This window comes from Pinus tabuliformis, chromosome 1_2, assembly GCF_031772625.1.
Source record: "Pinus tabuliformis cultivar Carrire ecotype Pingquan chromosome 1_2, CPIR1, whole genome shotgun sequence".
Lineage (NCBI taxonomy): Eukaryota > Viridiplantae > Streptophyta > Pinopsida > Pinales > Pinaceae > Pinus > Pinus tabuliformis.
In genome coordinates, this window is record NC_142298.1 from 1,163,280,741 (window position 1) to 1,163,352,829 (window position 72,089).

Genomic DNA, 72,089 nt, shown 5'->3' on the forward strand with positions numbered 1-72,089 from the left:
TCTGTTGAATGACCTTATACCTGCTTCCACTCATACAGATACATGCTTGAGCCCAAATGTCTGCCCCGTGATGGCACATGGCTGGCATGTGGGCAGCGTTAAACTCCTGTCCCATCCGCACTATCACCCGCATCCGGGGGAGCCGCATCTCTTTGGACCAGATGTGTGCATTCTTGTGCCTTATCATGAGTCAAAATGATATCCATTCGCCCGGTGAGTAGAGAGTTTTCATTTTCCACCCCCATATTGGCCATGAAGTCGGCAACCTTGTTACCTTCCCTTTTTATGTGATTGAAGGTGATTGCTCTGTTTCTGTGGAGCTCAAGTTCTATGGCCTCCAATCTTGCTTCGAGCCTCCAGCTGGTAGCTATTTTCCTGGCATGAGATCCATTTAGGAGATGCTTGGCCATATTTATGAGGATCTGAGAGTCTCCTTCCACCTCCAGGGGATGGAAGTTATGTTTCCATGCGAGAAGGAGTCCTTGCCATAGTCCCTCTAACTCAGCCGAGTTATTGGTGTCCCATCCAATGTTCCCGTAGTACAGCATCAGGGGTTCACCTTCATGATTCCTTAATATTCCGCCAAAGCCTGCAATTCCGGGATTCCCTTTTGAGGCACCATCGAAGTTGAGCTTGAACGTGTGCTTTGGAGGGGGAGTCCAGGTAACTTTTTTTAGATTGCTGCCTTCAGAATGGCCTTGCTTGTGAGATCCTTGAGGAAGATGTATTTGCCAATTTTCCAAAATGGCTTTCTCATTATCTAGAGTCGGAAAGTCCTCCACATTCCAAGATCTTAGCATCAGAGTCTCTTTAAGATTTCTACAGAGCAGGCTCCAAATATTATCTATCGAGGAGCGTTGATCTTTGAATATGCGTCTATTTCGTTCCTTCCATATGCTCCATAGTAGCAACCCGGGAATTATTTTCCATAGGTGATTAAGGATTTCACTTTTGTAAGGATCTTGTTGCCACTGACGTATTGAGTTGGTGATTTCATTCTCAAGTCTGCATCTTCTTTGACATCTGAAGCTGGCCTTTTCCCATAGCTGATTGGCCAAGGGACAGGAGTCCAGAAGGTGTTGGAGAGTTTCCTCCAAGGAAAATTTTAAGGATAGAAAATTTTCTTGAAGTTTAGAAACATTGGCGAATCTCACTAATCCCTAATATGCAAACTATAAAATGTTTATTGATATAAATGTAAAATTATTCAAATTTATAATGGTTTTATATATAACCTCTATATAATGTTGGTGATTTTTAAGGTAAAATAATTTTGTATTCTAAAATTTGGGCGAATCGTCTTTTATAAAATTGGAAATTAGCGAATCTTTTTTGTGGAAAAATCATGGAAAATTAGCCCACTGGGCGAACATTAGCCCCTAAAATTTTCCATGGTTTCCTCATGGGAATTGCAATTAAAACAAATGGAGGGGCCGTGAAAATTTCTTCTCCTGAGTTTGTCCCATGTTAGAATTCTCTGATGTCCTACCAGCCAAAGGAAGTAGGAGATTTTGGGCCAAGATCCAAAACCCCAGATTTTGCTCCAAATTGGGTCCTGGGGAGCAAAACTATTGCAAATGATTTTGTAGGCCTCAGATGTGGTAAAGGCTCCTTTAGGCTGGTATCCCCACCTTAGAATGTCTCTGCTTTCATCATATCTGATTCTTCTTTTGCGCAGTTCCCTATCCATCTCCTCAACAATTTGGTGATTTCCATTTGTGATTACTTGGTTGCCCTGTTTCCAATTCCTGAAGCCTTGCTCTATTTCCTGAGTCCAGTAATGCCAAATCTTTTCTTGCTGCTGCTCCTCCCTAATGAGGTTCGGTGGCAGGTTAAGTACTCGGCTGAGTTGTGGCATTTGGTTCCAGGCATCTGTCCAGAATCTTGCAGTATTGCCATTTCTTACCTCCCAAAAACTGTGCTTCTGTATCAATTGGAAGTGTTCTTTGGCTGCATTCCAAATTAGCGAGCCTTTGTCATTGGGAGTGAACCTGATGAGCTCTTCCTGGGGTCTGTGATTGGCATACTTGGCCGTCCAAATTGTGACCCAAGGTTTTCCTGGGTTGGTGAGCCATTGCCACCATATTTTAGCTCCCATGATGGCGTTGCTATGCTCGGGATCTCTTAGGCCAATGCCCCCTTTTTCTCTGGGCTTGCAAACAGTGCTCCATTTTACCAGGGCCCATTTGCAATTTGTTGCGGTGTTTCCCCAGAGGAATCCTCGCTGAAGATTCCTTATTCTTTTTAGGACCCATTTTGGCGCAGCTAGGATAGAGAATAAGTATAGCGGCATTGCTTGAAGGACAGACTTTATGAGCACTGCACGACTGGCTAAGTTCAGAGCCCTGTGCGACCATAGGTTGAGACGGGATTCGAGCTTCTCAATTAGATTACGCCAAGAGGAATGCTTGATGGCTGAGACAGTTAGGGGGGCTCCAAGGTATTTGGAGGGAAGAGTAGCAATAGGGAATCCCAAGATTCGAGCAATTGCAGTCTTAACAACAGGAGGGGTGTTAAAGAAAAAGATCTGTGATTTTGAGCTGTTTATGCTGGTTCCAGAGGCTTCAGAGAAGTCATTGAGCACGACTTTAAAGCTTGAGGCCTCCTGGACAGAGGGGTAACCGAAGAGCATTGTGTCATCTACAAACTGCTGATGAGAAATGGCAGGAGAGTGGTGAATGGAGAGGCCTTTGAGCTGTTGAGAGTGGAGGGCTCTTTTAATGTGACGACCCAGGCCTTCAGCCATTAAAACAAAGAGGAAGGGGGAGAGGGGATCGCCTTGCCTGATTCCACGGGAGGGAGAAAAGGGGCGTGAGGGGATCCCATTCACAAGAATGGAGAAGAAGGAGGAGGAGATTAGACTCATGATCCAGCGGATCCACATGGGACAGAATCCGAAGGCAATTAGCATTTGTTGTATGTAAGTCCAACTGAGCTTATCAAATGCTTTAGAAAGATCAAGTTTTAGGATCATACCTGCCTGTTTGGAGTGCTTGAGGGAGTGCATGATCTCATGCGAGAGGATAATGCCATCCATGATCTGTCTCCCTTCCACATATCCAGACTGTTCCGGAGAAATGAGCAGTGGCAAGAGGGGTTTTAACCTGTTTGCAATGACTTTAGAGATGACTTTGTATATGACGTTGCATAGAGCAATCGGCCTGAATTTGTCCGGGGTGATTGAGTCCACCTCTTTAGGGATTAGGGCAATGAAAGTAGAATTAAGTGAGGGAAGCAGCCAATGATGTGCACGCGATTCCTCTACCACTTGCCAGACTTCCAATTTTATCAGCTCCCAGAAATTGTGGAAGAAAGTTGTGGTGAAGCCGTCTGGGCCAGGAGCTTTTCCATCTTTGAGCTGGGCCATAGCGATATCCACTTCCTGAGTAAGAATTGGATGGAGGAGAAGTTCATTATGTTCCTCCGTGATTAATTTTGGCACATTGTGTGTAATTCTATCAATTGCAGGTCGCCTGTCTATTTCAGGCTCTTGATGAACTTGCTTGAAGTGATTAAGGAACTCCTTCTCAATTTCCTCATGCTGTTCTACCTTTTCCCCTCCTTGTTTTTGAATAAAAGGGATGTTATTGTGCATTCTTCGTTGAACAGTGGTTCGGTGGAAGAATTTGGTGTTTCGTTCGCCCTCTTTCAACCATCTAATCCTGGATTTTTGCTTCCAATATATCTCCTCCTGCTTTCTTCTCTCCTCCAGCTGGTTGTGGATGCGCTGCTCCTGCTCTAGGGTTCTTTCTGTGTGTCCTCCTGTGCTTATTTCTTGTTGTAGTTCCGCCAATTCCTTGTTTAGGTCATGTTGCGCCTTAAAAATGTTTCCAAAGGTCTCACTATTCCATCGCTTTAAATTGAATTTTAAATGTTTGAGTTTCTGTTGGAACTGGAACATCTTGGAGCCTTCTAGCGGAATGAAGGTTGTCCAAGTTGTGTTAACAAAGTCTTTGAAGGAAGGATGGGTGAGCCAGAATTCTTCGAAGTGAAAGGGTCTTCTAGTGGCGCTGCCAGGACGTTGCCATTGAAGAGCAATAGGCCAGTGATCCGATCCTGAGTGGGGAAGAATGGCCGCTGATATGTCTCCTCCCAAGTGAATCGAGTTGTCTGATATTAGAAACCGATCCAGTTTGGAGGCAATTTGATGCCTTCCTGCTCTTCGATTGCTCCAAGTGAAAGTGCCATTGCAAAAATGCAGATCTATTAGAGAGGTGTTCTGGATGAAGTCTTTGAAATGGGTGTTTTCCTGTTCCAATCTAGTTCTTCCCCCAATCTTTTCCTCCAATTTGGTGATCATGTTAAAATCCCCCCCTATAATCCATAGCGGGTGCCTTCTATTGATATTCAGTGCTTCTATGGTGTTGAGGAGAGCTATTTTGTTTCCTGCTTCCTGCGGGAAGTAGACATTCGAAAGATTTCCATGAATATTGGTGCCAATAATGTGGAATGCAGCCTGGATTAGATGATGAGAAGCGTGGAAATCCGAGAGAGTAAGCGCTTGTGTGTTCCATGCAATGGCGAGCCCCCCAGATGTGCCAGATGCATCCACTGCCACCGATTGACAACCTGGCCATGCCTTAGAGAGAATATTACCTAGAGTTGAGCTGTTACATTTGGTTTCCTGGAGAAAGCATATTTGTGGCTTTTCCATTTTTATCATATTTTTTAACATTCTGAGTTTTCCTGGGCTATTGAGCCCCCTTAGGTTCCATGAAATGAGCTTCATGATTCACTATTGATAGAGGGCTTATAGTACTTCGTCAGCTTAGCATACCTGCCTGAGTCCACCAGGATTTTCCCTATCGCTATTGTTCGTTGGAGATCAGTTCTTCTTCCCCTTTTTTTGGAATCTTTTGGGGGAAGGCCTATATCCCATTGACTTCCTGATTGGATGCCGAGCTGTTGCTGATGATAAGCCCTAGAGATGACCACTTCCAGTTTGTTAAGCTGAAGCTCTGGGATACTTTCGTAGGCCTTCTTTTTGCATGCTGCTTCTAGTTCTAAAATATCTAGTCCATTCAGATCTATGCTTTCTGGTTCTTCCTCCATCTGTTGCACCTGGCTATTTCCTTCTGTGGGAATATCTAAGCTTTGGAGGGGATCTGAAGTTCCATCTACTTCCATTTCATTGTCTTTTTCTACATGTTTCTCTCTACCTTCCTTGGGGTTTGCTAGGGTGACTTTGGGGGATTGGGGTTCAGAGGGATGAGCTGAAGGAGGTGGCTGGGCGGAGGAGGAGGGGAGAGCAGAGCTGGGCTTAGAGAACAAGATTTTCTCTTCCGTAGATTGAGCTAGAATTTCAAAGCTGTTTCTAACCGCTGGATCAGAGGTATTGTCTTGCTGGGGCTTTTTCCCTGCTGTAGGTTTTTTGTGCGCTCGTTTGCGGTTAGGAGCTTTGGTGAAGCCATCATGGGTCAGAGAGTCTGAGGGGGCAGGAGCATTAGCTTTGGCATTTAGGGGATAGTCTCTGAAGAGATGCCCGATGGCGTGGCATTTACGGCATCGAAACGGGACATGTTCATAGTCTAAGGGTTGAATCCATTCATAGTCACGGTGAGAGAGACTTACCGAATCTGGCAGAGCTTTGTCCAGGCGCATAAAGACGCAGATGCGGGCGTATGATGTATATCTTCGCATTTTTGTTTCTTCTGCCGCCTTTATGTATTCCCCTAGACCATTTCCTATGTCTTTGAGAATATCTTCATCCCAGTACTCATCTGGAAGTGAGTACATTCTTATCCAGACTGGCGCCCAGGTGAGGTCTTCCTTGTCCGGATTAAATCTGGCTGTCCATTCCCTTAAGTATAGACCAGCTGAGTTGAAGAAGTAGGGTCCTTCAACCAGGATTCTGTATTTGTCTTCCAGGCAAAAGAAAATCACAGTGAAGAATCCTTTCGGGCCTAGCTGCAGAGTCACATCTCCTTTAGGTTTCCACTTCGCTGCAATCCAACCATATAGGGCTTTTTCTGTCGGCCAGAACCCTATAAATTTCCCAATGAGGGCATGATCTCTCATATATTGGATTCGTTCTTCTATTTTCTATCCCGGCAGTTCTATTCTGGGCCGATCTGTTGCTATTGGTTTGCATGTAGTCGAGGAGACCTTCGGAGCTCCTTCTGGTTTGTCCTTCCGTCCGGGTATGACTTCTGTCTTGTCTCCCTGACTGCCTGTTTCAGTGTGCTCATTCCGTTGCGGGATCTCCTTGTTTATCACTTCCTCATTGACCGAACCAAACAGAATCGTCCGTTCAGGTCCTTGCTGCAGGTTACTTGCTTTGGGGGAGGGCGTTGACGCCCCCCCTGGGGAATGTCCATTTGCCTTTCGATCCGGCACTGAACAGCTGAGTAGCGACAGAGCAAGAGGTCAGGTCCGTGATGGCTTTCTGAGCAGAGCAGACTGCACCATCTGAGATGTGGTCAGAACCCTAGCAGTCGAGTTCCCAGCGCCAGCTTCTTTCTGATGATGCCTAATTAATGACCCTCTAATTTATTAATATAAAAGGGAGTTGACTTTTAAAGTCAAGATAGAAAGACCTAGCCTTGCTTTTTTTCTATGCTTAAAGGTCTGATGAGAAGGAAAAGCAACGGAATCCCTAGTGTTCTTGATAAACACCTTATCAGCCATATGTTATTGGCATTCTAGTTCTATAAAAGGCCATGAACTTTTCAACTTTGTTCTTGTTTCTTTAGTTCTCTCATTTCCGGCGGTGCAATGTACCATTATTTTGTCCAACTACACCATGAGCTAGTGTAGAAAATTAGATATACTTTACATTGTCAATTATATCCTTAAGAAATTGGTGGCTGTAAATCTAGTGTGTAGAGACTATTTGTGGAATATTAGTGTTGTGGATAATTTTGATCCCATTTTGAAAATGATTTCCCAACATGGAATAGATTACTATGGATGTCGTTTCAAGAAGTAATGCTTGAAGGAAAGCCATTAAACCATTGATGGAAATTATAGGTTCAGTATGTGGGAAAGAACAAAATGGTGCAATTAATATCAAGTCATCATTGGAAATTATTCTGAGGCAACTACCATTCTATATGTTGAAAGTCATCTTATAGAACAGATTTTTTTTAAATGTCTCAGTTTGGATGAAGAATGCTTTGCTTGTGGTGTTATATTGCATTGAACTACAAAAAACTGGGAATTTTTTGTGAAGATGGGAGAAGTTCAACAATGCAGGTTCATCCATCAATCATCTAGCATGATAACTATGACAACATCTACCAGCAATAGGTTTCTAGACTATCTGAAGGTAAAGATTGTTGTTCATCATCTTTCTTATTGGACTATCTTCAAATAAAATGGTGCATATATCTATATAATTTCCATCTTTAGTGGATCCAGATATCAAGAGATTAGGAAGAAAATTTAGAAGAGGGCAACAGTGATTGTGGTAGAGAGACTTTCAAGTAATACTCAAAGAAACTTACAACCACATTTTTGACAAAATGCTATATTTCTACAATTTGGATATTCAGAGTTCATTTACGAATCCAAATAATAAACATGCAATGGGTGAGGATTCCCTCCCAAATGAGGATGAATTCACCCCTTAATAAACACACTATACAAAGAGGCCTATGATGAGCTACACTTCAAGAGTGCTAGCTACTATACATGCCTACAAGTCATGTTAGATTCTTTCCCAAATACATTACTTACTAATGACCAGTCTTCTCAAAACTTTTTTATTGGTGCAAGGAAAAAGTAGAAACTTATGTTATTAGTTTCTTGATTCAAGAGATGGCTACAAAAATGGAGGGCCTATCATGATTCATACACATTACATAATACAAATCTTGGCATGTGGTTGGTTAGAGTTTGCAATGAATCTGGAAATTGGAAAAGACCTCTAAGAGATAGAATTTGGCAAGCTATGAGAGAAGGGACTTAATACATGCTCCATATTATGTTATCAAAAATATTTCATTCACAGGGACAAATATATTAAAGGCTTGTTTTCAATGGTCTAATTTGAAAAAAAATCTCAAAACAGTATTAGAAAAATGTCCAAGTGGAAAAATCTTCCATGGTTGTTCATTCTCAAATTCGATTTTTTAATGGTACCCGCAATATCATCCGTAATGAAAATTGTTTTGGTAGTGTTAATAAGCCTATGTTGTTTAGGCTAGCAACGAAACAAATCATAAAGCTACATTAGCTTTAATCTTACCAAACTTGAAGCAGGAAAACAACTCTGTCATCAAATATCAAATTAAAATAGGAGGGAACAAGCTAGGCATCAACAAAGCACCAAGGGACCCTTTAATCTGCATGACATCATACTTCATAGCAATGTCAATGTAGAAATATTGCTTGCAGAAAGATGTTGAGTACTATAGGGATCATGACAGCTCTCTTTATTTAAATAAATTCTAAATATTAAGGCAGTTACAACAGCAATACTTCTATAGCAACCCAAGCTGTTGCAGGTTTCTATACATGTCAGCTAGAAACTAGTAAAGGGAATGAACAATGTGCCAATTGAGAATCCAAGAATGTTGAACTAAAGACCTTGAGGCATTTCCTTCCAGGTAAGGTAAAATGTTGGACTTTTCAGCACTAAATGTTACAACCTAGGCTCTATTATAGTTTATTGGAAACAATGATTAAATTTTGAAGAGTGTAGATGACGTTGGAAAACTTAGCTACATGATTGAAGACATATAATGAACAAACAAAATATGAGTAGGGTTATCAAAGAACAGAGTTTGCATCTTAAATCTATGACATAACATTCTAGGAAGTGAGCTAAGAACAACATGTTTAGAATTACAACATTCCTATAAGCCCAATTCGATCTCTAATTCAATAATGCACACCAAGGCTCTTCTTTGACATGTGAATGACAATAGTTGTAGTGGAGATATAATCTTGAGTTGGACCATCTTCCTAGTATATTGATTTGATGATAAATTGGTAATACATTTTCTATATTTGATGGCAAGTTTAAATCAGACTGAACTGTAATATGATCTATCTTCTCCCTTGATTGATGGACAAGAAAGGATCCAATCTAGGACTACTAGATGGAAAATCACTGGAAGAAGATTAAAAATCAATATTTTTCCACAATACTTAGTGTTCATGCATGTAATTTGTTTAGGGAAGGTGATGTCATACTATAGGGATGCCTTGATTTATAAGAAAGTTCAATGGATTTTGGATTTGTTCAAAGCAGAGGAAATGTGGCTCTATATTGCAAGGATAGACTTAAGATTATCATGGTAAATAAATGTCTTATAAATGAGACTATCCAGTGAGAGAATATCATGTCCATTGACACTCTACTAAAACCAAACTCAAATTATCGAAGGTGTTCAAAGGTAAAGTACAGGAGAGATATTTCTTTTTGCAGCTTTAGAGAGTAATCTAATGCTATAAATTTTTGGATAGGATCCAATGTAATTTCACCTAAAACTAACCAATCCTAATAACTTGAGTTTGATATTTCTTCAAAGGTTTGTATTCTACTCTCCAAACCTTGATAATGCTCCTAGGGTTGTCCTCTACTCTATGATAAGAAAATAATATAACAAGCTCTATGGTATAACATGGCAAGGGTAAATGGAATTCACATGATCTATAAGCAGAGTTTAAGGATTTCATAGCTTGTATTATGAGATAAGTGTAATATACCCTATAGAAACAAATATAAATGAAAATAACATCCATATATTTAGTATAAAGTAATAACAATACTCAATGCAATTGTAATGGTAACCAAAATAAGATGCCTTGATTATTAGGAGCACAATGTTCACTTGCCTCTTCTAGGAGGGAACGTCTAGTAGACTAAAGCTTAGGTACAATAGTAATCCAAGGCATATTTTACAATGTTTTTACCTCTATATATAATACTTTCTAGCCTTCTAGAACATTCTAGAGGAGGAAAACCTTCTAGCAAGTCCTCTCATAATAGTTGCAGTCACACTACTACCATCATTGTCTAATAATGATGGCCTTTCTTATATAACCATATATTAATCTATTTGTTAAGGGTTAGGGAGGCTAGGACCCTAACATGTCCTCCCCCTTAGAGAACAACCTTATCCTCGAGAGTTGAGATGTGGAAATTGGTGTAGAATGTTAGCAGGCTGGAAGGTGCCACCTCAAGTGGTCTTTCCTTCCATTGTATTAAAACTTATTGAATGGTGTGGTGGTAGAGATGTCTCTCATAGTGCTTGAGGACTACTTCTAGCTACAACCAAATGGAGCCTTCTGCATCCAATTCTGATAGACTAGTTCTAACAATGCAATTGGATCCAAACACTTTCTATTTGGGGCTTGTTTCACTTGATTACTGTACATGTGGCTTGAACAACCCATAATTTATCTTTTTTGGATTGGTTAATGGTAGATAATTGTGCTTTACTTCTCCATTGGTTAGATTAGTGGACTTTCCTTAAAATATTAGTTAAACATCTCTTTATAAATAGAGATGCATTTCCTCATTGGTACTCATGGTTGGAGGGCGGGAGAAATACCTAAGCATTCTGATATTTTGGAGATTTATATATTTAGAAGGAAAAAAATAGACCCCATCCTTTTAACTACACCTAGGGAGTCAGGTCAACCTAATAACCACTCCTTTGGGTCAAGATGTAAGGGGGTGTGTTACAATATTTTGACTATTATTAATTGTTGGGTAGTGTATCCAAGCTCCAGTTTGTTTGGTCAATGGAAGATAGGGAAGAAGAAGTCCTCCTTGAGGTTACAAATCCTAACCGAGATAGCAAGGCACTTACTCATTAATAAGAATTTGGTTTGTGAATCTTCTAAGGTTGGTTTGAGAAGAACAAAGGTACAATTGAGGCTCATTCCAGGCACAGTATGGAAAACCCTTCGGTAAATTATTCAAGTGGAACCCTTCTCCAAATCCTATAATAGAAGTGTCCTCCAACCATATTGGACACATCCTATCACCCATTTTCTCTCTATAAAATGACCGCAGAAGGAAGGATAGCTCTAGCGAAGAAGGAAGGGATAGATTGACGTCTTGGTTGGGCTGTCTAAAGGACCGAGTTCCTCAGGAAGGAGGCCGAGCCTATTAAAGGCTTGTTTGAATTTGTTTGGACTATTTTGTGGGTGGTTTTGCGTCTACAACAGGTCAGAATTGCAGCAGAAAGAAATCCACATTCATGAGGGACATTTGTATGTTTTTTAGGCTTTCTCTCCTATAGCAGGTCGCAACACTAGTTGTGTGCTTTAGGTGGGCCATAGGCCTAGATCACCTTGGACAAGGGACTGAAGGAATGATAGGAGGTTTCATGTCTTGGAGTTCTTGAACAGGACGTTGTGTCACTTATTTTGGGGTTGGTTACTAGCCCAGATCAACAACAAATTGGAGCAAAAGTGTTTGGAATGAGGTCGCAATCAAGGAAGAGGTTTGGATGGCAAGGAAAGGGTGTTGTAGCGGCCTGCCAACAAACCTTACCAGTGACCAAACTTGTACCAACATGTGCGAGTGCTTGTATGTAGGTAGATCAACTAGAAGGAAGACAATATAGGAGCAGTGAAAGACGGTTGTAGTAGCTTGCCATCAAACCCTAACCAAAACACCAGAATATAGAAGCTTTTATAGCTATATGACTCAAGCCTAAGAGGGCACAAATTCTATTCTCCATAATTGTGTTGTTGATTCAGCTATGTATCTAAGCGAAGTGATATTGAATCTCCAAATTGGAAAGAAAATATTTCCCTTTAATTATTGTACTCTATATGTTGAAAATTTGATATTAATAGTAAGAAGAATTGATCAAGAATTTTCCCCATCTTGGGGTTTTTCCCTAGCTTGATCCATATCCTTATTTTCTCTCATCTTGCTTGTCTTCTAGATCTATTGTTTATGTTCATTCTTCAATTACTATCAATAATTATTCGTATGATTGCTAATGGAAATGATATCGTCTGATAATTGGTATAACATTGAATATTTAAGAAGCTGACCTAAGCAAAGAACATGTTAACCTACAAATTAACATGATATCAGAGCTCAGGTGAGGACAAGCCCAAGAAATATAGAAAGAAATCACTAAGAACTTCATTTCAGGCCCTAGTAAGGAAGGAAAATCTATAAAGATTAAGGCCTCATTCTGGGCATGATTTCTAGTCGTAGTATCTATGACCAGGCTTAAATCTTATCTAAAGAAAGAAAATATTTTGAAGGGCATATATTCCTTGATCTAGAGGATTGAGGGTTTAATATGATAGCCCACAGCAAGCCAAGTTTTCTTTCAAACAAATCAGAGTTCTGGGTTCAACATATCACATTTTAGGGGGATCAAATTAACAACGTTTTCTTAGAGGCCCTAATTTTTGTTTGGAAATATTTTTGAAGTTGTCCTTCGATTCGTATAGAAAGAAAATATTCAAAAATTAATCTTGTGATTATTCTCTAAGATCTTGACCCAATTGAAAAAAGTATAATACTTAAGGATTTCTACGTCTTCATCTTTGATCGAGAAGGAATCCTTACCTCTGGAAATTGAAGGACAAACAAGAAGCCAACAAAAAAAGGGTTTCCTCAAACCAAGTATCAATTTCTGAAGTCTTAAAACTTCAACATTATTTGATCTATTCAATTAGTTTCAACAGAGGCTTTAATCTGTGAAGAAGGATGTTCCAAGCTTGGTTAGCCTGATCATATACTGGACACCATCCGTCCTCAGTATTTGGCATTTAAGTATTGTTTTCTAAACTATGGAATCTAAGCAACCTTATTGATTCTTTGTAAAAGTCTGGTACATCTTGTAACCCTTCATCTTTTGGAAGGCATCTTGAAAATCTACAAACTTCAAGTAGTATATGGCAGACAACGTCTTTGGTATGACTGAATCATACGTAAGACATGGAAATCAAGTTCATATTTTTGTATTATCATCATCTCAAATGAGTAACTTGATGCACATTGTATAGTTATAAGAAGCCTGTAGTATGTATGACTTCTTGTCCCTCTACAATAAAGAACACTATTCTAGCATCTCACTTGTACGTAGGTTAACATTGGCATCATCACACATACATACTTATAGTCAACATTAGGAGAAGTATTGGTATGGCATACTTGCAATCCGAGATAGCTATGATATTTTGATAAATTATTGATGGCAGTATCATATTGAAATTTTGATGTCAAGGCTTCACAATTAAAATTGGAAACAAGTCATGGGCATAGGTAGTTTGAACTTCTCTTTCCTCATCATTCAAATAAAGACTAGAAAAGAAGGAGCAATGTTCCATTATTCTAATCACAATGGCATTCAAACCTGTATCAGAAATAAAAGGGAGTTGAGTCTGCTATACGAAAAGAAGGCTACGACGATGGATCTCGAGTTAAACTCATCACCTTGTTCTATAGTTTTGGAGAGTAGCATAAAATTATAATTTGAGAACGAGAGGATAGTCATGATGAAAGGAAGAACACCTTGTATCTGTGCATTAATTTGCAACAAATCTATAATATGATCAAAACCTGTAGCCTAGAGCTGCTTTGCATCCAACATAAATCTTCTGAGAATTTTATTTTAAATTTTTTTACAAGGCATCGTGGTTGTGCAATGTTGTTTTGATCATACTCAAGATAGAACTAAGTCTAATATGACCTCTTCTGTCAAAATTCTATTCTTCAACACGTATAGCCATAAGTCCTCAAACATTGTTGATGTTGTACAAGGAGGTGCATTACAGGCATGTATGCTACCAAAATACTTCCTTAAGGAGTCAAAGATTAGAAACAATCTTTGTAGCCATACTCCTCTCTGGAACTTGCAAGTGCTGGAAAGGTCATATGCATACACATAAGGTGCCTGGCAACAAATGAATAAGTGTAAATCCTCTGGAGTAAAGGAACAGATCTGAGGTTGCTCTATGATTGTCTCATCTTCCACAATTTCATTTCCAATAAGTCTGGTTCTCTTGAAGTATTATAATTGAGATAGAAGAAATGACAACTGTTGAAGGATAATACAATGAGAACCTCTAGAAACGATCTTTCTCAGTGAAGTCTATAGCTCTAATCTGAGTTTTCTTCATATTAAAGTTTGAGGTTCTAATAAAAGATCAAAGACTATTAAAGGGAACAGTATGAAGAAGCCTAGCACCTAATGAAACCATGTTGGTAGCACTCATCTTGGCACCTTTGGGTACCCTTGGAATTCCGGCCGTTAACAGAAGAAGTGCATAGCACTTTGAAGCAGTTTCTTGTAATGACCCTTATGTGCAAGAAAACAAAGGTACCTTGAAGAAAGATATGGATGCCTAAATAAGAAATCATGAATTAAGTAATTTGATGATTTAAGGCTAGGTGAACACCTGAAGCAAGGCTTTAGAGGGAGCGACAAAATCCCTGATAACTTTTCCTACACAGTAAATTTTGATAAATGTAAGTTATGTCAGTTGGGTATGATGACTCCGATGATCTTTGTCACCTCAGAAGGATAGGTTGCAGATATCTCGATGTTTATGTATGGATGAGATATGTCGATTAGAGTATAAATATATAGTAACTGATGATGATGATCCTCATGTTTATCAATATAAGAAGAAGTTTACTCTTAAAGTCAAGGTGGAAGACCTTACCATGATGCATTGTTCCCTACCCTTAAAAGTTGTTGGTCTGCATTCATACATCTTGTGGATCCCTGTTTATTTCTATGGATAAGCCTCATATATTGGACAATTGCTTATTGAGGTATCCCTGTGACTCTATTATCTATGATTTGAACTGCATTATCGAACATTGCTAGATTGAAATTATGTGATGTATCTCTTGAGAACCACCTTTATTGCATAGATGAATTAAATATTGAATTTTGCGGCTCTAGGAACTCCATTGATAAATAAAGTAGAAAGCATGGCTTATTATGAAGACATTTTAGAAATCTCTTTAGTAAGTCATTTGGGCATATAAGTAGGATGACTGGTTCACCTTCTTGTGCAGACACCCCAGTGAGAGATGCATATAGGAATCTGTTGGTTGTCACATGCGGACATGTTGGTGGGGTGTGGTTCATCCTTTGCCCACATGTAGGATGCTCATTCCTTACGATCAATGGTTGACATGTCGGTGGGATGTGGTTCATCCTTTCCCCATGTGTAGGATCCTTCCAACAATTGATGATTTGCATATGTAGGATGCAGTTCATCCTTTCCCTACTCTCGGTGGTTTACATGCACGTAGGATGTGGTATACCCTTTCCCTAGAATGGTTCTGACATGTGAATGTAGGAGGTGGTTTATCCTTTCCCTACACGTGGTTGTTACATATGTTTGTAGGATGTGGTTTCTCCTTTCCCTACGTGTGGTTGTGCGCAGGATGTGGTATTCATATATTCTTTTCTAGCTAGTGATCCAACATCACCCTACCCATGTAGTTTGGGACACATGGGAAGTACCTCTCATCTGGCCAATGAGTTGGGAAAAGTGGTTAGGGACCATAGCACTATCGATGGACACATCATGTACTACCATACTCCCTATGAGCAGGATGCATGATGTTCAACAACTTGATCACTTGGCATCAAGTCCAACCAGGGTTCAAGCCAGGATGGAGAATACATACTCATTCTTCCTCAATAAAGCCACTCTAAAATGTCAAGGTCATTTGATCTAATAAATTTCCTATATTATAATCAAAACAATGTGTATCATTAAGATCAAATTAAAACTCCATTTAGTTCATCTTCGAGCTAGCTAGATCTGAACTTCATGCAGAAGACTCTAGTTGATTGGCAAGATACAGGTAATACAAAAAAATGGAATTTAAATAAAGGAATAACACATTTATCCTAGGTCCCAAAATGCTTCGAATCCAGGATGTCTGAAACTATAAAAGAGAAGAGGGTCAAACTACTAATTGTATTGACATCAAATCCCAAGAACAAATTACAAATAGAAAGGAGAATGAAGCCTCGTGATCAAACCTATTTATCCATCTCTGAAGACTAATTAAATATATGTACCTTCCTTTTAAGTAATGTCCTGTCACCACTCAAATTCTCACTACATTGAAAATTCTAAAGATGCCATAATCATATGATCTTGGAGGCAACTACTAGGCAAGCCACCAGCTTTGACCTTAGAAGCATCACCTAGAAGTTTCCTCTATTCTCTTACATTTATGGTTTAGACTTCTAAACATGGTGAGAGTTTGATTAATAAGAAATCCCCACTCTTCACAAACAATAGGCATGCATGCTCACTCTAACTGAACCTTGAACATAATTTTTTAAGCAAGACATAATAATCTATGTGTAAGTGGATAACACTATATGCAAGGCACACATAATTGTAACTATATAGATAAGATTAAGATTGAAATAAACTACATGTGTCCACCTTGACCAATGTACTATCTTGGGCATGAGAATTCCTTTACCATAAATAATTTCCAACCAACTGTAACCCTGCAAGTATGATGCCATGTAACACCTATCTGATTTCTAACTTATTGCACATTTAGGTTTTGCACCAATAAATGTAAATTCCAGGTTTCTCATGAGCAATTGTGTTCCCACAAGGAGGTTACTTGGTACAATTGAATATTGTTAAAATTGGCAACTAGGGCCAAAATCCATGTGGGTCATCTTATTTAGGGAAGACAATATTTTTTCTGGGTTCCTCTCATGGAGAGGTGTAGGATTGATCTAAATATAATCTGATTCCGGTAAGTATTCATGGAGATATGAATTTATTTGTGTTATGGGATAATTCGTCAAGGTCAGCCAGTAACTAAACTACCCCCACTTGTGCTCCACAATTTAGTATAAATACAAGTGCCTTGCAAGTCATTGTACACACAAATATCTTGAGATTTCTTATTCTCCACTTGTTGTGGGTTTTAGTGGAAAGAAGAATCTCTAAGGGAAAAATGCAGGTCTAGAAGGAGACCCTATGCACAGCAAAAGAAGGATGCCCTAACCATTGTCATAATGAAGCCTAGCCGCAGGCCTTGTGAAGGTTTGGTCACAAATCAAAGTGAGATCTAGCATGACGAAGGAGGCCTAACAGCTGACCCTAAATGCAGTCTTATCATACCGTAGATGCCCTAATATATACGTTGTTTTGGAAGGGTTTGAGACATCCCTTAGACATAGCAAAAGGGATACCCTAACCATAGTAAAGAGGCTCCCATACGCTAGCCTAACCTGGTTGTCTAAAGGATGCCTAATCGCAGTTATGGAGATGCCATAAATACATTGCCATGGAAATGAAGGCAGGAACCCTAGCCGCAGGACTAAGGGAGAGGAGATGCCCTAAACTTAGTTGCTACACTGCCTAATGGAGATGTCACCTAAACATTGTCTTAGAAGAGTGTTCTACACTAGGTATACCCTTGTTGTCATGGAAGGAATGCTCTCACACTTAAACACTGATATAAAGAAGCCACACCTTCACCTATCCTTAACGTTGTTCTAAACAAGGATGTTCTAACTATTGCTTTGATTGAAAGACAGTAATGAATGATAGATTCAATCATTGTCTTAACGGAAGCCTATTATTGTCACTCTAATGCTATCATAGAGGAGAAGATATTGGTATTGCTATGTTCTAGGCCACAGGCCATAGCACTATAGCTAGCCATCTTGGTCTTATGATGAATGTTGTAACATTATAGATAACATAGTAAATGACAGCAGGATGCATAGTGCAACATAGTGCACGCAATAGCAGTAATGGGTACCTGATGCATAGTGCAACATAGTGCACATGGTAGAAGCAATGGGTACAAGATGCATAGTGTAGCATAGTGCACACTGTAGCAGGGATGGGTACAGGATGTATGGTGCAACATTGTGTAGCTCAGTGATGTTGGACATAGTGATGGTGCAACATGGTGTAGCTAGTGATGTTGGAAATAGTGATGGTGCAACATGGTGTAGCTTAGTGATGATGGACATAGTGATGGTGCAGAATGGTGTAGTTAAGTGATGATGAACATAGTGATGGTGAAACATAGCATGGTGTAGCTTAGTGATGGTGGACACGGTATGATGGTGCAACATAGTGATAGGCTCAACATGGTGATGGAGTCACCTTGGAGAACTAGTTGAAGCAGCATGTCTTCAACTAAGTCCAACTACCTCATGTATCATCTTCTTAGAGATGATCTCTGATATTACTTAGATAAGTCAAAGTGTTGACTTCTGTTGTATAGGTATTATCTCTCTCTCTCTCTCTCTCTACTAAACTATTGAAGAACATATAAGAAGAATTGATCAAGGGTTTCCCCACATTGGGGTTTGTCCCTGGCTAGAGTCACGTCTTTTGTCCTCTTGTCTTTTCTTGTCTTCTGCGATCCATGTTTATGTTCTATCTGCAATTTACTATTATGTTGATGTGATTGCCAATCTAGAAAAGATATTGAGCTAACTGTGAAAATTGAAATAAATTTCTCTAAGCATAGAACATACCTAAAATTTAACATGGTATCAGAGTTAAGGTGAAGACAAAGCCCAAGCAAGAGTGAAAGATCAATCACCGAAGAAAATTTGGAAAGGACAAAAGGCTCAATGGATTCCTCATCCCTCTTCAAACTCGCCAAGGGTGAAGTCGAAATAGAGAATATTATCCAAGTGGCATAGTGGAAGCTTCTGATGGCCTAGCTAAAGATCACTTCAATGGGAAGTACGGATCTAAGGGTTGAAGGAAAGGTAGATGCCTTGCTTCGAATAAGTTCGGCCATTATGCAAAGGAGTGTCTAACTAGTAGGGACACATCACTTGATGGTGATAACAATCATTCCAGGGACATCTTCAATGATCGAAGGAATGCAGGTCATCAAGGAAATGGCCAACTCTTCAAAGAAAGCAAGGAACCCCAGGTATGAAGAATCAAATGTTGTTTCTGATATGATAAATAAGCATTATCTTATATTGACCCTCTCCTACAGACCCTTTGGGAATCTGGCTTATTGATTGTAGTGCTTCAGGGCACTTCATTGGATAGAAGGGTGCTCTCTCTAATTTGGTAGAGATAGAAGCAATCATGGGATTATACTTGAAGTCAATTCAACCTATCCCAAAAAGGGTGTAGGGAATGTTACCTCTCAATTGAATGAGGGTAACTCGATTCATTTAAAAAAATCTCTTTAAGTACCTACTCACAAGAATAACCTGGTGTCCATTTTGGCCATGGAAATCAAAGGTTTCAGGGTGACCTTCGTTGATGGAAATTTACCTGTTTGAAAATGAAATTTTCAAAGATGCTTTTATCCTTGAGTTCAGGATTGGAAATTTGTACCAAGTTACCAGAAGTCCATTGGGGACCATGTCAGCTAACACATCTCATCTATAGCACCGAAGATCTTCTTATTATGGGGCCCTACCCGATGTGAGTCAGATGGTGATAGGGATGGCTAAATTCAAGAAGAGCATGAAGGTACATGTTCGAGATGTACTGAAGGAAAATATTACAAGGGGACCATTCCCCTCATGTAGCCAATCCACAAGTTTGGAACGACTCGAGGGGTTTGAGATTCAGGAATAGGAATCTCATGTATGTAGGTGGAAGAAAGCCCTCTATGTATTGAAGAAAAACACCCCGAGATTGATATGAGAGGATTGATAGTTGTCTGATGAAGCTGAGAGTGAAGTTGATCCAAAACATTGCTTGAAGGTTGTGGATGATAGACCTCTCATACTAGCACCTTATGAGGATGACCTCTTTCTGACAGGTGCATATCCTCTCATTTGCAAAAGTAAGAGGGAGTTGGATTCCGGATTTGGAATGGTGAATTGCAAGCCCGTGACTACCTCAATGGAGATTAAATTTTAAAAGTTATATGGTAGGGATGCCAGACTTGATTTGGGAAATTCCACTGGGTTTCATAAACTCATTCTAGCATTAATGTTCTTGGTGAACTCCCGTCTACATATATGTTTTGTTGTCAGCATGTTAAACTCATATATGGTTGAGCCTCACTAGATTAGTGCTAAGAATATTCTGAGATATCTTCGAGGCACAATCTCTCATGGATTAAGATACACTACTAAAAAAGTGAAGCTGCATGATTATTCAAATGCTAACTAGGAAGGCAATGTGGAGGATTGCAAGGGCACTTCTAAGTGTTGGTTCTCTTTGGGTTCTTCTACAATATACTGGATGAGTAGGAAGTAGATGATGGTTTCTTTGAGCACCACTGAGATTGAATACACAGCTACAAGCATGATCTCGTGTGAAGCTACCTGGTTGAGGAAGTTCCTTAGTGAGTTGTTTGTACACATGATGGATACCACCATGATTTAATGTAACAACTAGAGGGGGATTCAATTATTGAGGAATCATGTATTCTATGATAGCTCCAAGCATATAGACATCATGTACCACTTTATCTTGGATATGGTACATCAATGAGCAAGAAGGCTCCATTGCATTGGGACTGATGTGCAAGTCATCGACATTCTATCGAAGCCCCTGGGAAAGGTCAAATCTGTGACTTTCCGAGAACGACTAGGAGTCGTAGAGAAACTCTCTCTTAAGGGTCCTATATGATATGGACATTGAGCTCTAGGAGCTCTGGGGGCTTGGGGGGACATTGTGTAGCGATGAGAAACTATAGGGTGAGTAGTCCAACGTCCCCCTTGTGGATTACTATATGGGCAGGATGAATGGTTCATCCTTCTCCTACCGAGACACAATCATAGGGTGAGTGGTTCAGCCTTCCCCTAGTGGCTTTTTGTGTACAGGGTTAGTGGTTCAGCCTTCCCCTGGGATACCCCTTGCGACATGTAGGTAGAATGAGTGGGTCATCCTTCTCCTGCTGATACATCCCACCCATGTAGTCTGGGAATCATGGGAAGCACCTCTCATATGGCCAACGAGTAGGGAAATGAGGATAGGGACCATGGTAGCACCGATGGACGCATCGTGTAACTACCATACTCCCTATGCTAGGCTGATATTGATCTAGGATCAATGAAACTGACTTCAGGTCGATATGAGTGGTTTGAGACACTCTCTTTTGATATTGATCTGAGATCAATGAAACTGATTTCGAGTCATTATGAGTGGTTTAAGACACTCTCTTTTGATATTGATCCAGGATCAATGAAACTGACTTCAGGTCAGTATGAGTGATTTTAGACACTCTCTTGTGATACTGATCTGGTATCAATGAAACTGATTTTGGGTCAGTAAGAGTGATGTAACTCACTCTCCTTTGGAACTGAGCTGGAATCAGTAAGAGTGATATAACTCACTCTCTTTTGTAACTCATCTAGAATCAGTAAGAGTGGTATGACACACTCTTCATATGGGACTGACTTCGGGTCAATAGAGAATGGTATGAAACATTCTCAATCAATTCATCTTCTTCATGGTTCAGCAAAGCAAATCATTGCATGACACTGATGGCAGAGATAGTACAGTTTGGCGGATGGAGTTCTCCCTAGTTGAGAGGGAGTGTTAAAATTGGAAACTAGGGCCAAACTCCATGTGGCTCATCTTATTTATGGCAGCTGATATTTTTCTTGGATTCCTTTCATCGAGAGGTGTAGGATTGATATAAAGATCATCTGATTCTGATAAGTATTCATGGAGATATGAATTTATTTGTGTTATGGGACAATTCGTCAAGGTCGGCCAGCAACTAAACTGCCCCCACTTGTGCTCCACATTTTAGTATAAATACAAGTGCCTTGCAAGTCATTTGTACACACAACTCCCTTGAGATTTCTTCTTCTACACTTATTTTGGGTTTTAGTGGAAAGAAGAATCTCTAGGGAAAAATGCAGGTCTAAAAGGACACCCTATACGCAGCAAAAGAAGGATGCCCTAGCCACTGTCATAATGAAGCCTAGTCGCAAGTCTTGTGAAGGTTTGGCTATAGTTCCAAGGGAGATCTAGCACGGTGAAGGTGGCCTAACATCTGACCCTAAATGCAGTCTTATCATACCGTAGATGCCCTAATCTATAGGTTGTTTTGGAAGGGTTTGAGACAACCCTTAGATGCAGCAAAAGGGATACCCTAACCACAGTAAAGAGAGTCCCATACACTACCCTAACCTAGCTGTCTAAAGGATGCCTGACATTAGTTTTGGAGATGCCCTAAATATGCAACCATGGAAATGAAGGCAGAAACCCTAGTCGTCGGACTAAGGGAGAGGAGATGTCCTAAACTTAGTTTCTACGCTACCTAATGGAGATGCCACTTAAACGTTGTCTTAGAAGAGTGTTCTACACAAGGTATACCCTCGTTGTCATGGAAGGAATGCTCTTGCACTTAAACACTGAGATAAAAAAGCCAAACCTTCAACTATCCTTAATGTTGTTCTAAATAAGGATGTTTAAACTACTGTTTTGATTGAAACATAGTCGTGAATGATAGATCCAATCATTTTCTTAACAGAAGCCTATTGTTGTCATTCTAACTTTGTCATAGAGGAGAAGACATTAGCATTGTTATGTGCTAGGCCACAAGCCATAGCACTACAACTAGCCATCTTGGGCTTATGATGAATGTTGTAACATTATAGACAACATACTATATGACAACAGGATGCATAGTGCACACAATAGCAGCAATCGGTACAGGATGCATAGTGCAGCATAGTGTACACAGTAGAAGCGATGGGTACATGATGAATAGTGTAGCATAATGCACGTAGTAGCAGCGATGGGTACAATATGTATGGTGTGGCATGGTGTATCTCAGTGATGCTGGACATAGTGATGGTGCAGCGTGGTGTAGCTCAGTAATGCTGGACATAGTGATGGTGCATCATGGTGTAGCTCAGTGATGCTGGACATAGTGATGGTGCAGCATGGTGTAGCTTAGTGATGCTGGACATGGTATGATGGTGCAGCATGGTGCAACACAGTGATAGGCTTAACATGGTGATGGAGTCACCTTGGAGAATCAGTTGAAGCAACATGTATGCAATTGAGTCCAACTACCTCATGTATCATGTTCTAAGATATGATCTCTGCTCTTAATTAGATAAGTCAAAGTGTTGACTTTTGTTCTATATGTACTATCTCTCTCTCTCTCTCTCTCTTTGTTGAACTATTGAACAACATATAAGAAGAATTGATCAAGGGATTCCCCACATTGGGGTTTGTCCCTGGCTAGCACCACATCTTGTGTCCTCTTGTCTTGGCTTGTCTTCTATGATTCATGTTTATGTTCTATTTGCAATTTACTATTATGCTAATGTGATCGCTAATCTGGAAACGATATTGAGCTAACTGTGAAAATTGAATGAAATTGTTCTAAGCATAGAACACACCTAAAATTTAACAAATATGGATTCTTTTAAGGTGAAAGAAAGAAGGTTATACAATTGTGTTTATGGGATTCTCAATTTTGCCAAGTAGTGTCAGTGGCTAAAGAGGAAACCAGGTATGCAACATTTTAGCAAGATTTTGTCCAATAGCCACAAGATGCATAATGTTATAAACACTCATTCATACGTGCATTTTGAATCAACTAAGAATTTTACTGTTGAGGCTCCTAACCAAAATGCCTATTGGCAAGGGCACTCTTAAATGTTTGTATTCACTCTTGATGTGCTTTTGTTTCATATATTAATGTTATTTCTCCTTACCATAAAAATTTGTCTATTTTACTACTACAATCCCTTTTTTTGTTCTATTTATTTTATGTATTTTATGTTGACTATGTTCAACTAATGACATCTATAGTCATCAAATATTGTACTCTAACCCTGATTCATAATGAAAATCATAAAAACAAATACATGAATTAAAAGTTAGCTGACATGGACAAAATGCCACATTGTCATGTATCATGTGGAAAGATACCAAGAAATTACATTGGGAAACCCTAACCACCAATGACATGTTATCTTTATGGAAAAAAGGGCATCAGAGAAGATGGGTCTAGGTGGAGTTCATGCATTCAAGTTTAGGTGAAGGAAGATGTCCAATATAGCTCAACACCCTAAACTGAAGACTCTGGAAAGTCACTAGAAGAAAGGACCATTGTTAGATTAGCTAAACTCCTCTTGGGCTTAATTATTCATGTGAATAGAAAAATATTGATTTGTGAGCTGCTAAGAAAGCAAACTAGACTATTTTTCACCCCAAGAAAATTTATGTCCAATTTTAAAACATCTATGTCTAATTTATAGTGTGAATTTATTATTAGTTGTTTCATTTACTGCAGAGGGGTTGTATACTGTAACTAGTAGATGCTTGTTGTAGCATAGTATTTTGCATAAAATAGAGGGGTAGAAGAAATTTAACTATTTTTCTTTATTATTTTAAGTTGTTTCTCATTCTATTCTTTGTTTATTTTAATTTCTGCCGAAAACCTATGTTGAATCCAGCAACGGTGAGATTTGAAAGCAGGGCCATATTGCAATAATTCAAGAGTGATTTAGTCACTATGTTTTTCAAAAGTCTTGTTTTTCTCAAGAATTCCAAATCAAACCCATAGACATGAAAAACAAACCTTGAAAACAACCAAATGACCAGAAATAAATGAAATGCATGCCAAGAAAATAGATTAGTTAATGAAAAGTATGTGTTTTTATCATGGAAACTGGGGCATTTCTAGCATGCTCTGATTTGCAAAGCATATAGAGGTGTGGACAGAAGAAGTATCCAAACTTTTATTAAGATATTTAATCGTAGATGTATAAATCTTATTAATAGGCAGGGAATTGAATACATAAATTTCAGAATGATAACTCTCGAGAAACAATTATCTATCCATCTCTGCACAATGATGTTTCTCATATTAAGAAAATTGTCTAACATGGAGATTTCCTTTAAATTGAAACTCTAGGAATGCATATGATTCATCAAACAATTGATCATGCAAGGAAGGAAGTACTGAATTTATGAAATGAGTGGTCATAGAGTAGTTTGTAAAGGAAAAAGATCCGATGTAGTATCGATTCCCAAAAACCATCAGATCAATTTCCATTAATCTCAGCAAACTACTCTGAAAAAATAGATAAACAAGGGTACAAAGGGATGTTTCTCCCCAAAACTGGTCAATTGAAAAGGAGGGTCATCAATGATAAAAGAAAAAACACTAAGATTAGTACGTGACTACTTCATTTAGTATAAGGCATATAACATTGATTTGGCTCTCCTTGAATAGTAAAAATCAAAATCTTGATTTAATACGACATTAGTTAAGATTCATTTTCGAATAGTAGCAAAGAGAAATCATTGCAATTTCATATACCCTAAAATCTCAAATTACATTTTCATTGTGGAGGATTTAGAGAAAGCATGTACATACTTGGCTGAACTTTAAGGTAACAAGAGCGATCTCTGAGGACCGGCCAAAAGTAAAAGAAATGGAGGAACTAGATCCATGGAAGAAGAAAGAATCCCCCATAGAAGAAATTGTGAACCCTCTTCACACAATCGTCTAGCTAGCTAACTCTGAGGGTGCCATCAATAGTTGGCCAGTATCTCATGACCATGTAATGACTCTACTGTTACACAAAAATATCCTCACCATGATTATTTGCAGTCAGTATGGGTCTATCATCACTTGTATTGTCCTCCCAAGCAAGTCTCAGACCTCAGCTCTTCAAGTCAAGCTTTGAAAATGAGAGAAAGACATTGACAATCAATAAAACTTTGGTTCTGCACTTTCTCTCACTGTTACCTGCGGTACCGTACCTTCTGTTTACAAAAACTGCGGACTTGCCCGCTCTGTCCCTAAAGCTGTGGGTGTGGACCCCTGTGAAAGTCAAAAAGGCGCAAGTTTATTCTAAAAAACTCACTTTGGGTAAATTCTAGATGATTCTAGAAGGAATTTTGACGTGGATTGGCCTCTCTTAGGTGGTTCATGCATCCCAAAAGAGAAGGAGCTAATCCCTTGATGAGAGGAGCTATCCCTTTGAAGGAGGGCTTTATCCCTTTGAAGGAGGACCTAGTAACTTCCCTCCATTGCACTATAAATTCAGGCATTGGGCTGGTTGCTATAGAGGTTAGAAGCTGAACATTTTTGAGGGTAAATGCTGGTGAAATTAAGACTTCCTAGTTGAGCTTAAGAGGAGAGATCACATACCTTTTTGGCTTCATTGGGAAGAGAGTGAAACTTTTCAAAGTAGAGGAGACTTCTTGCTCGACCCTGGGAGGAGCTTGTACAGTGTCAAGGCACAGGTTGTAAATTTCTTCTTTATTTGAATTAATACAATCAAACTCATTTTTCTCAACAAATTGTCTCATGTCATTTGTTTCATGAATTCCTTGACTTTCATGTTAAATATGTTTTATGATATTGGCTTTTCAGGTGCTATTTAATTTGTTTGCCTTGTTTGTGTTTGCAGATTCGCGACAAAGGAGCTCATTTGGATCGAAGGGGCGAAGGCATCCACAAACTTGCGTTGGACCTAAGGTAGGCCTAAAACACTTGTTTGCCCTTGTTTATAAAAGCATATTTAGAGAAAGATAGTGTGTGATTGGTTTTCTTGTCATTAGGTCTTCTTTAGATTCTAGGAAGGTCTATCTTGTCCGCAAGATCGACTTATTCCGTGTGACAAAATGGCGACCATACTGGGGACTTGATTTTTTCCTTGTTTTTACTTTGACCTGAGAAACTGTGTTTTTGTTTCTGTTTTTGGCTTGTTGTGTGTAGAATTGGGTAGAGTTTGTAGATCCAGGGATATTTTTTGTTTTTCATAGCTTTGGGAGAGGACCGCACCCTAGCCTTTTGACACAGTGCGTACTTATACGTACTTTTGCTTTTAGCATAGAGCGGTACTGCACCTGTGTTAACTGTGGGCCTGCGGACCCTGTCAAAATTTTGAAAAACCTAAGATTTCCTCTGTTAGTCAGCTTAGTTTTTGTTTAGAAGTTATTATCCACTGCCCAGACCTGCATTTAACCTGTCAGAAGCTTTCCTTAGGTTGATTTCATTAGTGTTAGGGTTTTAAGTGAAATTCCTAGGAGTTTTGCTTGTTGGATTTGTTTTTCGTTTTGGTCTTGTAGTAGCTCTGAGCTTAGAAGTTGTAGGGACCTCAGATCACCTTAGTGTCTACCAGCCTTCTTATGAGTCTGACCATTTATGAAATATACCCTTGTTGAGGAATCTGCTTTGTGTTTTCTCTTTACAAAACTTCGAAAAGCTTGTGTTTAAAAGTTTGGATTTTCATTTTTAAAAAAGAAAACAAAATTGGTTGTTTTTGATTGATTTGTGATTCTGCATAAATTGGTCCTTAGCTTATATCTAGCTAAGTAAAACATCCTTAAAAATACATCTTGTAGGCTTTGACTTCAAATAGGTTTTTATAGTTTATAGATCTCAAAGTTAGTTGTTTGCATAGTTTTGAGTGTTTTATATAAAATTTAAAAATCTCTTTTGGAAAAAGTTTGCTTTTTGTAGTGGTTGAGTGCTTTGAAAAGAAAAAGGAAATTTTTGTGAAATAACTAGTTGTCTCGTTTTGAGTGCATTGGAAAGGACAAAATCTCTTCTTTTAATTTGTGTGTTAAGAAAGATTTGTGTTTACAAAGTATTTTTCATTCTCAAACTCTTTCCTAGCTAGAAGTTCATCGAAGAGAAAAGATTGTTTAAATCATCTTAGGTGCATTTTTAGTGATTTTGAGTCGAGTCTTCTTACCACGAGTTTCATCTCCACACCTTTTGACTTAAACAAAAACCAATAAAAATAACACTTAAAGTAAAACTCATCTAGCAACATTTTTATTTCTAGGGCTCTGATACACCAACTTAGCTTAGGCTAGTGTCTCGGAGTAGGAGAGTAATTAACTCTCCAAGACAGTAAAAACAAACAAGTAGCTGTATCTTGTGGTAGGGAAGAAATCCAATTGTTGCATTTATGCTCTGGGAAATCTCCTCTTAAAGGAGAAGCACAAGATCGTGTCCGAACTAGTGTGGGAATCAATCCTTCCTCATTGGGAACGACGCCAGATATTCACGTATTAAAAATGGTAAACCTCGGATTAACCATTGTCGAGGATCCTGGGGTCACTTGTTGGTAAACCTTGGATTATGTCAAGGAGCCTTCAAGGGGATTGAGCTTGCTACTCTGCCCTTGCATGCGTATCAGATCGTAGACTATTCCCCCAGGTATATTTGTTTCAGTTGGTAACCTTAGTGGCCATATTCTTTAGGATTCTTCCTGAGGTGACAGTGGTGGGAAGATCCCACTGTACCTGGAGCAGACGTCGGCTAGACTCACTTGGATTTTTGGGGGGGTTCTCTTCACTCGAGACGGTTAAGTGGAGGAACTTGTGCCAGTCTATACATTAAGAAGGTTGCGGGGGTAACTGTTCCAACCGCCATTTCTGTATTGAACTCTGCGACGTTGGATTTCATCACCAACTAGTGTTTTCAGTATGGAAAGTCATTGTTTGTGTGTGTTTGATCTCCTAGATTCTTTAGGCATGTGATTCAAATTTGTTTGGTTCTTTAGAGGCTTTAGGTGATTTTCATTGAGATTTTACTTTGCATGTGAAGTAGTTAAAAGTTTTTAACCATGGCTGAATTACGGAGGAAGTCCCGTAGACTTTGGGGCCAACCTCCTGAGTTTTCACCGAGCCAGCTTGAAGGTTTGAAAGTCCTCGTAACTCCTAGAGATAGTAGAGTTAGGTCACCTGAAGAAGGAGAGTCTTCTTTGGTGGTACATCCTGATTTTCAAGCTTTAGTAGCATATTATAATCCGCAATCAGTGTCTGTTTCCGAAGTTACTGGTAGCTTTTCATCTACTAGTGATATAGGTGAGGAACCTGAAATATCTGAACCTAAAAGTGAATTTGCTGCTACTCCGACATCAGGGTTTGCTTCTCCAGCTTCTAGTGATCCTGGTTCACCTAGGGTAGAAAGAGTAATCACCCAAGATCTTCCTTCTGGACTCATAGCTATTGAAGAACTTGCTACTCCGGAAGAAGAAGTAGGCATCCCTATCCCTGAAAATCAACCTGTTATTGAGTTAAGGGAGCGTGAATCAATTTTTTAAGTCCACCAAGGAGCAGTACTTTGTATCTTTCTTTGACTAATTTTTTAGAAAACCCAGGGTTAAGTTTTTCACCACCTCGTGTTCCTTATCACCCAACACCTAGAGGTTATTATCCTCCGTTAAATATGTCAAGACAGTCATCCATGTTTACTCAATTGCCTAAATCCTTTTTGTACGGCGGTCCTTCTATTCCCTCTGGATATCAGTCACTCTCTGGTACGTTTTCGGGAGCATCTCCTCAACCCATTGAACAAGGGTTATTAACTAGAAGCAATGGTACTAAGCCGTTGAGCGTAGAAGATATTCTCATGATGTCAGGTTCTATTCCCAATCCTCAACCTCAAGGTGACCAGTTACTGCCTGGGGGGAAGCCTCAATTATCGCCTGGGGGGCAACCTCAAGGTACCCAATTTGTGTCTCGGGGGAAACCTCAAGGACAGTACATACCTACGGGACAGTACGTTCCTCAAGGTCAACCCCAGACTCAATATGTACCCCAAGGTCAACCCCAGTATCAATTTATACCTCAAGGTCAACCCCAGTATCAGTACGTGCCTCAAGGGTATCAACCCCAAGGTCAGTACTCGAACCAAGGTTTCCAACCACCCTCTGGTCAATCATATGTTCAAGGAATGGAAAATTTACCTTTGAATTATCAATCCTACCCTGAACCCAGTTATGGTCCTCAATATTCTCAACCTGTTATGGGTCAGTACCCTGGAATGAATTTAGTGTGGGATCCATCACAAACTCAACAGGTGTTGCAGCCAAATGTACAGTTGTCATCTCAAACTGGACAACCCTTAGTTTCTGGTACACCCCAACAACCTATCCAGTCTAATATTCAAACTTCTGTACCTTCGGTAGTTTCTCAGCCTGGGCCTAGTACGCCTCGTACTCCGCCTCAAACAACTGCTGCAACTGCCACAACATCTGTTCAATCTACCCCACCTACTTCTGGAGTATCGAAAGCTCCGGTTTCTACTGTTCTTGTATCTACTCCTCAGACATCTTTACCACCGTCTGGATCCACGATTCAAACTTCGGTTCAGATACCTATAGGACAACCTGGTTCAAGTATGGTTGTCACAAGTCAACCACAATTTACTTATCAACCGTACTAGGGACAGTACCAATTCGGTCCTGCTGCGCAGCAGTCAGTCTACCAATATCAACCGTACCTTGGGTACACTTATCAACAACCCCAGTACGGTCCAATTAATCCTGGTTTTCCAGGAGGATACAATGTTCCAAATGCAATTCCTATTCCTAGTTATCCTGGATATCCTTCTCCTGGGGCTGGTCTCATGACCCAGAGATTTAGGGACCCTAATCGTCAGTTACCGTTTATCGCAACTTTGGACTTGCCTGACTTATCGCGCCTAACGAACGATCCCATTAATTATCTTCCGTTTTGGCCGCCAATGCCGAATAAGTTGCCTAGTGACATTCCTAAGTTCGAAGGTAAATCAGGAGAGGACCTATCAAACCATGTGATGACTTATCACCTCTGTTGTGCGTCTAACTCCATGGCAGATCATTCAATCTGTCTAAGACTTTTCTAGCACATCTAATTGGTCTTGCGGCCAAGTGGTACATTGAGTTACCGCGAGGCACTTTTTGTAATTTTAGTCAGTTAGCTACCTCGTTTATAACTCATTTTCAGTTGCCAATACGATATGACAATGGCACAGAATTGTTAACTTCGTTAAAGCAATCGATGTCCGCTTACATTTCCGATCATATTCATGAGTGGAGACGTCGATGACGTTTAGTGAAGGTTTTTATTCCGGATCAGATCTTGGCTGAATGGTTTGTAAAGTCTTTGTTGCCAAAGATCACTGAAGATGTAGCTAAAGCCAGAGTAGTTACTAAGGAGCAAGTAATTGCTCAAGCACAGTTCCTTGAATTGGTCTACACTCAGTCAGGTACGTTACACAAGAAAATCCCCGATCTTCCCAAGCAAAATCAAATTGCTGCAACTCCTTCAGGATCTCATGCTGCCGATGGTATGATTGGTACGGTTAACACTAAAAGTAAGAAGAAGTCTTCTAAGAATTCTTCTCCTATCATAACCTTTCCTGATTCCCTCACAGGAGACTCTTCTCCAGATATTTCCGCCGATATTCACGTTGTAGAGTCATCTATAGCCAAATCAAAATCCGGTGGGAAGAAGAAAGGAAAGAAGAAGAATAAAACGGACAAAAATTCAAAGGAGAAACCTGAAAAATCGGAATCCAATGATGAAAAGCGCAAACCTCATTATCCTTGTCTCATTTGTGACGATGAAGATTTTACAAGAGACTGCCCTCATTGTGCAGAGGTTGCGAAGATTGTCAAAGGTTCTGTAGAGCTATAAAAAGGGTCTCTTTCACCTCTAATTATCTCACATTAATATGTCAATCCGGGAGCGTTTTGTTATTTCAAAGAGTGGCTCAATCGGAGGCTATTTGTCAGAGTAATGCTAGTAGTACAGTGTTTAATGAAACTACAAGAGTAAACAGATGCTTGCCTATAACTAAGATACTTCAAACGACTAAATCACACACTCTTAAAGCTAGGCAATTTTATCAGTCAAGGGTTCGACAGAAATAGCCCATCCCTTTGGAAACTGATGGAAAGGAAATTAGAGCATGGACCACAGGTCTAGGAGCTAGGCAGTAAATTTCGAGGCTCACTACAGCCACAGGCTGTCTCTCACACCAAAATAACAAATATGAATAAATGAAACAACATGTTAAAATGGAACAACAATTCTGAAATAGAACAGCAAATCTGGAATGGAACAGCAATGCTAAAATGGAATAGCAATGGAATACTAAACCTCGCGAGCAGTAATCAAGCTTTATCCTATCAACTCAAATGCACTCATTGTAATCAAACATCAATCTTTCATTCTCCAAGCAAATCAAGTAGCACACTTTAATGGAACAACACTAATTACTATGGAACAACATTTGGAAATCATACACACACACACACTTGAAGAGTAATCTAATTTAGCACCAATCGTCATCAACAAGAATACAACTGCATTTCGAAATGGAACAGCATTAATCCTGAATCATAAAGAACACATCTTTCAGATAAATTCCACAACACAAATATACAACATAAGAGCTTTGTGACAAAATAGTAACAACGTTCAATCAAGTCTAATAATATTCAATCAAATCTGAAGGTATTGGTGATATAATGTAGAGTCAATATAACAGTGATTAATGAACGAATCTTAACAGAGAATATGATGTAACTTATAAAGCATATCAGATTACCAACTAATGACGGTAAGCAAACCACGTAGAAATCAAATTGCAGTGATACAGAAGCAAGTGTCCTCTGAGGCCGGGCCCTTAGCCTCAAGGGTACACCGCTTTAGGTTAATCCAGACGCAGAGATGAGATAATCACCAAGTTTATATTAATGCATAAAACAGAAAGTACAATGAGCCAAGTTCAACGAGACTCGATGATCAAAGTTCAATCTTTAACAGAAAGTTACATAAAAGCATCCTCCTCAAAGCTAACAGTGTCGTCCCTTTATATAAGGGTGACGGCGGAGATGTCTAAGTAATAAGATAAATAAAGCAGCGATCCCTCAGGATCGAAGATCATGAGGGATTCGCCAAACTGTTAATCCCTAATCACTTCTTTTCTCCTCTGCTGAGCTGGTGCCTTCTCCTCCTTTTCTAGACCACTTTGCTTCAACCTGCTTAGCCTTGTTTACACTCGGTCCTTTGTCAAAGGGACAACAGTTACCCTGTTATTGTCTTTTTCTTTGGAACAGCAGCTCCTCGTTTTTACCCCTTCCTGCACAGGAGAATGACAACTATCAGCGGTTAAGTCTTGCATACTAATTCCACATGTTTTGTTATAATTCTTTATTGTTTTCCACGTTCATGATGTAAAAAGATTCACAAGTCCCACTGAAAAGCCATTGAAATGATCATCAAAAACATACCTTTTTAGTACTCCACACACCCCCCTGCTTACCCTGTTTCATGCCCTCATGAAAACGTTGTAGTTGACATGCAAAGCAATGAGAGAATAGGCTGGAGAAGGAATCTCATGCAGAGGCCTACAGCCATGGTGAGTGACTAGGTAGTCAAAGAACTCGCCTGTTTGACCTTCAGGCATCTCATATAGGGCTTGATATCCGGGTGCAGGGTGCCAGATAATTGGACTGCGGAATCTATATCCTAACCAGGATGGCCCTGCCTTCAAAATGCTTTCGCCATAAAGGTTCAAACGGTTGGCAGCTAATTGAAAATTCTCATACTTAAATGGCTCCCTGAGCTGGATGTTTGGATTAGAGATTCGGTACCGAAATTTGGCTGCTTCAATGGTGAGGTCTTTGATAGAAAGAAAATATTTTAAACTTTATCGAATGAGTGCCTCATGCATGGGTCCTAATGTTTCAATAACACCGGGAGTCCTCATGAGGTTTCTATGTGCTTTCCACAACTGCACTGGGTTCCTAGGCTCAGCCCTTACCCACAAGTCTAAGCCATTTTCCTGCCTCTGGAAAGTATTATAGGCTTTGAGCCATTTAATCTGATTAACTCCGAATGAGATGAATGCTTGCAATTGGATGTCTCCAACAAAAAGGCCAGGGTTCAGTTCAGTCTCCTGATCTAGCATGAGGTTATGCAAATAAAATTCACACAGCAATCTCTGGACCTTCACCCCATAATGTTTACAACAGTCTATGAAGTCATGGGCAGTGTTAATTTGTATCGGGGTGCCTGCTTTAATGGCTTTTATTTTTAATTGTAAGTACCGTTCCAGTAAAAACAAAGCATAGTTTTTGGCAGGGGCCCTACATGCTAAAACGTCATTGTATAAAGAACACAAGGTATCCATCTGCTTGATAACAGTACCTAGCCTACGAGTTACCTTTGCAACTTTCTCTTGTTCCTTTCGCCACCCTTCAAAGGCCAGGCTTTTAGATTGATTGATGTTCCTTAGTTGCTGTTTTAGTTCCTCATACTTCTCGCGAGGGACCGTTTGCTCTCTAAGCCTTTCCATTTCTTGCTGAGCCTATTTCAATCCCTGGTGCAAGGTCCTTGTCTTTGGATCTCTTTTCCATGCAACAGTGGAGGCCGGGAGTTTTACCTGAACTTTCCTATTGCGTTGTTCTGAGTTCAGAACCCTTATCACCCCTAAGGGTGGCGCCTCCATCTGGATTTCCTTGTCACAAGTCATCATATCCTCCATTTCTATTTTAACATGAATATCAGCTTGCTGCTGTTCCTTTTCAAATGGAACAACAGTCGGTTCCTCAGCATCATTTGGAACAACGGCTAGATTTTTAGCAAGGTTTGGAACAGCAGCTGGATCTTCAGCAAGGTTTGGAACAACAGCTGGATCTTCAGCAGGATTTTGAGCAGCAGGGTGATTTTTGGTCCTCCGCCTTTTTATCTTGCAGATTTTCACTGCAGTGGTCATCTTTTTCTTCCCTGCGGTCTTTCTTACCTTCTGCCTCGCTTTCACGATCCTGATCTACTGGTGGATCTGGGATATTATGCTCAATAACCTCCGATGTTCCTTTCGTAATTCCCTAATATCCCATGTTTTATTAGAAGGAACAGCAGGCTTTCTGCTGCGTTTTGGGCCGTGACTGGTCCCTGGATCTATCTCCTGGGGTGCTTCTTCATTGTTTTGTGCTGGTTGTTCTGGGGTAGGAACCCTAACTGGTTCCGTGACTTCTTTTTCTATCCCTACTTCCTCCAGAATTTCCTCTGATGCCTTGGGAACTGATTGTTCCCGTTCAGCGTCTCCTATCTCTTCTTCATCATGAACAGGCAGATTTCCTTCTTCTACCTCTTCTGCATGTGGTTTTTCAGATGCATCTTCTTCCTGGGGTGTGCCGTGGAGGTATGATGGAGTGGAAGGTTGGCCATACTCACCCATATTGGCCAAGATTGCGGCCAATTCATCTTCTCCCACTGGGTCCTGTGGTGGGCTACCTACCTGTTGTCCCATTTCCTCCTCCTGATTGGATTGTCCAGCTTCTGCCTCAGAATGCTCAGCTTCTGTTTCAGGAAGCTGAGCTTCTTCCTCATTTTCCCCTCCGGGTTGCTCGGCCTCCTCGGCCTCTCCTTCCTTTTCTTCTTCAGCTTGTTCTTCTTCTACTTCTGGCCGTGAGGGTTGCTCGTCCTCAATTATCACTGGCTAGCTGATGCTTTCCTGGAGCTTTTCTAGCCTTCCTCCTATCCGGGCTAACCGGACTGATTTTCTGCGTTTCTTCGGTTGTTCAGGTGTATCAGTGTCATGCTTACTCTTAGCTAATTCCTAGCGTGTTTCTGGTCGTTCAGATGTGCTCGCAACATGTTTTTGTTTTACTAATTCTCTGCGTTTTTCCGGACGTTTTGGTGTGCTTGTAGTATGTTTACGTTTTGGGGATGGTGCTGTCGCCCTCCCCTCAATTATTGCAATTAGCTCTTCCCAGCTGCTTTGCTGCTGGGTGAGGCTATGACTAACTATTAATCGAATTAATCCATGGTGGCTGACAACTGACTCTACATGCTGTGCCTTTTTTAGGCTTCGTGCGACGTCATGAAGTAATGAATTCAAAAGTGCAGGAAGATTTACAGAGCATTTCTGCTTTAGAACAGCTAAGAGTTTAAGATGTCGTGGTCTTACCATGTCTTTCCTCCCCTCGCAGGTGATGTTGCTTTGCACTGTTCTTACTAATTCTGCCCAGGGTTCTCCTAGCGTTGCTGGCAAGACTCCCTTCCCCTTAATCGCCAAGCTCTGGCCTTCGTCCTGGAAAATTTCCATGATCTTCTATAATCTTTCCTTCTTTAGTGTCCATACAGGTCCGGTGGATGGTAGTCCCGAGACTTCTGCGATTATATCATCGGTGACTGCTATCCGCTTCCCCCTTACTATGGAGTGATCCTCCTGCAGGTTCTGCAGAAATTCCATCGCCACTGTTTCATTAGACTCCTGCAGGCGACTGAGATAAGTCAGCCATCCTGCTTTTTCCAGGATCTCCCTGGCAGCAACGGAGACTATCAACTTTTGAGGTTCGCTTTGAATTTCCCTGCCTCCCATGGTTTCGTTGTGGATTCTCAATGGAACAACAATTGCTTGTGCTGTTTGAAACACAGAGAGGGTAATAATCGTAGGATTTAGAAAAAAACACAGAGTATGCAACAAAAATGACATTTGAACAGCAACTTGTGTAGAAAATAGAAATATCATGCCGTTAATTCGTGCCATTCCCTAGTACACTATCTTTCCTGAATAGTGAGCTGACACATAACCCGGGGAATAATGAGGTTAACCTCCCCCCCCCCCACAATGCAATAGGTTGTCCCAGCCGTCAAAGAAAGGAGCAGCACCCGATCTGTAACCAAGTCATAAGGGAACAGCGTATGAAAATATGTCATGTTTAGAAAAACAACGAATTACCAAAATCGAGGCATAAAGTTGGATCGTGTATTGCGTAAGAGGCTGCTATGATATGATGTGGGGGCAGGGGATAGGACGTTTGTCGTACTTGCCAAATCTCAAGTGGTCATTGTCACCTCCTTTGCCATGATTGGTGGTAATAAATGTTCATGCGGTATATAAGTCGGGAAATAATGTATGATTAGTGCCTATGATATAAGAAACAAAAGAGTATGAGTATCCTACCTATTGGTAATCAATGTGACTTCAATACCATTAACAGTGCTCTGCTTCCGACAGGTGTCCATAACCTTGGCAGAGTTGTTTATTTCACCCCTAGAACCATGATCTTTTATGTGCATATTAAGGAATGTAATGTCAAAGTGTAGGCCATTATGATGGCTTGATAACCAGTTAGCCATAATGCCATTCACGAGGAGGGGGCGAAGAGTGGGCAGGACGGCTCGTGATGAGACCTCCTGTTCCAAGGTTTGTTTATTTGATATACCTTTGGACCATATCCCTGGTGTGGTGGCCATAGTGGGAATGCCACTTCACTTCCATCCTCATGATCATGGTAGGCTAGCTCTTGATGAGACCCCCTATCCTGCATTTGACAACTTATAATTTAGTTTTTTTTTTTTTTCATAAAGCACTTTTCCTTATTTATACACAAAGGGTGGTTCAACACTCCTTAAGAGTAGGAATGGTGGAAGAAGTCTTATCATCTCAATAGGAAGATAGAAATCCTTTGCTCGTATTCGTAAACAAAAATCAAAGAGGATTAAAAAGAATGGCATGATAAAGATAACCAATCAAGGCAAAATTAGTGAGACAATGACAACAAAAGATAAGTGTGTCCTTCCTTCTATCCTCTTACCAATAAAAAGCCTTATAAAGATAGCGATTTATAATTTTCTTATTTCAGTATGTTGCGATTTTCTGTTCATTGCATAAGTGCATAGCTGTCTTCAAAAGACTTTGAAAGAACAGGAGCAAGAAGCATCCTTAATTTAGATCAGCAAAAGGGATAAGCTATTTCACAAGGAAAGAAAAAGTATGCTAGAATTGTTCCTTTTTGAAAGAAGAACAACAGAGGAGCATAGGTCTCAAAAGTACAAATGTCGTTCCTTTTGAAAAAGGAACAGCAGAACACACCAATGCCATTCCTTTTGAAAAAGGAACAGCAGAAAATAAAAAAAATGCTATCTTAAAAAAGGACAGCAACATACTCAAAATGACGTTCCTTCTGAAAAAGGAACAACAAAAATCAAAAAAATAGGTTGTGCCTTTGAAAACGGGACAACAAACACACCGCAGTGTCGTTCCTTTTGAAAAATGAACAACAAAAGAATCAAAATGTTGTTCCTTTTAGAAAAGGAACAGCAAAACAATCAAAATGTTGTTCCTTTTAGAAAAGGAACAGCAAAACAAGCAAATGTCGTTCCTTTGAAAAAGGAACAGCAAAAGAATAAAAATGTTGTTCCTTTTAAAAAAGGAACAACAAAACAATCAAAATGCTGTTCCTTTAGAAAAGGAACAACAAAACAAGAAAATGCCGTTCCTTTGAAAAAAGAACAACAAAAATCAAGATGTTGTTCCTTTTTAGAAAAGGAACAGTAGGAAAATCAAGAGTGTTGTTCCTTTTGAAAAGGAATAGCAGAAAAATCGAGAGTGTTGTTCCTTTTGAAAAGGAACAGCAGAAAAATCGAGAGTGTTGTTCCTTTTAAAAGGATCAGCAGAAAAATCAAGAGTGTTGTTCCTTTTGAAAAAGAACAGCAGAAACACGCAAATGCCATTCGTTTCAGGAATGGAAAAAATCGAAATCTTTGAAAAAAAAAATGACAAGAACACATTTGGTTCAAACATATGTACACAAACGACTTGAAGAAAAGAAATTATGTACAAATTGTAAAAAGAAATAAATTCATTAATGAATTACAGGTGAGGAAGACTTCTCTTCGTCTCCTAAAATCTCCATATCAGTGTCTCTGTGTAGCTATTGGCAGAAGGATTCCCGAGTGAGTGGTTTATGATAGAGACGAACTCGGTGGCCATTTACTTTGAAGGCATATCCAGAACCGTCAGTGGTGATTAAAGTGATGGTCCCATTGTCATGTACCTTCTGGATTTCGTATGGTCCCAACCAACGAGTCTGGAGTTTCCCCGGGAAGTCCTGAAACCGAGAGTCATATAACAGAGCCCAGTTTCCCTCGTGGAAGACTTTGTTTTTGATGAGTGCGTCATGCCATTTAGCTCGCTGCTGTTGAATCAGTGTTGTATTTTGTAGTGCAGAGAGCCTAATTTCATCCAATTCATTGATCTGTTGTAGTCGATTAATCTTTGCCTCGGTTAGATCTAAGCCAACTTGTTGTGCTGTTCGTAATGTTTGGATTTCAAATTCTATAGGAAAAATGGGTTGTTTTCCAAACACTAATTGATAAGGTGAGTAACCAGTGGTGCTTCTCCATGTCGTTCTATAGGCCCAGAGTGCTTAAGGTAGTCGGACAGCCCAATCACGCCTATTTGACGCAATGGTTTTCGTTAGGATTGATTCTATTACCTTATTGCTGCTTTCTACTTGTCCATTCGCCTGTGGGTGATATGGAGTAGTGATTTTATGCTAGACATGATAATTATTAAGTGTTGCGGCTAATATATTGCCAACAAATTGTGGTCCTCCGTCTGTAATTATTTCCCTTGGAAGGCCATAACGTACAAATAGATGGAACATGAACTGTATGACAGAATCCTCTGTGGCTCTTGGCAATGCTTCTGCTTCAACCCATTTGGTGACATATTCTGTTGCCACCAAGATATATGTTTTCTGATTTGAGGAGGGGTTGATGGGTCCAACAAAATCAAGAGCCCATCGCTCAAATTGTTCGATGACTAACTGTGGTTTCAAAGGCATTTCGTCAGCTTGACCGGGACGTCCTGCTCGCTGGTAGCTGTCACAGGCTTGGACAAATTTTTTTGCATCTCTGAAAATCGTGGGCCAATAATATCCTGTCTGTAATACTTTATGTCTGATTCTTCGCTCAGCAAAGTGTCCACCACATGGTCCATCATGACAGGCTTTTAGGATTTCAAAGATTTCATCTTCTCGAAGACATCTCCTGATATGCATGTTTGCCCCTGTGTGAAACAAATAGCCCCCAATCCAGGAGAATCGAGTACTCTTCTGAACAATCTGTTTTCATTCATTAGGGGTTAAGTGTTTTGGTAGTTTACCTACTGCAAGGTAATTGGAAACATCAGCATACCAAGGTGTTTGAACGGCAACAGCAAACAGATGTTCATCTGGAAATCGATCTTCAACTGCTGCTGCATCAATTGGCGTTGGCATTCTTGAGAGAAAATCGGCTACAGGATTCTCTTTGTCGGGCCAATCCTTGATTGTGATATCGAATTCCTGCAATAAAATCAACCATCTAGTTATTCTGGCATTTGTGACAGGCTTATTTGCTAAATATTTTATGGCGGAATGATCCGTATACAAGATAACAGGATAGCCTGTAATATAATGTCTAAACTTATTGACAGCATGTATTACAGCTAGGAATTCTTTTTCAGTAACAGTGTAATTTAATTCAGCAGGGGATAAATTTTTGCTGATGTAATAGATAGCGTATGGTTTTTTATCCTCTTCCTGCCCAAGGACTGCGCCAATGGCTGTATCTGAGGCATCAGATGATATTTGAAATGGCAAATCCCAGTTTGGTCCTTGAAGGACTGGGGCTGTGGATACGAGCTTCTTTAAATCCTTGAAAGCACGTTCACATTTTTCTGTCCAAAGAAAATCAACGTTACCAGTTAATGCATATAAAGGTGCAGAAATGTGTGAATAATGTTCTATAAATCGTCTATAATAACCAGAAAATCCAAAAAAGTTGCGTACCTCTGTTTGAGTAGTAGAAGTCGAAATAAGAAAAATTATTTGGATTTTGGTCGGGTCTACCTGAATGCCGGCTGCTGAAACATAGTGTCCTAGAATAAGTCCTTCTGTCATCATCATGTAACATTTTTCGTGGCTTAAGCAAAGCCTGGTAGCTATGCAGCGTTGTAGGAATTTTTCTAGGGTATGCAGTGCTGGATCAAAATCATCTCCATATGGTGTAAAGTCATCCATATATACTTCAATTCCATCATTTATTAAATCTGCAAAAATGCTAAGGATAGCCCTTTGGAATGTGGCAGGAGCATTACATAGGCCAAAAGGTAGAACTCGGCAGGCAAATGTTCCCCAAGGACAAGTAAAAGTAGTTTTGTCCTGGTCTTCAGGGGAAATCTGAATCTGGTTGTATCCACTGAAGCCATCCAGGAAAGAAAAGAATTTCTTTCCTGCCAAAGTATCTAGCACTTGGTCTATGAACAGGAGAGGAAAGTGGTCTTTTTGTGTTGCTTTATTGAGTTCCATGTAATCCACACAAATTATCCATTTCCCATTCTTTTTTGGTACCACCACAAGCAGAGAGACCCATTTACTGTCAGAAATAGGATAAATCAAATTGACATCTAAAAGTTTCTGAAGTTCAGCTTTTACCACATCCTTTAGATGAGGATTAAGTCTTCTTTGCGGTTGACGGACAGGTCTAGCATCTTTTTCTATATAAATGTGGTGTGTACACAATTGTGGGTCGATTCCTTTCATATCAGGGTAATCCCATGCAAATGCTTGTTGATATTTTCTTAACAGATGGATGAGCTTAGTTTCTTGTTCAGATGTGAGGTTGGCATTGATATTTAAAGTTTTTCCTGATTCAATTTCCACAATTTTACTATTTGCGATAGAAGTAATAGGTATTGTTTGATCATGTGTGTCTTTCAGAGGATCTTCTTCTAATTCATTATCAAACGCTGCTTCTATCATGTGACATTGTGTGCAGGATCCGGATTTAGTTTGACTAATGAAGTTGTTAATGGCATCATCTTCTGTTTGATCTTTAAAATCAAGTGCCTCTTGTATAGTCAATGGAGATCTAACGTTATCAGTAAGGTATGATACAGGATACTTATTAGTTTTAATTATTGTGACACTTGGCTGCGCTGGAGGGTATAGAACTAAATTCTTGATATCAGGTCCTTGGTTATGGTCATATTTCCTTGCCGACAACCAATGTAAGCATCGGCAGTGGCAAGCCAAGGTCTGCTTAGGATTAACGGGTGTCCATCAAGTTGGGTTTTTGGATTAATTATCAGGAAATCAGTTGGATATTCCCAGGAATCTACGGAGACCATGACATCATGTAGAGTACCTTCTGGTCTAACCACAGATCGGTTAGCCAATTCTAACAAAGTAGAGGTGGGTTCTACAGATGTAATGCTGAGCTTTTGACAAGTAGTGGTTGTTAGAATATTGATTGCAGCTCCTAGATCAACTAAGGCATTAGACAGGGTCTAACCGTAAATTTGAACAGTCACAATTGGATTCCCTGGGTCTTCATATTTAATGGGTGTTTCTTCCCGGATAATAAATCAGATAAAGTACCGACTACTTGGACTCTTGGATTAGTTTTTATATTCCTCCTTGGTTTCTTTATGCACAATTCTTTGATAGTTTTTGCGTATATAGGAATGTCTTGAATGGCTTGGAGGAATGGGATTTTTATGTACAAGTTTTGTAATTCTCCCAGAATGTCAAAGTCAGGATACTGTAAAGGTCGAGGTATGGCTAATCATTCTGGGAATGGAGGAGAGGATGTGGTTGCTTGATTATGAGTTTGCTGCTTATTTACTTCCTCTTGTTGCAACTGATGTTCTCTCGATAACTGATCTTCAATATGAATTGTTTTATCTCCCTTAGTTTCAATGATACGTCCAGATCGTAATTGAAGATCGTTACACTCCCGCAGGTTGGGTCCTATTTCTGGTGATTCTATGATTTGAAGAGATTGGACCGGTCTGTTATTTGGATTGGGGTTGGGTTGGGCTGGGAGTTGCACTCTCAGATTAGACTGAGGATTTTGTTGTAACACTGGCAGAGTAGGTTGAGGGAGCGGAATAGTTCCTACTGGTTGTTGCATCGGTCTTTGCCAGTTTGTCTGCCAGGGTGAACTTTGTGAAGTAGGGGGAGTCCATTGTGGAGGATATGGGCTATTTTGCCAATATGGTGGAGTGTAAGGGAAATTCGGCCAACCAGATTGGCTTGCCTGATTCAACCACGGGTTTGAAGAAGGAAACGACGGTGGTGACCAGTTTGAAAATGGGGGTTGGGACTGACTTTTCCACATATTATATTGTTGAGCATTATATTGTGGAGGCTGAAAAGAAGAGGTTGGGTCTGGAAACATACCAGATTGTCTTGGCTGCCACTGGCGGCGCTGGTTGATCAAGTACACCGATTCTGGTTCTTCCTCTGCTTCCTTATATACTGCTTTTAATCCAGGAAGTGAGGGGCAGCTTTCCGTCAGATGATCTTTTGTACAGATGGCACATGTTTGGACTGTATCCAGTGGACACTCCTTGTGAATATGCTTTTTCCTGCATCGAGGGCAGAAGATTGCCAAATTCTGTTCTGCCTCCATCTGCTTCTGTTTGGCCTGCATAACATCAAGTTGTGTAGTTAGTGTCCCTAGAATATCAGTTTTAAAATTTTCTAATAAATTTCCAATCTCCACACATGTTACTCCTTCTGTTGATATTTTATTTTATCTTGCAAACCGATCATATTCTGCCGGCTTTACTCTTGTGCTGCCTCTGGAACTCCTGATACATAAATCAATAATGTCAGCAAAATTATCTTGATAAATATCCCCTTTTCCCATGATGTTTAATGTTTCAATCCACTGTTCCTTCATGCCCCTTATCAATGCAGTTTTTAACACATTATCAGGTAAAGGTAGTGATGCATAAGGAGATCTTTGTAAATTGTACTGAAAATGTTCCACATATTCTTCTAATGTTTCATTCGGTTTGGCTGTGATTTGGAATATTTCATCTTTCAATTATCTAGACCTACAATAATCCTAATATTTTTTTAAGAAAGATTCTTTCATTTGATCCCAATTGTTGATGACCCCACCACCTAGTCCCATAAACCATCTTAAAGCAGCCCCCTTTAATGTAGAGGGGAATAATTTCAATTTCTGGGGATCGGTGGTGTAATCATATCCCCTGCACAACACATCAAATTCTAATAAAAATGCATCCGGATCTTCTGATGTGAGACCGTGAAATGTAGGGATATGTTGAAGAGGGATAGCTTTCATGGGCGCATTTGCTGCGGAATCCACTATAGGATATTGTAATGTAGAGGTTTGAGAATTTGGCTGGTTCTGAGCCATGGGGTCGAATATATGCCAATAACCTTCTGGGATGTCTAGGAGGGTATTCCTAGGTTGAGAGGGAACGATTTTAACAGGGATAGTTTTAACGACACTTCCTTTATCTGTGATAAGGGGAATACCTGATGTCTGAGGAGATTGGACTCCTTCAACGATGATTTTCGCAACGCTCCCCTTATCTGGGATGTTTAATGGCTGATCTATTCCAATGGGAGATTTTGGTTCCTCGGTTTCCTCTGTTTCTCCTTCTCCTTCATAAAATTTGTTGAAATTCCCTTCCTGCAATACTCCTGGAGTAGAATTTTCAATTTCTTGAAAGTCCTGCTCTTCAGTTTGACTATGCACCTCAGCAAAGGCTATAGATGGTGATCCTGTGGCCTGAAGGGAACTAGTAGGTTGTTTAGAAATGATTTTCCTGGGGCCTACTAATGGCTGAGATTCTATTTTCTTATAGATTTCCTCTATGATGGTTGTTCGGCCAAGGGTCACCGGCCCCTTAGCTTTTTTGGGTTTGGATGGAAGCTTAATATTCATTTCTGTTTTTTTCTGCTTAGTCATGCACTTAAATGAACTACTAAATTCTATTCAAACAAAGCAATAGCAAATCTGTTAGGAAAGCGGACAGTGGAGCAGGGCTTTTACATGCTCTGCACGCAGGTTCTAACCTTCCGTTTTTAAGATCCAACTCTTCGCTAGCAGGTTCGTACACTACTTTGAAAAACACAAATGGCTACACTCTTTCCCTGGGAACGACACCAAAATGTAGAGCTATAAAAAGGGTCTCTTTCACCTCTAATTATCTCACATTAATATGTCAATCCAGGAGCGTTTTGTTATTTCAAAGAGTGACTCAATCCGAGGCTATTTGTAAGAGTAATGCTAGTAGTACAGCGTTTAATGAAACTACAAGAGTAAACGGATGCTTGTCTATAACTAAGATACTTCAAATGACTAAATCACACACTCTTAAAGCTAGGCAATTTTATCAGTCAAGGGTTCAACAGCAATAGCCCATCCCTTTGGAAACTGATGGAAAGGAAATTAGAGCATGGACCACAGGTCTGGGAGCTAGGAAATAAATGTCAAGGATCACTACAGCCACAGGTCGTCTCTCACACCAAAATAACAAATGCGAATAAATGAAACAGTAGGTAAAAATGGAACAGCAATTCTGAAATAGAACAACAAATCTGGAATGGAACAGCAATGCTAAAATGGAACAGCAATGGAATACTAAACCTCGCGAGCAGTAATCAAGCTTTATCCTATCAACTCAAATGCACTCATTGTAATCAAACATCAATCTTTCATTCTCCAAGCAAATCAAGCAGCACACGCTAACGGAACAGCACTAATTACTATGGAACAACATTTGGAAATCATACACACACACACACACACTTGAAGAGTAATCTGATTTAGCACCAATCGTCATCAACAGGAATACAACTGCATTTCAAAATGGAACAGCATTAATCCTGAATCATAAAGAACACATCTTTTAGATAACTTCCACAACACGAATATACAACATAAGAGCTCTATGACAAAATAGTAACAACTTTCAATCAAGTCTAATAATATTCAATCAACTCTGAAGGTATTGGTGATATAATGCAGAGTCAATATAACAGTGATTAATGAACAAATCTTAATAGAGCATATGATGTAACTTATAAAGCATATCAGATTACCAACTAATGACGGTAAGCAAACCACGCAGAAATCAAATCGTAGTGATATAGAAGCAAGTGTCCTCCGGGGCCGGGCCCTTAGCCTCAAGGGTACACCGCTTTAGGTTAATCCAGACATAGAGATGAGATAATCACCAAGTTTATATTAATGCATAAAACAGAAATTACAATGAGCCAAGTTCAACGAGACTCGATGATCAAAGTTCAATCTTTAACATAAAGTTACATGAAAGCATCCTCCTCAAAGCTAACAGTGCCGTCCCTTTATATAAGGGTGACAGCGGAGATGTCTAAGTAATAAGATAAATAAAGCAGCGATCCCTCAGGATCGAAGATCCTGAGGGATTCACCAAACTGTTAATCCCTAATCACTTCTTTTCTCCTCCGCTGAGCTGGTGCCTTCTCCTCCTTTTCCGGACCGGTTTGCTTCAACCTGCTTAGCCTCGTTTGCACTCGGTCCTTCGTCAAAGGGACAATAGTTACCATGTTCTTGTCTCTTTCTTTGGAACAGTAGCTCCTCGTTTTTACCCCTTCCTGCACAGGAGAATGACAACTATCAGCGGTTAAGTCTTGCATACTAATTCCACATGTTTTGTTATAATTCTTTATTGTTTTCCACGTTCATGATGTAAAAAGATTCACAAGTCCCACTGAAAAGCCATTGAAATGATCATCAAAAACATACCTTTTAAGTACTCCACAGGTTCCCAAATGCCTGATGTTTTGAAGGATCCTTTTCCAGCTCAAGACAGTAAGATGATAGGTTCTTCCTCGAGTACCAATGAAGAACCCATACTGATGATGTCCCATGTTAGGATTGCGACTCGATTGCATGATTATGGTAGTAAAAGTCCTATTGATGGTAAAGAAGGAGAATCTTCTCATTCTAATCCATCAACCTCAGCTCCAGGTTCTGATCCACTACAGATCGAGAAACCTAATCCAGACTTGGTAATCAAACTTCCCGCCAAGGGTATACTTCGAAAATCAGCTTTCAATCCACATGCGAGAGCGGCTTAGAACTATAACATTGTTGAGGATTTAGTCGTTTCACCCTCAGCAATGTCGGCTTTGGAAGTGCTGCAATCATGTCCAGCACAGCGTAAATTACTTTTGTCGGCTATAGGAGCTGTTGACATTCAGGACTCGAACCTAATAATTTTCGATCTAGAAAATAGTACACCGTGCTTACCTCATCAAATGGCTTTCCAAATTCCAGTGACAGTCAAAAACAGACCTATTCATCGGACTGTGATTGATGAGGGAGCCTCAACGTGTATTATGTTGATACAGTGTTGGAGATCACTTGGTTCTTCTTCACTAAATCAATCCCCAACAATTCTAAAGGCCTTTGATGGCCATGGGTTCCATCCTTTTGGCATTCTACAGGATTTGCCTATAGGGGTTGAAGGAAAAACCGTTAATCTAGATGTGTAGGTGGTTGATTCCCCTCTAGATTACAACCTTCTCTTTGGTCGAAGTTGGTCTTACGCTATGACAGCGGTCGTTTCATTGGTCTTTCGGGTTATAAAGTTTCCTCATAATGGAAAGATCGTAACAATAGACCAGCTGGCTTACTTTTCATCCGACCCAGCCTCTTCTGAAAGTATTTAGCATGTTGGTAAAATGACTATCCCATATAAGGATGTTGGAGTAGGACTAGTTAAAGATGTCGGTTTACTGGGAAATTTTCCTTTTCCTCCGATCAACGCATCATCTTCATTTGCAACCATTTATATGATTACATCAGACACCATTGTTTATGATGATCCTTGGATCATTCCTTCTGAATCTGAGATAGACTCATTTGGTGATGTCATGCATTTAAGTCCATATGAAATTGCGTATGAGGCCGTGCAATCGTTTACCGACCCATCTTCAACCGAAATTGACTTCATGAATGTGGTCCGTGAGGAATCCCTTTTCACATCAAGCTCGGATTTAATCACGTTTCCAGAACTTGTTCACTCTGATGAGCAAATTCGTGAAATCCTATGTGTAGATGATTTACCATGGAAAGATCTCCATCACAGATCTTCACTTTTACCCGAGAATGGTCGTTTTGAAAATGATTTTTCATCAATTTTTACGACCGAATATGTCAAGGAACCTCAGAATCCAATGAAACATCCCGATTCAGAGTTAAATTTCGGAAACATATCTCAAACTGTTCCTATTGACATTTCGGTTAAGCCTAGAATTGTTGAGAACATTCATATAGGTGCCTCGTGTACAGATGCCGAAATTCAAATATATAAGGCCCTATTTCAGGAATTACGCGACGTGTTTGCCTGGTCCTATGAGGAAATACCAGGAATTGATCCCGCGATTGTTGTTCATGAAATAAAGACTTACCTGGACCCTAAAGCGGTCCGACAACGTTTGCGTCAGATTCACCCAAGAAAAGCTGTTGCAATTAAAGCAGAAGTTGAAAAATTACTCAAAGCAGGTTTCATTTATCAGATCCCGTTAACGGATTGGGTATCGAATATTGTTCCGGTTAACAAAAAGCAAGGAACAATAAGAATATGCATCGATTATAGGGACATTAATCGAGCCTGTCTAAAGGATAATTACCCAACTCCCTATATTGATCAAATCATTGATGATTGTGCCTGCAGCGAAATATTCTCCTTCATGGATGGTTTTTCCGGATACAATCAAATCAATAATCTACCTGCCGATAAACCAAAAACGACTTTCATTTGTCCATGGGTGACATTTGCTTATTTCAAGTTACCTTTTGGGCCCAAGAATGCCGGAGCAACTTTTCAAAGGGCCATGTCTTATGCGTTTCATGACATCAAGCACATTGTGCAACCCTATCTCAATGATTTGCCTACTCATTCATTACATCAAGCTGATCACCTCGTCCATTTACGAGAAATCTTTATGAGGTGTAGGCATTATCGGATTCAGTTGAACCCACACAAATGTGTCTTCTGTATAGAGACGGGTCGATTGCTGGGGTTTGTAGTTTCGAAATCCAGCATTCCCGTCGATCCCTCGAAGGTAAAAGCTATTGTCAAATTGCCTCCTCCTTCGAGTCTTTGCCAACTCCAAAGTTTGCAAGGGAAAGCAAACTTTTTACGATGATTCATTCCTAACTATGCCGAAATTACAAAGGGTTTTACCCGGTTGTTGAAACAAAATACTCAATTCTATTGGGATGAGATAGCTCAGAAATCTTTTGATTCACTAAAACATGCGTTGACCCATGCACCGTTATTGCATCCTCCCAGCTACAACCAGGATTACTTCTTGTATCTCACCGCCTCTCATTCCACCATTGGAATGGTCTTTGTTCAGGAAGATGAATTCAGAACTGAACATGTGATATATTTTCTTAGTTGAACTTTAAATCCAACTGAGCTAAAATACTCACATGTGGCGAAATTGGCATTGGCAGCTGTTCAATCTGTCTAACGTTTTCGTCACTACATTTTACTATGTAAAACTACAGTAACTTCGAATTGCAACCCTATGATCTACATTTTGACCAAGCAATTGCTAGGGGGCATGTACTCTAAATGGATTGTTATCCTGTAGGAGTTCGACTTGGAATTTGAAAAATCTAAGTCTAAGAAATCTTTATTTTTTGCAGAGTTAATGTGCGATTTCCCGCGTGCTGACACGGAAACTGTGGCGGAGGAGCCCAATGCGGATGAATCCTTGTTTCTAACCAGCACTTTAGATCCGTGGTATGGGGATATCATCGTTTATCTCCAGACCCAATCCTTTCGGCTAGAAATTTCAAGGTCGGAATGTCGGAAAATACGGTTCCAGTCCCAAGAATTCAGGATTATTGGAGATACTCTTTATCACCGTGGGGCGGACTCTATTTTTCGACGTTTCTTAACTCACGAGGAAGCTGAAAGGGTTCTAAATGACTGTCACTCTGGAGCATGTGGCGGTCATATGTCTGGGTATGCCACAACCCAAAAGATATTGCGCGCTGGCTACTTCTGGTTGTCTTTGTTTAAAGATTGTATTACTATGGTCCGAAAATGCCACAACTGCCAAATTTTTGATTGAAAGATGCGCGCTCCACCTACTCCTCTCCACCCTATAATTGTTGTTGGTCCTTTTGCCAAATTGGGTATCGATTTTATTACATGTAACCCTCACTCGGCCGGGGGGCATGCGTATATCATCCTTGCGGTAGATTATTTTACTAAGTGGGCCGAGGCGATGCCTACATTTGAGGCAGACGGCAAGACAACTGCAATTTTCATGTTCAATCATATAATTGCTAGGTTTGGTGTCCCACAAGCGATAATCACTAATCATGGGCGTCATTTTCGAAAAGTTATGATGACCGAACTTACAGACCAGCTTGGTTTGCGTCACGATAGTTCAACCCCTTATTATCCACAAGCTAATGGTATGGTTGAATCCATCAACAAAGTCTTAGTCATCATGATCCGACGAATCATTGGGATTCATCGGTCAAATTGGCATAACATGCTATTTTCAGCGCTTTGGGCATATCTCAGTAAAAACATCAACAGGGTTCACTCCTTTCCAACTAGTTTATGGTCTGGAAGTTGTGTTACCCATTGAATGCGAAATCCCGTCACTGCAAATGGCCATCGAGTTACTTCCAGCCACTTCCGAAGAGGAAAAGCATTTGTTATACTTGGCTCAATTAGATGAGAATCGACGTGATGCTACATTGGCGATCGAGACTCACGCAAAACATATGAAAGCTCAGTATGATCGAAATGTGACCCCTCGAAATTTTTCAGAAGGAGATCTAGTCTTAGTTTACGATCAAGCTAATGATAAATTAGGCGCCGGAAAATTCGTTCCTATGTGGCATGGTCCCTATGTTGTCAAGCAAAAGCTAGCAAAAGGGTCCTATGAATTAGTAGACTTTGACGGGGACTCTTTAGGTAAACCCAGAAATGGTCTTTACCTGAAGAGGTATTATGCTTAAAGAATGGGTATGGAGATTTTTAGTTAGGATAGCTTTTCTTTCTAGCTGGTGTGTTTTAGTTTAAACAGTGTGCTTAGCTTAGAGAGTTTTTTTCGTCATTATTCCTGCTTATCTTGGTTTTACTCTTGATATTGCAGATGTCGATGCCTCTCCAAACATACATTGGTTTCGCTGATGGTGCTTGTCGTAATACACGGAACATTTCTTCCGCAGCTTGGGTTATCTATTTGCCCTCTGACGAGTTAGTATCTATGCATGGGGTAAGCGTCGGTCAAACAACGAACAACATTGCCGAGTATAGTGCAGTGATTGAGTTATTATCTGAATCTATTTCATTTGGGATTCGGAGTTTGATAGTGAGGTTAGATTCCGAACTCGTTGTATTACAGCTTAATGGAGTGTATGCCATTAGAAATCCAGTGTTATTAAGATTATTTTTGAGAGTGCGTCACTTGGAACGTGAATTTGATTATATTAAGTATCAGCATATTCCAAGATCTTTAAATACATTAGCAGATGCAATTGCTTCTCGAATGTTAAGTAGACATTTGCAATAATCGTACATGTAAATTTAAAACCATTCCATAACATGATTGACAAGATAAGTCAGTAATACTGATATATATATAGGAGTGTGTCAAAAAATACATCGTCCTTGATCATATGTTGAAAAACACCTTATGATCGTGTTGTGGTCACCAACAACCCCCCTCTTTGATTAGTATTAGCAATAATATCAAGCAAAGGGGGACCCTTAACAAAAAATCTCAAAAATATTTTTATCAAAATTTTTGTATTCAACTCCCTAAGAGCTATATCGCATCGCAAAGAGAGAGTGAAGAGTTTTCCTATGCGCGTAAACAAGCTGCAAAGAAGCGATGCGAAATTCATCGCATCGCATATTTTGAAAGCGCCCTTAAAAGAAAATAAAAAGGAATCGCCGACGGCCGATATGCGACGTCGCATACCGCAAACGTCGCAAAAGCAGCACACAACGAGCAAATGAAAATTGCGATATTGTGATCTGCGATTTGCGATCCTACAAACTGCGATTTTGCGATTTGCGATCTACGACGAATGAGACTATTAATTGTTGTGATACGAATCATAGAAACCAGTCATCGCAAAGTTTCTTCGGCATGATCTGTAAACCCAAAATCGAGCGCGCACCTTAAGGGAAATTAATGATTGCACGCCTGATCATCCAAAGATGATCTTGTTGCGTTTTTCGAAGAGCCAAGTCATTATGAGTGTCATGATTATGCATTCATTAGAGTTTAAAGCTTTCATGTCAATCCTTTCATCATGTCTCTTTTCCTTTGCGTAAACTATAAGGCAGTAATTAATATAAATCTATATGCAGGAAACATCCAAGGAAAAGGGGAAAGCGCCAATACTTGAAGAATGGAGAGGAGATGGCTTCGCAAATGAATGCCGCATGCAGCAGAGCCGCGGATTCCAGAGTATCACTCCACAGACACTGATGAAAATAGACTATCCCAGACTCAGAGTCAAAGGCGCACAAAAGCAGCATGTTTGCAAAAGATCCTGAAGCTCAGATTGGATAAAGCAAAAAGAAAAACGCTAAAAATGGATGATGCTTCAGAAAAGCCTGGAACAAAGAATGGAAGCAATTTTCAATACGTAAGATTGTTTAGGCAACAAAATCCCTAACTCATTGAGTCATTCACACGGCCAGAAACCGAAATAGCAACAGCACAATCAGTTTGAAAGAAATCCGGGTTATACTAAGTATACGCACAGCAAAAAACACCCAGTCAGAGGAAGATTTTCAAAAATATCTTCTAGTTTTTCAGAAAGAGGTGCCAGCTTTTGTTATTTCTACTTTTATCGCCCGAGCAAAAGGAAAAGACAACCAGCCGACTCTTTCCAGGCGAACCTCACATTGCTTACAGCACTAAGGAGCAGATACAGAAACGGTTAGAAATTAGATTCAATTTTTAGAAATAAATTTTCTTTAGTAAAAGGGCGGTCATTTGAAGCCGTTCCCTAAATTTGTGTAATTAAGATTAGTTATTTAGTAGTATTTAACCCTTCTCATGGCATTTGGAGAAGGGTCCTGAAATTTGTCAAAAAACTTGTCCTCAGAACATGCACTTTTGCACCCTCGGAGGGGGTTTTTGATGAATGGATGGATCGAGATTTATTAATGTTTACATTTTAATGTCTGCTACTGATGTTTCACTTCTGTACTCTTAGTAGATGTTAGAAGTAAGTAGGGATAAATCGTTATTGCTTGAAGTTTGTGAGTGAAAATCAGTCATAAATGGTACTTTTATCTCTTGATTAATTTCTGCTCATATTCTTAGAGTGATATACAGCTGATTTGTTTATATGTTAATGTATGAATGTCTGGATTACCATTTGGCACTTTTGTACGGTGGAATCATTTGTTTGTGCTTGACATATGAATAACTGATTATGCGATATGTTGTTCACAACTGTTTTGCCTAACTTCTTATGCAGAATGGTTCATCTTAATTGATTTATATTCTTATGATAGCTGAATGATCTTTATTACCAGTTGTTGTATGAAATATTTTTAGATCGCATAATGAAAGAATCTTACCCCGGGTTAGTATAGATTAGATGTGCTATTTTTGCTAGATTACAGTAGCATAGAGTCAGTTTAGAGTCTAGAATTAAATTAGTTTAAAATTACCTTTAGATTAGTAACTTCAAAATCTACACACACACACATCTTTTAGATTGGGAAGCTGGTCCCATCATCCCCAGTCGGACCTGCTACACCAAACGGGCACGGAGCCGCCAACCAGGTTCCCGACCGGGTGGGTATCCCCCTTGTTGTTGACCCGATTTCGGGGCCCTCAACATATTTGGCGCTAGAAGGAGGGCACGAACTATGAATGGCAACTAAGTCAAAATCTAAATGCCATTCTGAGAGTAAATCACCCTCATTAACTCCCCCGACTTCTCCACTACGGTTAAACCCAGAGTTAGAAGTCGCTCGAGTATCCACCGCTGCTACCTACTCCAATATATCAGACCAACTCATTATTGAACCCCCTGAAATTCAAACTTTGATTCGTAAACTCCAGGGATTCTCTATTTTTTCTCATAGGTCTGATAAATCTAACAGCAACGTGACTTCGCAGTACAATCCCGCTCACCCTCTGACCAGATTGAAGAGTGAAAAATTTGGTATTCAACCAAGTGAACTCCCTCTCCCTACTAGGAAGAGAGCAAGGAAAGCACCACCAGAGTCTGACCATGAGACTCTTTCATCCACTTCGTCCATTTCAACACCCTCACCGCGAAGTCAACCACCCACATCCTCATCCCAAATCACTCATCCATCTTCCACAACACTTCCTCTTCAATCATCAAAGATTATAATACCTGCATCTTCTTAGCATCAGGGACCGTCTTCTGCACTCTCATTAACTAGCGGCTCAACGATGGCCCAGTCCCCATGGAACAATCCTCGGGCGGTTTTAATGCCTCCACCCCTGAGCCCAATACCGGCCCATCTTGAGAAGTGGCTACCCAAGTTCAATCCAGAAACAGGTGTTGTGGGGGAAAGTATCCAACTCGGAATGACCCTAACCCAATCTAAGGGTGACAGTTCCTTAGCAACAGCTGAAAGCAAAGCTATCTAAAGTTACTTCTTTATGACATGCAAGAGATAGAAGGAAGAGATCCACTTACCAATGTCTTGCGCAAATGGTTGATCCAATCTCCTCTATTCGCCGCTTGCTCCCAGCTCCAAGTCTTTTCACGGGCCCAGCTACACGAGATCCTGCAAACAAGACAAAGAAAGGAAACTACAAGAAGCATGCATTCATAACTGATTCAAGGATTAGCATAAATCAAATACGCAAGTAAACACATGCGAATAGAAGAACCTCAAATGCTTTATTAATATATGGAAGTAAGGTTCAGGCGGTGATACAACCATGAGAGGTCCAATCCAGCATCACCTTCCCGACGGAGAGAAATCTCTTCTTCACCTCCCTCAAGCAATCACCCAATGCTCACAACTGTAAACCAACAACAATTCTTCGCACTAAATTCCGGCCTCCAGATCCCATGGGATGAGATCCTTATATAGAGTTTTGGAGTGAAGATAAGTCAGCTCGATGTGTGACTTGTTGTCCTCTTCAACTCCAGTTGTTCTTCAGTTCTTCACTCGGAGTTTCTACCTTCCACTTGGAGTTTTAGAAGCTCTTAACTCATCATTAGGCGAATCTTTTGATCAAGTGTCATTTTGGAAGCTTCCTGGGCACTGGCACATTGAGAAAAAGATTCCTCCACATGTCAAAGTACGCCCAGCGCAGGTAGCCTTTGTTGCACTTGCTATGTAGTGCAGGTACACCATAGAGCTTTTGACATTCAGCGCAGATGCTTAGTGGAGCAGCTGCTTTGATCCAAAATTGACCTGTTTTTTAGTGTTTTTCAGTGGAGAACTGATTTGCAGTGCTGTGGTTTGCTGACCTTGTTCCTCTAAGGGTAAGAACAACATGTTTAGGGACTTTGGATCCCTTAGATTATTGACATTTCATGCTCTATGCTGTAAGGCACAAAAATGTCTATAACAGTTGCCCCCTAAAGTATGAGGTCGTTTATCTGGTGAAATGCTTTATTAGGAGGATCCGAAGTTCATTCAATCGTCGGGAGGTGACCTGTAACAAAATACAATACAATACATTATCTTTTCATACTTTCTTTTCATGATCTAGCTGATGCGGGCATTTCCCATGCTCAGCTTTATAAATACATTTGTTGTACATAAACAGACGATCGTCTGATAATAGACTGATAATTCTCTGCTTTTAATTATCATCCTTTTAGTAGGATGATAATCTGCTGCACATGTCTATGTTTTTATCTCCTGAATATATATCGCAGCCCAGATGGATGAAACTAGATCCGGGGTCTTCAAACTTGTTCGATCTTCACTTTAGTACAAGTCGATCCATGTGAGAATTTCTCGAAGTCGAACATGGAAAGACATCGCTTGATTACCAGTCAATAATGTAAACTGTTAACAAGTGCGAGAGGAATCACCGATAATGATGATGACCCTCAAGGTACTGCAACACAATTCACGTGGCGTGAATATAGGATCTGACGTCGAACACCACGCAAAGTCTCCCGGTCGAAGGTCATTAATGTATACCTATCGCCGGAAGTGAGAAACTTGCCATTGAGGCATGCAAGCTTCAAAGTACTGAGGGGGTGTTCCTAGATCAACTTCTTGGATAATGAGCTGATGTCGACAAGAAGTGATCCGTCAAAGGAGGGCCTTAATGAATCCCACATCAGTGACACGGAACGGAGCTTAGTGATGATGGTGAAAACGATCTGTGAAATATGATTCAGGGTGGCGGTCATGGAAGGATGAAAGATGATGTACGGTAGTGGATGGGACCCGGTTGACACTTTCTAAATGACATCTCTTGAACATATAACGACACTGATGTGATGGATCGGTAGCATTACCCCATGTATGGATGGTATGGCGAGACCATGGTGAAGGGACCGGTGGATGATAATAACCCAACCCGATATTTACGGAGGCAAAAGTGTCATGTTCAAGAGCGACTTTCTACCATTAAGCTTTGAGGCTCTCCCAATTTTTCCCCAGTCATTTCTGACCAGTACCTCTTTATTTTTGTCAAGCTTGAGGAGGATAACATATGCTTGATCTATAACCTGCCCTTCGGGCAAGCCCATCGCTATGTTTTAACGAGCCTAGCGATAGGGAAACTCGTTCTCGTCTAAAGACAAGTTTGTCGCTATCTAATATTTTTAACGAGCCCAGCGACAAAGACAACTCGGTCCTTTTCATTTTTAGAGAGTCTGAAAAGGGTACATAAAGTGGACTCCAGGGGTCCTTTTTCGTCATCTAATCCCTTAAGTCTGAAAAAGTATAAAACAATACAGAAGGGATGAATGTTCGATAGCTTTATCGAGCCGAACTAGACAAGCGCTCGATATTTTTGTGCAATAATCCCTCAGGTCCAAAAAGATTAAAATCTAGAGGAGGGATAGCTCTTCCGGTCCTTTTAACGAGCTGGAAGGCCAAAACTCGGCAAACTTTTCATTTTTTACGAGTCAGTGAAAAGAGCTCAAAGAAGACTCGTATTTTGAGGAACGAGTGATAAACAGGGATAGCAGCAGATTCCAGGTACAGGTTGGAATTTTCCAATCACGACAGTATTACAAGGATGGCTAGGTGGGATCACTCTTCGCAGCTGTTCCTCAAAATAGGTAAACAATCAAGTGGATGTGAATGATCGGCCAAATGAAAAGTGGAGGTGACGGTGCACAAACACGACCAAGGCTTTTATGGCTGACGAATTTACGGTCTCAAATGGTTATTTACCGGTTCATTTTTGTGAATGAGCTTGAACTCTGGAGGAAGCCTGCTCACTTGCTTATGTTTTTTTTTTTAACGAGCATGAAGTCCGCGTTAAAACTGCTCGGTTTTGCGTTTATTTTTTAACGAGCATGAACTTTGCCAAAACTGCTCGTTTTTACCAGTCATAAAGCAGGAAGGTCTCATGGAAGATCGCTATTTTTTAAAGAGCTTCATCTCCCTACGTATTGCTCCACATCCTCTCTTTGTGCAATCCGGGTATCGACTTATCTACGAGTTAGCGGGGTTAGTCCTACCTAAAATTAAAAAGCCGCCCGTGCTTGCATTCCAAGAGGTTTGCATGCCCCCAGGTGTAAGTCTAATTTCAAGGCTGCCCCTACTTTTCCGTTAAAAACCTTTGTTTTCAACAGGTGAGGCTTACCTCTTTCAGGTTACCCAAAGATCATTCTGCTAATCCTTTCAAACAGAAACATTCTTCGGCGATGTCTATCATTAGGTTACACAAAGACGGTTACAATTTGTTGCAGCAATAGAATCTCTTTCTTTGGAGGCTGCCCCTACTCATCCTTTAAAACATTTGTTTTAATGGGTGAGGCTTGCCTTTAATCCAAAGATGGTTACTACTTGCTGCCGCAAACGGATCCCCTTCTTTGGCAGAGCCTACTTATTTAGACAAAGGTGAGTAACGGGCCCCTGTCCTCCCACATAACTTTAACAAAAGAATCTTTTTCCAGAACAACCCCATTCCTAACTGCCCCTTCTTCTGCATGAGAGCTCTTGCCGGCCCTTCTGTTTTACGAAGATGAAGGGGGGGACGGGGTACAGACTAGTCATATTCTCCCGCGGAAATTCTACTTTACACCCAAGGTTTTTTATGCCTCCAGAGTAGACCAGGATGCATGCCCCCTGGGTTCCGGCCTTCCTTTCCCGAATTACTCGCACTCATCAGGAAGAAGAACCGGAGGTAGAGACCTTTCTTGATCGAATAGACCATTCAGGATAGGTATGTGACTATTTGCGATGCGTGATCCCGGAAATGAAAGTTGGTCCACGAGCTTGACCATTCTTCCTTCGTATGGAAAACACATTATTCGAAAGAGTGAGGAGACTATTGCTTCCATGCAATATATGTAGTCTCATCCAAGGAGTAGGTTATAATCCAAGGGTCCTTGGACGACCATCAAATTCATCTTGACAGCCTTCCCTTTCAGTGTAATAGGCACATTAGGTAGAATCCCTAATGTTCGACTGGTTCCTTTGTCAAAACCCGAGAGATGTCTTGTCTCGGGCAAAAGCGTCGGGCAACCCAGTGCTTTCCAAGCAATAGAGGACAGGATACTCACAGATGCCCCTTCATCAATGATAGTTCCAGCCATCACCATTTTGTATATTTGGACTATAATTCTAAATGGTATACTGGCTGGTAACCGGGGTCTGCCTAGTTGGTTCCAATCAAAGGACACAACTAGGTTGCTTGGTGGTGGGACCGAATATACGGCCGGATATGACCCTGACGATGCTCCTTCCTGCGGTAAAGGAGTGGGCACATTGCCCAGATGCTCATCAGAATCGGTGTTGATGAAAAGAATCTGGACAGTGTCATCCTTACTCTCTTCGGTAGGGGTGTCAACTGAAGATGAATCCTCAGCGACTGTGGTATTTGAAGATGAAACTTCTGAAGGGAGAACCGGGTCAACTGCCGTTTCGACCTTTGGACTTTCGTCCGGTCCGGATTCAGTAGGTTCACTTTCAGCGACTGACACTTCAGCTGGCCCTATGAGCGGGACAGCTGTATTTTCAACCAACGAAGGACTTGGCGCGAGTTTTTGGTATCCAGGAGGAAGTAGCAACGGTGCAACCGGTTGATCTTCCAAAACTCTCTTTGCTTCATCTAAAAAGGGACAACGGCGGAGGGTGTGATTTCCTTCACATAGTTCGCAGGGAAATCTCTTTCCCCTTCGTCGTCTAGAACCTTCACTTTCGCTGGTCAACGGTAAGCATTCAACCTGGTTGTCAGAGGTTGACGCTTCCGAATTGTGCAAACGAGGGGACCAGTCCCTTAGTATCCGGGGAATACTGGGACAATCACGGTGGAGGTGGTTCCCTCTACATATGACACATGGCGATTTGGGCCCGGTCCGTGCTATGCGTGGATTTTTGTCAGATGCCTTTTGCTTGCCCCCAGGCGCCTTTGGCTCCTTCTGCTTCTTTTCTTTCTTCTTCTTTTCCTTCTTCTTTTCTATGGGAGCTCCGCTTTCGGCGGCTTGCCCTTTCGAAGAAGAAGGATCGGAGGAAGGCTTATAAGAAGTGGAAGGCTGGAGGGTAGCTCTAGACTGGTCTAACTGTTGACTCGACTGTTCAGGAACCGTGGTGGTCTGAACTACAACGGTTGAGAATAGCCAAACTGGCAGGCCAATTGTCAGTCCTGGAAGCGACAATGTGGCCATGTGGGGCGCACCAACTTCTCCCCAAGAGGAGAAAGGGCTAGGGGTCCCATCACGTGGAACCCCTTGGCTGGTGTGTTCCATGTTCTCACCCTAAAGATCAACGTAGGAATAGGGGTGATTATGTTCCGCTTAGAATGAATTTTATATGACAACGCTTTAGACACAACTTGCTTTTTCACTTTTTAAGAGTCGAGAAAAAGCTAAAGATGACTCTAGTCTCCTTCGATGTATTAACGAGCCCGAAGTGACAAATGCTCGGATGGACTTTTTCAGTTATAGAGTTTGAAAAAGGCCAAAAGAAACTACTCTGGAGTTCTAGGTAGAAGGTGTGCCAAACCTCTCGCGAAACTACAGAATACGTTTTACAGTACGAGTGGTCGATCTTCGTGAATGCTGTGTTCACTGCATCGCGATCAGTAGGGCGGCCGACACGGCTTCCTATGGATAAAGGCTTTGTTCCTATAGGGGTCCCCCAATATACGCGACGGTACGCGGGGGCACAAGTCCGTATTAGTGCTATCGTCCCTCAGGAGGAATCACCCACCTTCGTAGAGATCGACAGTCACTATGTTTAAAGACGTCGGTTCACGTCTCTACCTAGACCTCTACTGTGTTTTGTTATGTTTCAAAGCGTCATTAGATAAATTCAGTTCTTTTTAGGTTGATATTGCTTAGCAGTTTGCCTTTATGGATCACCACGTGATGTATGATACAACTCCTAAATGCAGTCTAAGAATGATAAGCAAGCTTTTCAATTCTTTCAACTTATGAAAACCTTAACTACTGAAGGAAAAGAAAGACATCGTCTTTTTAAACAGATCATAGAGCACACACTGATGCACTTTTCCTAAATCGACATGAAAACTGTCAAAATGCACATGCACAATGCAAGTATTTCTTTTCTTCTTCCTTAATGTTGATGTATTACAAAAAGAAAGTTGTTGTATAATTTCGAATTCAATTTCAAGCGAAAGAAAACAAGTTTTTGTCCAATAATCAAAAGAACACCTTAAGATTCACTCGTTTCAACACAAGAAATACTGAAATTCGATCCATGTAACGAAAGAAAATGCTCAAGCAGCTATGAACAACAATAAACTAGCTCTTAGAATCACAACGACACTTTCTCATAGGTCTAGATCCAAGAGGTCATAGCAAGACTAGTTCACTTTCGCTATGGGAAACTGTGAATGATAGAAAGAAATACGATAAGAACAATCACGGTTTCTTCATACAACTGAGGCAGAATGAAGGCAAAGAGAAGTGGTTTCAGCTGGGTATACAGGTTGACAACAGGCTGCAAAACAATACTGAAAACTGGGCAACAGACAGTGGGGAATCCCAGTTGCACAAGGAAAAACTGGATCAGCGTAGGTGCTGCACTGTCAATCTGACATGCAGCGCAGGTAGCCCCTTTGGGACCTGCGTTGCAGCGCAGGTAGCCTTTGCTGCAGCTGCACTGAAGAGACAACTCTCGTCTCTCTCAGATTCCGGGTCACAGTTTGCTCAAAAATCAATGGTTTTTGGCCAAATCAGAGGCTGTTAGTCAAGTATACACTAGAGGATGATTAAAGGAAGATGAACACTATCACAAAGAGCTAAAAAGAGTCCTTGTGGATCAGCTCTTCAAATCACAAACATGCCCAGCACTGGGTTAGAGTAGCTGTCCTCTTCTTTGCATTCGAAGGACTCGAATGCAGTTCGATTCGGTACTCTCTTTGTTTGAGAAACGAATAGCAAGAAACACAAGCTACCAACAAGACACGATCCCCAGTGGAGTCGCCAGTCTGTTGGGGGGGAAAGTATCCAACTCGGAATGACCCTAACCCACTCTAAGGGTGACAGTTCCTTAGCAACAGCTGAAAGCAAAGCTATCGAAAGTTACTTCTTTATGACATGCAAGAGATAGAAGGAAGAGATCCACTTACCGATGTCTTGCGCAAATGGTCGATCCAATCTCCTCTATTCGCCGCTTGCTCCCAGCTCCAAGTATTTTCACGGGCCCAGCTACACGAGATCCTGCAAACAATACAAAGAAAGGAAACTACAAGAAGCATGCATTCATAACTGATTCAAGGATTAGCATAAATCAAATACGCAAGTAAAACAATACATCATTGAAACACATGCGAATAGAAGAACCTAAAATGCTTTATTAATATATGGAAGTAAGGTTCAGGCGGCGATACAACCATGAGAGGTCCAATCCAGCATCACCTTCCCGACGAAGAGAAATCTCTTCTTCACCTCCCTCAAGCAATCACCCAATGCTCACAACTGTAAACCAACAGCAATTCTTTGCACTAAATTCCGACCTCCAGATCCCATGGGATGAGATCCTTATATAGAGTTTTGGAGTGAAGATAAGTCTGCTCGATGTGTGACTTGTTGTCCTCTTCAACTCCAGTTGTTCTTCAGTTCTTCACTCGGAGTTTCTACCTTCCACTTGGAGTTTTAGAAGCTCTTAACTCATCATTAGGCGAATCTTTTGATCAAGTGTCATTTTGGAAGCTTCCTGGGCACTGGCACATTGAGAAAACGATTCCTCCACATGTCAAAGTACGCCCAGCGCAGGTAGCCTTTGTTGCACTTGCTATGCAGCGCAGGTACACCATAGAGCTTTTGACATTCAGCGCAGATGCTTAGTGGAGCAGCTGCTTTGATCCAAAATTGACCTGTTTTTGAGTTTTTTTCAGTGGAGAACTGATTTGCAGTGCTGTGGTTTGCTGACCTTGTTCCTCTAAGGGTAAGAACAACATGTTTAGGGACTTTGGATCCCTTAGATTATTGACATTTCATGCTCTATGCTGTAAGGCACAAAAATGTCTATAACAACAGGCATGCTAGCTGAAGAGCATATCAATAATTTCATGCTTTCTGTTAATCTCAACGGAGTTACCAACGAAGATGCCGTCGTCCGACTTTTTCCTTACACAATGCAAGGAACAGCCGGGTCATGGTACTTTTCGTTACCTTTCGAGTCCATCACAACTTGGGACATTTTTCAAAGTCAATTCCTCACCAAGTTTGGCGATGACAGATCAACAACGACATTGATCAATGACCTATCTAATCTTAAAGCTGAGGCTAGAGAACCCATTAAAGACTTCAATTTACGGTTCAACAAGATTCCCGCTGCTTCTCAACCCAGCGAGGAAGTAAGATGTGAATGGTACATCACTGCCTTACCATCAAACTTGGCCATCTTCATACATAGGGCAAACAAGACGACCTTAGTTGAAAACTTGACTGAGGCATTAGCAGTAGAAAAATGAGTAGTTGCCCTAGAAAAGAGATCTGCAATAGAAGAACGCAAATCTAAGAAAATCTCTTTCAAAGAAGACACCAAGAAGAAGCAAACGAAAGATCCTTTCGATATGGAAGGATTACAAAAAGTGTTAAAGGCCATGTCCAATGAGATGATTGACATAAGAAAGCAAGTAGCAGAAACTTCTTCAAAAAAGCCCTACAGATCTTTTAAAAGAAATCTTCCCATGGAGATGAAACCACCCAATGTTGTCTCAAATGTCGAATCTGAAGAAGAAGAAGAAGAGAATACCACTGAAGGGCAGACCGATGATGAAGAAGTTGTGGAACTACAAGGAATATGGGATTTCATCCTCCCACACTAAGAGGATCAAGAAGCATTTCCGGTTAGCACACGAAGCAAAAATCAACTTGATCCTCCCCAAACTACCCCTAAACAGAAGGGCGCAAGCCCTGCAACAAAAGATAAGGTCGCAACAAAGAAAACAACTGCTAGAGCGACCCAATTTAGCCCAGCCCAATCAGATCAAGTACCTCCATCAAGAACACTGATAGTGTCGGATGAAATGGAGTATAACATTATCGATGACATGAAAAAGACTAGGGCTAATATCACTCTTTACGAATTGAGCAAATTGAAACATCAACAGAAAATAATGATGAAAGAATTACATGCTGTGCCTACTACATCTTTACCTACAGCTGTAGCTTCCCACAACATGGGAAGACCTCCAACCAACATGATCAATCAGATTGATCCAAATGACATTGCCTTGATTGGAGGAAGATCAAGATCTCATACTCCTCCTTTTCTTCTCACTTATGAAATTTTCAATAAAAACGTGCATAATTGCTTGGTTGATTCTGGTGCTTCAACGAATATTTTACCCAGATCAATATGTGCCAAATTGAATGTTCAGCCTCAGAAATCTGCAGTGCGCATAGTTCAACTTGATCGATCTCAAGTCGAAGTGATTGGTGAACTTAACCAGGTGACCATAAGATTGTCGTCTAACCCGAAAGTATGTCAGGTTATCGACATTCTAGTAGCTGATATCCCTGAATTCTATGGTTTAATTCTTAGCAGGGATTGGTCCGAGAACCTCCACGGATATTTCTCAACCGACTGGTCGCACATGTGGTTACCCTACAACGGCAAACCCAATCAAATAAAGGTTGAACGAGAATTGCACCAAAAGTACATAGTGACAGAATTAGAAGGAGAGAACGAAGCAATAGCATACAACAGCAGTATCATAGGCAATTACTCAGTAGATTCTTTCCTCGGCAATTTCAATGCTCACTTCACCTTACTTAGAAAATTCAGTTGTGTCCCAAGTTGAAATTTTTTCCCAAAATGATGATTCAAAGTGTTTTAATTTTTTAGATAATTCTGTAAATACATCTTTATTTTGGAAATTATATTTTGATGGCTCTTAATCTAACGAGGGAGCAGGAGCAGGATGCGTTCTGATTAGCCCAGACGGAAACAAGACCATGCTCACATGCAGACTTGAGTTCCATTGCACAAACAATACAGCGGAATACGAAGCCTTGGTGCAAGGCCTATACAAAGCAATCAGGATGAATGTTAAGTATCTTCAAGTCTTTGGAGATTCTGAAATTGTCGTCAAACAGGTACGTAACACCATACATTGCCTGTCAAGTCATTTAAAGCACTATCAATCTTTAGTACAAGATCTGACTTCACATTTCATAGCATTCAATATTTCGTCAATCCCAAGACTCCAAAATGCGAGCGCAGACCTGTTAGCCAACGTAGCCTCTAGACTTATTCCCTCCGAAGATTTTAGTCCCGATAGGTTCTCAATAGAACTAATTTTTAGACCATCCATCCCTGACAACATCACCAACTGGAGAGTATTCAACGATGACCCTGACATTGTAAATTTCCTCACTTCTGAAGGATCCTACTCAAATCAAATAATTGACGAAGACCATCATGATCACCAAATTCAACAAAATAGCACTGATAATGCTATACCTAAATCGGTGGTTAAGTTAGAAGATTTATATGATTTGAAGAGTCGGTTTAAAAGGTCTACCAATTCTAAACTCTATAGTTCAACTCTGAATTATGAATTAGTGAACCTAGGAACCGATCAGAAGCCGCAAAACGTTAATCTGGGCCACGGCCTAGCCCGTGATGAAAAATCAGCGTATATCCGTCTTCTGAGACAATACAAAAACGTTTTTGCATGGAATTACGATGAGCTGAAACATAAAACACTTCTATCATTCAACACACTATCCCTATGATTGACAATGAAAAACCTTTCCAGAAGAAGCTCAGAAAAATCCACCCCAACTTACAAAATCAGATAAAGACTGAGCTAAATAAGTTGTTGAGAGCCAGAATAATTTTCCCCGTCAGACATTCCAAATGGGTATCCAATATGGTGCCCGTTAGGAAGAAAAAAGGAGATATTCGAATCTGTATTGATTTCCGGAATCTCAACAAAGCCTGTCAGAAAGACAATTTTCCCCTCCCACCTATGGAGCAAATACTACAGGCAGTAGCGGGCTCAGAATTAATGTCTTTCCTGGATGGATTTTCAGGATACAATCAAGTGCTGGTACATCCCGATGATCAGTTGAAAACCACATTCCGAACCAAGTGGGGCACATACGCATATCAGAAGATGCCATTTGGTCTGATCAATGTCGGCGCTACCTTTCAGAGAGCCATGGACATCACATTTAAAGGTTTAGTCAATAAATCGGTAGTGATTTACCTGGATGATATAACAGTGTACTCCAAGAAGCGAAGCGACCATCTCAAAGATTTGAAACAGATCTTTCAAAGATGCTTAAGGTATGGAATTTCACTTAACCCAAAGAAATTTTTGTTCGCATTAAGTGAAGGGAAATTGCTCGGATTCATAGTGTCGAAATCTGGTATTCACATTGAACCTGACAGAATCAAAGAAATTTCCAAAATATCCATACCCCATAACAAAAAGGCCATGCAATCTTTCATTGGACAAATCAATTTTGTAAAAAGGTTTGTCCCCGATTTTTCACGTATTATTTCTCCTTTACAAAATATGATAAAAAAGAATTCAAATTTTAAATGGGGCATAGATGAGCACGAAGCATTCAACTTGATCAAACAAGCTATCATCAACGCTCCATCTTTAGCTACCCCAAATTTTTCAGAATCTTTCATCTTATACACCTTTGCCTCAGAGAAATATTATGCCGCGATTTTGACTCAAGTAAATCAAGAGAAGGCGGAAGCTCCAATCGCATTATTTAGCTTGAACTTACAAGGTGCTGAACTCAATTACTCAGACGTGGAGAAACAGGCTTATGCTGTTTTCAAAGCAATCAAATATTTCAGACCTTTCTTACTTAAAGCCCATACCAAAGTCGTAGTACCATTTCCAACGGTAAGAAACTTGTTGATACAGAAGGATGTGGGCGAAAAGAGAGCAAATTGGATTACCGCTCTATAAGAATACGATCTTGAGATCAAACCAGCAAACATCGTAAGGGGTCAAGGCTTCTGCAAGATGTTAGCTGGAGCATCGCAAATTCCTGAGAACTCATCTGAAGAGGTACACACGTATGAGGTAAGCCTAAACGACGCAGAATCATTATATGCGGACACCATTTATTATGTTAAGAACAGGTATGCTCCATCGCACTTAGATCACACCAAGAAAAGAGCTCTAAGATTGAAAGCTAAACAATACCAGCTCATAAATGATGTTCTGTTTAAAAGGAATTACGATTCTATACTTCTTAGGTGTCTTGAGAAAACTGAAGCCGAAAAGGTTTTGCAGGAACTCCACGATGGACCAGCAGGTGGACACTATGCTGGAGAGACTACTGCGCATAAGATCTTACGTGCAGGATATTATTGGCCCACGCTGTCCAAAGGCTCATACAATTACGTAAGGAAACGCCAAATCTGCCAGACTGATGCAGGGAAACAGAGGAAATCGTCCATGCCACTATAGCCGGTCAACATCGAACAACCATTTAGCCAATGGGGCTTGGACATAATAGGTGAGATCGTTCCTCACTCTTCTAAGCAGCATAAGTATATCCTCACGGCAACAGATTATTTTACTAAATGGGTAGAAGCAGTTCCTCTCAAGACAGTTAATTCTGAAAACATTATTGAATTCATAGATCAATTTATCATCACTAGGTTTGGATTGCCAACGGCCTTAATGTTTGATAATGCATCATACTTTTCTGGAAATGCAATGACTGAGTTCGCATTAAAAAGAGGGTTCAAATTGAAATATTGTGCTAATTACTATCCACAAGGTAATGGGTTGGCTGAATCAACAAACAAAAACCTAATCAGGATTATCAAAAGAACAATCGACCAAAACCAAAATAATTGGCACAAAACGCTGGTTAATGCTTTATGGGCAGACAAAATTACGAAGAAAGCTTCAATCGACACTTCTCCCTTTAATTTAGTTTATGGGAAAGAAGTGGTTCTTCCAACTCACTTAGTCATTCCCTCTTTGTCTTTAGTACAACACATCGATGAAGTATCTACTTCCTCTTTGCAATTAAGACAAATGGAAATAATCAAACTAGAAGAACGCCGAGAACAAGCTAAGAAAACCCATGCTCACCACCAAGCGCTAATAAAATCCTCTTTTGACTCAGCCATCATAACCAGAAAGAACTTTCAGATGGGAGATTTAGTTTTGAAATGGGATAAGGCTCATGAAGAAAAGGGCAAACATACGAAATTTCAGAAGCTGTGGCTTGGTCCTTTTCAGATTGTAGAAGTCATAGGCCCATCAATGTTTATGTTGCAGGATTTGGCAGGTAGAAGAGATTCTTTACCTGTGAATGGACATATTCTTAAAATGTATTTTCCATAAGAAGATCATTCTTCTATTTTTGTAGGATAGTTTTAATTTCTTTTATTTTGTTTTTCTCTTTCTTATAAATAAAATCGGTTGTGAATGATCATTTAAAAGGATTCGTGAAAGAGCACACTAACTCTCTGTCAGATTTTGATTTCACTTGTACAAATAGCAAAGCTTTTCGAAAAATCTGATTTTTATTATTGACAAATAAAGTTAACTTTAGCCTGAATAATGATATTAGTTTCAACCTTTCAAAAGACTTTGATGAAAGCAACCTTTGGTAAAAAATTGTTTTGTGTCAGCACAATGAAAGGTATCATCAATAATAAAATAAATATTCTCTGTAAAACTGTTGTTTTCAAGCTCTATTATTGTCGTCCGGAGCTTTCTTAAGGAAAAACAATGACTTCCTCCCTGCAAAAGGAAACCGCAACATTCAGAGAAATAATCCAAGAAAACACTATATCTCAAAAGAACAAGAGGTCTCATCACGAGCCGGCTTATCATGATCACAGATATTATAACTTGCTGACTTTGCCAAAACTGTCTATCAAAACAGGGCAACGACTCAAGATTGTTGCAATCAAAAGACAAGGGGTCTCATCATGAGCCAGCTTGTTCAAAAAAAGTGTAAATCAAGTGAATGATTGTGTCATAATTTGGCCACCAAACCAAGACATTGTTCTTTAGAGAATAAAAAAAAAAAAAAAGTGTCAAAAAGGATTTTTCTCTGAAGTGTTGTAAATAACCCCAAGCAGGAAAAAGGATCATTGCTGGATAACATGGTAACCCTGTCGAGGCTATGGACGCTTGCGGGCAGCAGAGGCTCTACCTACGACAAATGAGCATATTTTAAAGCCAGTACGCAGAGAAGACCTTATTTTATCTTTTAAAAAGGACCGAGTAATGTCTGGTATGAATGCAAGAACTAAGCCTAGGGAAGCAGACAATTGGAATAAAAGAAGGGTTGAGACAAAGTATCATTGACAGGATGAGGGGTAATCTACTCTATCTGTCCATAACAAAATTTAGACTTATGAAAATTTTTCTGTTTCGGAAGTGGAAATGTCAATAGAAAAGCAGAGATAACTGGTTCTTCACAGTGAATCGCCATTGTTGTGGTCACCAACAACCCCCCTCTTTGATTAGTATTAGCAATAATATCAAGCAAAGGGGGACCCTTAACAAAAAATCTCAAAAATATTTTTATCAAAATTTTTGTATTCAACTCCCTAAGAGCTATATCGCATCGCAAAGAGAGAGTGAAGAGTTTTCCTATGCACGTAAACAAGCTGCAAAGAAGCGATGCGAAATTCATCGCATCACATATTTTGAAAGCGCCCTTCAAAGAAAATAAAAAGGAATCGCCCACGGCCGATATGGGACGTCGCATACCGCAAACGTTGCAAAAGTAGCACACAACGAGCAAATGAAAATTGTGATATTGCGATCTGCGATTTGCGATCCTACAAACTGTGATTTTGCGATTTGCGATCTGCGACGAATGAGAATATTAATTGCTGCAATACGAATCGCAGAAACCACTCATCGCAAAGTTTCTTCGGCATGATCTGTAAACCCAAAATCGAGTGCGCACCTTAAGGGAAATTAATGATTGTACGCCTGAGCATCCAAAGATGATCTTGTTGCGTTTTTTGAAGAGCCAAGTCATTATGAGTGTCATGATTATGCATTCATTAGAGTTTGAAGCTTTCATGTCAATCTTTTCATTATGTCTCTTTTCCTTTGCGTAAACTATAAGGCAGTAACTAATATAAATCTATATGCAGGAAACATCCAAGGAAAAGGGGAAAGCGCCAATACTTGAAGAATGGAGAGGAGATGCCTTCGCAAATGAATGCCGCATGCAGCAGAGCCGCGGATTCTAGAGTATCACTCCACAGACACTGATGAAAATAGACTATCCCAGACTCAGAGTCAAAGGCACACAAAAGCAGCATGTTTGCAAAAGATCCTGAAGCTCAGATTGGATAAAGCAAAAAGAAAAACGCTAAAAAGGGATGATGCTTCAGAAAAGCCTGGAACAAAGAATGGAAGCAATTTTCAATACGTAAGATTGTTCAGGCAACAAAATCCCTAACTCATTGAGTCATTCACACAGCCGGAAACCGAAATAGCAACAGCACAATCAGTTTGAAAGAAATCTGGGTTATGCTAAGTATACGCACAGCAAAAAACACCCAGTCAGAGGAAGATTTTCAAAAATATCTTCTAGTTTGTCAGAAAGAGGTGCCAGCTTTTATTATTTCTACTTTTATCGCCCGAGCAAAAGGAAAAGACAACCAGCCGACTCTTTCCAGGTGAACCTCACATTGCTTACAGCACTAAGGAGCAGATACAGAAACGGTTAGAAATTAGATTCAATTTTTAGAAATAAGTTTGCTTTAGTAAAAGGGCAGTCATTTGAAGCCGTTCCCGGAATTTGTGTAATTAAGATTAGTTAGTTAGTAGTATTTAACCCTTCTCATGGCATTTGGAGAAGGGTCCGGAAATTTGTCAAAAAACTTGTCCTCAGAACATGCACTTTTGCACCCTCGGAGGGGGTTTTTGATGAATGGATGGATCGAGATTTATTAATGTTTACATTTTAATGTCTGCTACTGATGTTGCACTTCTGTACTCTTAGTAGATGTTAGAAGTAAGTAGGGATAAATCGTTATTGCTTGAAGTTTGTGAGTGAAAATCAGTCATAAATGGTACTTTTATCTCTTGATTAATTTCTGCTCATATTCTTAGAGTGATATACAGCTGATTTGTTTATATGTAATGTATGAATGTCTGGATTACCATTTGGCACTTTTGTACGGTGGAATCATTTGTTTGTGCTTGACATATGAATAACTGATTATGCGATATGTTGTTCACAACTGTTTTGCCTAACTTCTTATGCAGAAGGGTTCATATTAATTGATTTATATTCTTATGATAGCTGAATGATCTTTATTACCAGTTGTTGTATGAAATCTTTTTAGATCGCATAATGAAAGAATCTTACCCCGGGTTAGTATAGATTAGATGTGTTGTTTTTGCTAGATTACAGTAGCATAGAGTCAGTTTAGAGTCTAGAATTAAATTAGTTTAAAATTACCTTTAGATTAGTATCTTCAAAATCTACACACACACACATCTTTTAGATTGGGAAGCTGGTCCCATCATCCCCAGTCGGACCCGCTACACCAAACGGGCATGGAGCCGCCAACCAGGTTCCCGATCGGGTGGGTATCCCCCTTGTTGTTGACCCGATTTCGGGGCCCTCAACAGATCGGAAAAAATGATAAGTACAAAAAACAAAATGTCATATGTGCCCACAACAGGTGATCATCCTATCACTGGTGATGATCTCGATAAGAAACCACTGCACGGGCCACCTTGCAAAGGAACCTCCTAAAAGTTCCTGGGTCCCCAATCACATAGTGCTGAAGTCGACGATGAATGTCATCAATGGTGGTCTCTGGAATATCTCCGGTCAAGCACTCTAGATGAGCCTCCAACTCGGCCAAAACCTCTGTTGATTCGTCCTGTGGGGTTGGCGCGGCTGCAACTGGTTGTTTCCTCTCGTAAGGCCGGAGATCGGCTGGTCGTTGTGGACCCACATCTGCATTTGAAACTTTTACTATCAGTTTTTGAGACAATGGAAAAATAATAAAAAAAATTATTAAAATAGGAAAAATGTTGGAAATGATTTTACCTGAGTCATCCCACTGCTCTCCTGGTGAAAGAGCCATGTCTGGGTCACCACGAAAATCTACCCTAGCATAAGGGAAGTCCTGAATAGAAAAAACCAGGTTTTCCAACCATTGGAAATACTCAAGTTTGAATTGAACAACCTCTGTCCCCTCGTCTGGATGACGGGCCATAACTGTGACCCATCGCATCAATTTGGGCTCTCGAGGAAGCCCACCTCCAACAGTAAGTTGCTGTGGGATCAACATGGGAACCCTCTCCAGACCAAAGCTCACAACCAAAGCCCCATAACCAAAGGTCTTTAGTTGTTCGTTCTTGGCTCTGGTCAGTTGGCCTTTCACATTGGCCAACACAGCATTGCACCAGTTGAAGATGGTGCCTCGAAAGCAGTCAACTGCCATACGCATCTGGGATCCGGTGGCAATATGTAATGCGGCACACCCGCAAAGTCTGGTGACACTAAACACGATCACCATGAGTTCAGGAAGGGATATGGTTTTTATGTCTATCCCTTTGTCTCTAGCCTGGCTGTTGCAGAACTCTAGCCGGAGGCTATCGATAGACTGGCCACCTGGCCTAGCCCCGAATAGAGTCAAGTCTTCACCTCTCTTAGGCAAACCAGTTAAGAAATATATGTCTGCCAGCTCGATTTCGAGCTGGTGGCCACCAATGAAGAAGCACTGGTCCTGTATGCTCCATCTGTCAACCAGCCACTGTAAGAAATCCACCTGAGCCCTCATGGCAGGTATGGCCCAGAATTTGTACAAGAGGCACGCCTTCAAAGCATCAATCGAAGGTTGGTGATTCCATGCGACAGCATCCACGTCCTCATGCTCTTGGTCACGCCAATCTAGCATGATGTACTCTCTGCATCAAGTTAAAAGACAAATTAGAATGCTAGAAATTAATTTGTTTGGGTCAATTTTGAGAATTTTTGGGTTAAAAACCCTTGCGACGGGGACTGCACCCTCTGGGTTAGACACAGTGCGTGGGTCCGCACCTTGCCTACATGGAAGGTGCGGACCCTTGACTTTTTCCCCATTGAGAAAAAGTCAGGGTCCGCGGGCTAGCAGTGGTACACCTGCGAGCACCCGCACGCAAGTTTTAAGCCTAAAAACCCTCCAAGAAATAAAATGAAAGCCTAAAACAAGAAATGAAACGGTTAATATTGAAGAGTAGGATGATGTGGATTACTTGGAGAAG